The sequence below is a fragment of the Grus americana genome, chromosome 22 (genome assembly GCF_028858705.1).
Source record: "Grus americana isolate bGruAme1 chromosome 22, bGruAme1.mat, whole genome shotgun sequence".
NCBI classification, from domain to species: domain Eukaryota; kingdom Metazoa; phylum Chordata; class Aves; order Gruiformes; family Gruidae; genus Grus; species Grus americana.
In genome coordinates this window covers 7,022,887-7,092,252 of record NC_072873.1, presented here as the reverse complement: position 1 = coordinate 7,092,252, position 69,366 = coordinate 7,022,887, and the positions used below count along the sequence as shown (strand labels likewise).

The window sequence follows — 69,366 nt, the reverse complement described above, 5'->3', positions numbered from 1 at the left end:
GTGTATTCCATGAACCATAGTGGGTCCTGTTTAAGATTGTATTGGGTCTGGCTGAGATGGAGTTCATTTTCCCCAGAGCAGCCCTCATAGTGCTGTGCTTTGTATTGCTGGCTAGAAAGGTGTTGATAACACACCAGAGTTTTTACTACTGCTCAGCAGTGCTGGCACAGCATTAATGCTGTCTCTCCAACATCCTCCCCTCCCCCAGTAGGCTGTGGGTGGGCAAGATCTCGGGAGAGCACATAGCCATGGCAGCTGACCCAAACTGACCAAAGGGATATTCCATACCATATGATGTCTACTCAGCAATAAAAGCTAAGAGAAAGGAGGAGGAAGGGGGGTCATTCATTATTTATGATGTTTGTCTTCTGGAGCAACTGCTATATGTACTGAAGCCCTGCTTCCCAGGAAGTGACTGGACATCACCTGCTGATTTTTTGTTTTCCTCTGCTTCTATGTGCTGCCTTTTGTTTTCTTAAACTGCCCTTTATCTTGACCCATGAGTTTTCTTCCATCTTATTTTCTCTCCTCCTGTCCTGCTGGGGAAGGGAGTGATAGAGCAGCTTTGGTGGGCACCTGGCATCCAGCCAAGGTCAACCCACCACAAACATTTTCATTAATGATCTGGATGATGGGAGAGAGTGTACCCTCAGCAGGTTTGTAGACAACACCAAACTCAGAGAAGTGGCTGACCAGAGGGTCAGGCCACCATCCAGAGAGCCTCACCAAGCTGGAGAAATGGGCTGAGAGGAACCTCATGCAGTTCAACAAGGGGAAGTGCAAATTCCTGACCATGGGGAAGAACAACTCCGTGCACCAGGGCAGCCTGGGGTCACCCAGCTAGAAAGCAGCTTTACAGAAAACACCCTAGGGGTTCTGGTAGACGCCAAGCTGGCCATGAGCCAGCAATGTGCCCTTGCATCAAAGAAGTCCAATGGTATCCTTGGCTGCCTTAGACAAAGGTCAAGACAGGCGCTCCCCTTTTTTGAGCACTGGTGGGCCACACCTGGAGTGGCATCTTCTCTGGTACTTCATTTATGTTCATATTGGAGATGAATGGTTTTATTAAGAGGATGATACGGTGAGCAGAAAATTGACTGGACTATCAGGCTCCATGAGTGGTGACCAGTGGTGCAAAGCCCAGCTGGCAGACAATAGTGGGGGCTTTCAGGGATCAGCAGTAGGACCAATAGTCTTTAATGTTTTCATGAACACCATGAGTAGTATGAACAAGGGCACTCTCCCCAGCTTTGGGGATGGAACCCATCCACAGATAACAGATGGTATACTGATGTCTGTTAGCCAAATTGTTGCCAGCATTTCCAGGAACTACTAGGTCAAAGGAAACAGAGAAGATGGATTAGAGTGTGGAAGTGCTTTGTAACAGGAGTAGAGACAATGAAGAGCTGCTGAAAAGTGTTCTAGGGCATTCTAGTTAAGCAACAGACTAAAAGAACTAATAAGAACTGGAATGGATTTCCCTGGGAGTTTCTGCAGTCTCCATCCTGCAGCACCCTGATATAATGGGATCTGTTCCAAGGGGTGGTTGATCTAGATGACTGTGGGATGCATTATGGGCCAGCAGAAGGGGCCCTGGGGGAGTCCAGCTTGGGCGAGAGCAGGGATTGAGCAACTTGCTTATCTTACACTGATAAGCACTGGACCTGAACAGGGGCAGGAGATGAGCAATTTGTTCATCTTAACAAGGTGCGCGCCTGAGGGGTCTACTCCTCAATCAACTGACACATGGGGTGAGGGAGAGCCTTCACAGCTTGATGTTACTTTGGTAAAACTAAACAGACCACCGCTCCTCTGTACTGAACGCCTTTGTTCTCCGCCACTTCTCCCCCAGCCCCGATCAACTGCACAACGAGCCTTGTTAAGGGCCAAGCAGCACACAATACCTGACTTAGCCCCACCTCGCCAAAAGTATAAATCTGGCATTTAGAATCCTCTTTTTTGAGGACGAGAACTCCAACTATCCGGACGGGTCGATGGGCCTGGACCTCTCTCCTCCCCAAGCAGGGACGCCTCTTTGGTAAGATTTGCGCCTCCGATTATGTCGGATGTTACCCCGGGAAAACTATCATTAACAAAAGCGCTGAACTATTAACTTGAGCTCAAAATTGTTGCAGTAAGTGCATTTATCAACGGCAATTCCGAACTTTTTATATCTGTCGCCTCAATAAATTACCTATTTTTCTTTTCAACTTCATGAAACTGTTTCAGTGAAAGTCCTTGGTGGGGCTCTGACAGACAAACATTGACTCTGATAAGTGGCTACGCACATAATCCTTTAGACATAAACCGTTGACCAAGTCTGGGACTAAGACTGGACCTAGCCGCACCTAGGCTCCTCTCTGAGAAGGAGTTTAGAAAGCAAGGGGGTCCTTTCTGAACCTCGTGACTCAACGAGAGGGCCTCCCTCAGCCACACATCAGATTTGTACCCTTTTACGTGACAATGACCTCTAGAGGTCCCTTCTGACCTGCACTCTGACACTATGATTCCTCAACACTCTCCCTCACCTTGACCCCTAGATGCCTGTGAGCACATATCTCACACCACTTCTGCCACGACACAACTTTTAGGCATTGTGCTGGGAGTGCAGAGAGGCAGCTGAAGGGAGGCTCTGGGCCTCCTCACTCCCAACCACAGGAAATGAGTGGCTGCTGTTTCCAGCCCCTGAGCTCAGAGACAGCTCTGGGAACCTGGTCCATCTCCTGGGTCAAGGTCCTACAGCTGTCTCAGCTGCAGCTGGCGCTGTGTAGGGTTATTCTTGCTGGAGGACCAAGGAGAGTTGGATTGGCAGGAGACAAACTTCTGTCATGCACAGCCACTGAGCATTCTCAGCCAAGGTGAGACCACGAATGGCACCAGCACAGGGCTCAGCCCTGGAGCTGAAGCTGGAGCTGGAGGTGGAGACAGAGGTGAGGCGAGGTGAGGCAAGGTGAGGAGGCGCCATGGCTGGAGCAGAGAGCCAGGGCTGGCGGGGGGCAGCGAGACACAGGTTGTGGAGAAGCGGGATGTGGCAGTGCCAGGACGAAGGGCTGGTGGGGCTGCCATGGTGCTCCTGGGTGCATGGGGCTGGTGGTGGTGGCGGGGGACCGGGGCTGTGCCTGGGGTATTCCCCAGGGAGCCCAGTACCCTCTTCTTCTTCCAAATGTCTTTTCCTCTCCCTGCCTCTCTGCCACCTCTCTGGCATGTACACCTGTTTTTCCATGCACCCTTACCTTCCCCTGTGCATTCAGCAGTTATTATTGACCTAAATTTAGCCCTCTGTCCTTCACTTTAACACCTGCTCTCCCTACTCTTCCTCTCTCCATTGATCCACCCATCCTTCGATGCATCTGACTTTTATCTAATGTTAGCACGCATGAGTTTCAAATTCTGTCCCAGACTTATCCCATCGCTCCACACTCCAAGACACCCACACCAGGATCACTCTCCATCTCTGTTCATAAACACATGTCCCCATCTGCTCCTCTTTGTCACTTCCACTGCCACTGTTCTGACTTTTCCTCTGATAAAAGAGCTATCAGAGCTGGGCCACCTTTGGCAGTCTTTGTCGTTTCCTTCCTCGCCCCTCCCGGCCCCAGGCCCCCGGGCCCCGTGCCTGTTGCCCCGCCTGACTGGCACCGGCACCAGTATCGGGCCCACCGAGGCCCCGCAGACCCCGCGCCACGCAGCCCTGCCAGGGACGTGCCCCCGACCCGCAGAAACCTTCTCCTGCCCCTCACCCCATGCTCACCCCCGCACTCCCACCGGGGCGCAGACAGAAATCCCCCGGCACGGTGCCGGCAGCGGGGCAGGAATCGCGGCCGGAGCGGTGGCGGTGTCCGGCGGCTCCCGGGAAGGAGCGATTGCAGCCGCCGGCCCCGCTGGCTCCCGGAGAGGAGCAGCGCCTTGCTGCTGTGCAGGGGGAGGCGGGCAGCAGAGATCCTCCTGCCCACGGGCAGCCGGACAGCCCTCGGTCCTGCCGCAGGGACCGGCCACTGCTGACAGGGAACACGCAGGGCCTCTCTCGCCCTTCTGACGTGCCCCACTAGGTTAGCCAAGGCGACCCTGAGCAGGTGCTTTCCTCTGCTCTCTAAACACAGGCACTCCTCTCACAAGTGGGGAATGAAAAGCTTTCCTGCCAAAAGAACACCGAAAAAGGGGTGGGGGGGGATGTTTCACATTTTGCTACTTTGTCAAAGCTGGGACATCCAATGTGCACCGGAGTCCTCCAGCTACAGGCTGTCACAGACCTTCCCAAAGGTTCCTGCCACTGTTACAAAGTCATCAAATGGAGTCAGGAGTTCAAGCTCCACACCCACAGGAGAAGGCAATGTCGGGGTCACGGGCTCCTTCAAGCACTCCCCACAGTGGCTCAGTGTTGAGACCACGAGCTTGTTTGACAGGATTCAGAACCTTTGGACTTGAGGCCCAGCAGACAGGCTAAGAGCTTGGACTGGACACACTGACGGCAGCGTCAAGGGATGCCAGGTTCCTAGGTGGTGAGTGAGTCAGACACAGATTTGCTAAGTTGCCCAATGGAGCAGGAGGCCTCTGGGAAGAGACCATAGGCTCCAGGCAGTCCCCAGGGACCTCTGTGTGTCTCGAGTAGCTGAGAGAGCTGTTCAAAGCCCATGGTCAGAGGCTTCCAAGGCACAGAGGGAAGGATCAGCCCTGCTCCCTGTCCCAGCTGGGCTTCGTAACTGTGTTTCCAGAGAACTCCTGGCAGGTGGACAAACAAGGCACAGCAACAGGCACGGCCAGGCGAGCACATGGATCAGACACAAGTTCCCATGGATCGACCCCTCTTGTTCCTGCCTCCATCTGTCCCCATGCTTGCTCCAGGCCAAACTCACTTGATCCTTCCCTTTCCCTGCCTCTCATCCTTCCCCTAAACATCCCATGTCTTGCAAAATCCCCAAATCCTTTTCCACAGAGTCCCGTAAGGAGTCCAATACACTTATAGGCAGAAACACTGTTGAATTCAGAAGGTGATCCTCTCCTCTCATCCACCTGGGGGGTGTCATCCCCAGACAAGAGGTCGACTCTGATATCTGAAAGGAGGTGGAGTAGAGGTCTGTGAAGAACAGGGTTGTGCTGGATGTCCTCCCACTAGAGAGAAGCAGTGTCTCTGACTCTGTGTGGGATGTCTACAGCAGGTGCTGTTCCCAGAGACATTTGAAAAGGGAGAGAACTCCCCTGCGGGGAGAGAGAGTCAGACACCTAGATCTCGGAGCTTTTGCCTCTTCCTGGTTCTACCTCCTTTCAGACACTACGGAGGGGCAGGATACACTGGAGTGGCTGCAAAAGGGCCTGTCTCCATCCCTGAGAGAGGTGGGTGCAGGCTCCTGTCTCTGGCTGAGCACTGACTGGCGGGAGATGTTCATCACGGACACTCCTCCCCTGCAGGGGACTTGTTGGGCTGGTTGTGATCTCCAGGAGAAGCAAAAAGCAGGAAAACAGCCTGCAGCCATTAATTTTGTTCTTAACAGAAGAAAGTAGTAGAAGATAGTGCTCTGTTTTGGATTTATGATGGGAATAATGTTGATAGCACACTAAAGGTTTTACTTGCTGCCAAGCAGTCAAGGACTTTTCAGCTTCTCATACTTGCCTGCCAAGGAGAAGGCAGGGGGCACCCAAGAAGCTGGGAGAGGACACAGACACGGCAGCTGACCTAAACTGGCCAGACTTTTCCTACTGCAGCCCAGGATGCTGTTGGCCTTCCTTGCCCCCAGGCTGCATTGCCACAGCAGACTCAGACACTTCAAGGGACCTGAATGCTTTTTTACACCTATCTTACGTCTGAAACTGTTTGCTCATTTTTCCAGTGTTCCACTTTTCCTTCATGTTTGTAACTTCTCAGGCATCCTGAAAAGTGACTGCCATGGCTTAACCTTGCTGCAGGTGTTGCAGGCAGTCACTTCAAAGACTGAACTCAGGATGGAGTTTCCTTCTAGAGTCTACCCTCAAAAGACCCAAATTTCTGTGGGGATGGGAGTCTTTCAGCATCCTGAGGAGCTCACACACCTGAGGAACTTCAGCAGAGGTCACTGTAAAGGTGTGTGGAAGGTGAAAAGAGGTGGTTCACTATGTCTGTTAGATGTAGTCCCTTTTCCATTCAAAGGAGCTGAGACCGTGACTCCGGAAATAGCTGAGCACTGGTGGTCTGCGGGTGGTGAGCAATTGTCCTCTACATCACTTGTTTTCCCTAGTATTTACCCTCATTATTGTTGTTGTTGTTGTTGTTGTTATTTTCCTCCTTTTCTGGCCTATTAAACTGTCTTTATGTCAACCCATGAGTTTTACCTTTTTTTCCACTTCTCTTCCCCATCCCACTGGGTGGGGGAGTGAGCGAACAGCAAACAGCTGTGTGGTTGTTTTAGCTGCCTGGTGGGTTAAAACACAACAGCCATACATGTCTTATCCTTGCAAATGTGAACAACAGCTCTTTAATGTCCCTGCAAAGCCTGACCTTCCTTCCTGAGATCATACACTTTTGCCATGCCTTGCCTCCCCTCGCCTCACCTTTTCTTTCCTTCACCATGCCAGGGGTTGCCCTTACCTTAATACTAGAGGCAGACACTACCTCCTTCTCCACTGCACTGGGGCTTTGGGGCTCATCAAGCTGCCAGAGAAAATCCTCTCTATCTCCCTTTCACCTGCTCCAATGCTGTGCAGCTGGCTCACTTGCAGCTGCTTGCTCACTGGTGAATGCCAACCGCTTGCTCTCTATTAGGCCTGAGAATGTTCTCTGGGGTTACAGTTCCCACCAACTGCTGTAGCAGGATGTGCTCTGTAAATAGCCCGTTATCAAATCTGTGGAGGACTCTTCTGCTCATTACTGGGCTTTTGGTAAAGGAGGGATGGACAATGTGGAAAAAATATATCTGGTGCCTGCAAATTAGTTCAAGCAGCTACAAGTGCTGCTGTTACCTAGGGGAGACATGAGGGCTGATACAGTCTATTCTTTGCATGCTGAAATGAGGGACATTTTCCAGAAACCAGGTTTGGTGGCCTATGAGAAACCTAAGGTCTCTACAACTGCTCTTCAAAAATACTTGGCACAAGAGAGCAGAGCAATCAGAAAAGGGGGGAAATAACTCCTGCCTTTCTAGAAGAAAACAAGAGAGAGATGGAAAAGCCCCTGGAGACTCCTGAGGACTCCAGCCCTGTTGTTCAGTAAGTGCCTGGTAATATGCATACATGGTATTGGAGGAATGCACAAGTTCCCCTAGTTAAACCAGGGCAGCACAAGCATATTTGTTCTTGGGAAAACCAGGAAAGTTTTGTATACAAAGGACATGGCATTAAGGGTCCAGCCTATTTGATTGAGTGCTTATGTGTCCTTCAGACTTGTGGCCCATCTAAGAAGGCCTGAAGACTGGAGTGTTTTTATGAAACCCATAGCTGCGCTAAATGTCTCATCTTCTGTCATGGGTCATACAACAATCACATTCACTAGGAACAACTAAAAGTGACTGTATGATGCCTAGAAGCATCACACACACCACTTAGGAAGAGGAAGATCGTAGAACCCAGTGGCACACCTTATAGAGTTTATTGTTGAATCTAAAATATTCATACAATCATGGAATCATAGGATGGTTTAGATTGGAATGGACCTCTCAAATGTCATCTAGTTCAATCCCCCTTGCCATGGCAAGTTTATATTCATAAAATCTTGAAAATTTGCTGTCTGTAGTGACCATTTCAAAAATATGTTGAGGTGCAATGGGGCTGAGCTTAAAGAGCACACGCTCAGCCTTGCAGCTGAGTTGCAAATTTTATTTACAGAATACCTTTATGAAAATAGCCAAAAGAGAGGCTGTTTGGAGTCTTCAGAAACATATTTCGAGTAGCTGTAGTAATGGGGAAATCTCCATCTTCCTAATTTACAAAACATGTCAGCATCTATAAGGCCTGAGTAGTGACCCTGGGCCAGGGACCCAGCCAGAGCTGGGACCCATGGTTGCATTGGGTCTAGGTGGGCTTGGTCCTGATGCTCATTGTCCTTGTGTTACCATAGGACTCAGCACTGCCTCCCACAGAACCTGGACTGGGGAGAGGTGCCCCCCATCCTCACCCCATGCAGGAATGACCCTGTCCTCCACCCCGGTCCTGTGGTGCTGGCAGTGTGTGGGGTCTGTGTGAGAGCAAACCCCCACACCACAGGGTCCCAGGGTCTGCAGATGAGGGAAGGCCTTGGCCTGAGTGTGGGGAGCAGTGGTGCTGCACGAAGCACCGGGGCCACTTCAGCCCCAGGGCTCTGGGAATGCTGAAGGAGCTTGGTGCCTGGGCGAAGGCACTCCAACCTGTGCCCTGTGGTTGGGCTGGTGCATGCCCTGGGCCATTCAGGGACAGCTCATGATTCATGCTGAGTGCAGAATCAAATCCCGCTGTGACTGCCAGGTCTCTGCAGAGCTGGGGGTATCTCCTCTCACACAGCACCTTTCTGGACCAGAGTTGCGTTGTGGCACTTGTGGGGCCGTTGAGGTCCTGGGCCTCAGGAAAGCTGTGCTGGAGGAAGGCAAGGCAACAGAGAGCAGTGTTGCATGTCTGAGCAGCAGTCACTGTCCTGGGGCTGCCTTCACCCGAGAGGGTGTTGGGTTCAGAGGGACAGGGGACTCCAGTGCGTGGCCTGCTGTTGCTGATATCAACACTAACTTGTGAACACCTCAGCCAAGAGGTTGGCAACAACTGGGCCATGCCAGATGCTGTGCTGAAGGGTGATAGGGCTGCATGGGGAAGCTGTCCCTGCTGCCCATGCCCAGACATGATGACAATGGCCCCAAGATCAGATGATGGAGGGGTGGGACAGGTAGACTGAGGACTGTGGGCCATCTGCATGGCTATTTACCCATTCCCAATTCCAGCTATCCTTTGGCAATGTATTCTTCTGACTCTCCTTCTCCAGTACAGTTCCAAGCAAAGCAAGAGGACCACTCTTTCCCATGACCTTGTGGGGCTGATGACCTCCCTGGGGCCTCCCACATGCCCACAGGTCCTCTCTGGAGGACAGCAGTTGTCAGGATTCCTGTTCACATGACGTGCTCCAGGGCCAAAGGGGTATTTCTGAGAGGAGACGCAGCAAGGCAAGGAGTGAGGGCCATTGGCTGTGGAGTAACTAGGATTGTCTTGCTCAACTTCAGGAGGAAGTGCCCAAAAGAAGACCTGCTGCAGTGTGTCCCTCCCTCTAATGCTTATATAGGAGTGATGAAGGGTCACCTTGTTCCCCCACCTAATTACCCCCCAAAGCAATGTCTTTCTCAACAGTCAGTAGGCAGAGGAATGACCACCTGAGGGATACAGACAAGGTTGCATCAATTTATTACTGAGTCTAAAGAGGGAAATGAGGTCACTGCAAGTGGAGGCCCCCAGTGCGGGGAGGAGCAGGAGCAGCCAAGAATCTGTTTCCCTTTTCCTGTTGGCAGAGTTCCCCCAGGACCAACCTGTCGACCTGCCTGGCAAAGGGAGGCAGGCGAGGAGATTACTCCATGCTGGTTTCTGGGGTCCTCACAGCAGGCTTTGAGGGGAGCACAAGACACCAAAGACAAGAGAGGAAAAGGGTGAGGGGAAGAGAGGAAAGGTAGGCATTGGCTGTGTTTTCAGAGAGCCCAGGCTGGCCCCTTCCAGTCTGCCCCTGCCGAGCAAGCCAGAGATGGTCAGCTGCCCTTAATGCCACAAAGCTTGATCCTCTGCCCAGCATCATGTTCTGAGTTCCTGGGGGTCCTTGTCCGAGGCCATTGCCAGTATCTTTAGCAGGGCAGGCATCTGCGGCCACAGTAGCGGCTGGTGATGCAGGAGAGGTCACAGCATCCAGAGGTGATGGGCACTCCATCACAGCTGAGGATGCTGCCAACAGCAGCGGAGGTGGAGGAGCCCACAACGGTGTTCTGTGGGAAAGAGCTGAGGATGGGGCCGGGCAGGGTCACCACCACGGGGGAGGGCTGGATGACAACGGTGGAGTTCTGGCACTGCCTGACACAGGGCTCATTGCAGCTGTTGGCCAGCGGGGTTGGGCCACAGGGCTGGCAGGGCAGGCAGGGCTGGCACTGGTCGTAGCAGGACATGTCTTGGGGCAGAGGTTCACCTGGGAGAGAGGGTAGGGAGGAAATAAAACATGGGGATGTGTGAGGAGCAGCCTGTCACCACACCATGAGGGAGCCAGAGAACATGCAGGGCCAGGAGGCGGAGGCTCGGCAGAGATGTATGAGAGCTTCTTGGCCTCGTCCTGCCAGGGCCCATAAAAGCCACAGAGCTCCTATGCAGCCACTGTTTAGCCCCTGAGTCCAGAAGCCACCTCAGTACAGTCCCAGCTTCCCTCCATGCCTAACCTTCTCCCCACTTCCCTCTCTCGTGACAAGCAGCCCCAACATCTGGCCCAGAACAAAGCTGGTGTCACCTGAGAAGCCCACTGAGATGAGACCTCCTTTTAGAGAAATCAGAGAAGGAGAAGGAGCTTCCGACTCACCTGGTTCCCAAGGAGAAGGAGGCAAGAGAAGTGGCTGAGGAAGTGAGGAGTTGGGCTGGCTTTTATCATGGACCTTTACTGCCCCAGGCTGCCAGAGGCATCCCTTGTAGAGGTGATTATTTTCTGACAAGCTCATCTTGAATGCAGATCATCCCAGCAAATGCTGTGGGCTGTGTTCTGGCTTCCTGCACTGCTGTCATTTCATGTCCTGCTTTATGCCAGGCACATTCCTCAGTGAAGGCATCTTCTGTGTGACAGGATGCTCAAGCACTTCCCGTGCAGAACACGTCAGTGTGGGCAGAGGACTCATCTCACATGCTGGAAGAGTCCAGAAAAGATCACTCAAGATGAAGTAAACAGCTGGCTCAGACAACACACACGCACAGACACACACACAGGCACACACACAAATCTAGTGCTCTAGACATGTAGAGTCAATTGGGAAGACTCAAGACACCCAAAGAGAGGCTGTCTGCACTGCCCAGGGCCACTGCACAGGTCGTGGACTTGACAGAGTCTTCTTCTGCATGTCCTGTGTCCAAGGGTTCAGTGTGGCTGAGGGAAGACTGGTCTGCACTCGGTGAGAGCCGGAGATGCAGCTGATGAGAGTGAGGTTCCCAGCATGACACTTTCACTGACACAGAAGGCCTCTCCCTGCTCTCTGTCTGTCCTAGAGTACCCTGGACATGGATATGGCCTTTAGCCATGGCATGGAAATGCCTGTAGGCTCTGATAGGACAGACGGTGGGTTCACTTCTGATCATATGATGAAGCAAGCCATGCACAGGTGACCAGGTAGGCAGGTCTTGCTGTGATCTTATGCTAGCTGGGGAGTTCAGAGGCCACAAATGATGAAATGCAGGATCAGTGTCTCCAGAAGGATGGTTTGTCCCATTTACCGTGCATGTCTGCTTTGGGATGGGATAAGTCCTGTGTTGGAGATGATGTCTCCGCACTGACTGTGGGGAGAGTCTACAGAGTCTGTTAGAGCAGGTCCAGAGGAGGGCCACACAAATGATGGGAGGGTTGGAACACCTGTCCTGTGAAGAAAGGCTAAGACAGTAGCTGTTTAGCCTGGAGAAGACACTGTGGAGACCTTATTGTGGCCATTCAGTATATATATGAGGCTTATACAAAAGGAGAGAGACTTTTTGCCAGGGCCTATAGGGCCCTGTAGGACAGGACAAGGGGCAATTGTTTTAAACTAAAGGAGGGTAGATTTAGATTAGATACAAGCAAGACATTTTTTAGGATGAGAGTGGTGAGACACTGGAAGAGTTTGCCCAGAGAAGTTGTGAATGCCTCATCATTAGAAGTGTTCAAGGACAGGATGGATGGAATCGTAAGCTACCTGATCCAGTGAAAGATGTCCCTGCCCATGGCAGGTAGGTTGTACTAGATGATATTTCCAGGTCTCTTCCAAGCCAAACCATTGGCTCTGATTCTATGATTCTATGAATTTTGCTGACTTCAAAGATCATTCCATGAGGTCCTTCCCTCCAGGGCAGTGGGTTTGGGCTGAAAGAGTCTCTACAAGAGGATATCTTTGGAATATGAATCTGTCCCACAGGGCTGAAAGGACTTACCTGCCGAAGGGATCTTTCTCCATTTCACTCACAAACCTTTGATTTCCTATATTTACTAAGACTGAGAGGCAAATCATGGCACCAAAGTCAGAAGAGAATCCCTGTCCCTCAAGAGGTCATTTGGGCAGCGTGCATGGCAGGAGTGGGGTGTGTCAACACTCAGCAGCTTTGGCTTCTGTCCCCAGAGGACCCTCTTGGCAAGTTTGACTTTTCCTATGGGTCGTACTGGCCAGGGGTGCCATGTGTTTGACAAAGTGAGGCAAGAGTGTCTTTGCAAATGCAAAAAGTAGGTATGGAGGGGGAGGTCTACCATAGACTAAAGAGCCAGGTTGGCAGGAGGGGTAGAAGAGGTATGCATGGGGGACAGCATGCCAGAGGAGGCTCTTGCGCTTCCCATGTGGTGCAGGTGGTGGTGTAGTTACATGTCTGCTACACACCTGCTCAAGAAGAGCAGGCAGATGATGCCTTCTTCAGGCAGCTTGGGAAGGCCTCACAGTCACAGGTCTTTATGCCATGGGTGACTTTTACCACTGCAGTGTCTGCTGCAGGAAGAAAATGGCTAGGCATAAGCTAAAGGGGACATGTCTGTGGTGTATGGAAGACAAATTTTTGATGCAGGCAATCCACGAACATACTAGGGGAGAGGCTCTTTTGGACATGCTACTCACAAGTGAGGAAGAACTGTTGGATGATGCAAAGTTCAAGGGCAACCTGGCCTGCAGTAACCAGGAGACTGTGGACCTTAAGATCCTCAGAGGACTGACCAAGAGAAACAGAATGACTGCTGTCCCGGACTTCCCGGACATCTTAGTCTCATCAGGGACATACCTGCTAGGCAGGACATCATGGGGAACTGCCCCAGAGTGCACAGGGTCCCAGGAGAGCTGGCTAACCTTCAAGGACCGCTTCATCATACCACATGCATGGTCACTCCAATATGTGGAAAGGTGAGTCAGAAAAACCTGGGGTGGAAACTTGCAAGAGACATGAAGGTAATCAAGAAAGGTATCGGTAAGTCTATCAGCAGCAAAAGGAAGGCTAAGTAGATGAGAACTCATTGTTCGGTGAGGAAGGGGACTTGGTGACAAGGGATAAGTACTCAATTACTTATTGATAGGGAATTACTTATTGATAGGGAAAAGTACTCAATTCCTATTCAGCCTCATTTTTTACTGACATGGCTTCTCCTCAGGCCTGTCACATCCCTGATCCTCCCAGCAGACTCTGGGAATGAAACAGCACCCACAGTAGAAGAAGAACGAACTAAGGAGTTCTTACTACCACTTCAACATTGAACAAGTTCATTGGATGATGCATTGAAGAGTGTTCAGAGAGCTGACTGGACAGTCTCTACTGAGTCCCCGGAAGGAAGAGGGAGCAAATAGTCTCAGAAGCCTATTCAAAACTCACGAAAGGCAAGAAGGGGGTTGGGAGCAGCTCAGATGGGTTTACTGAGGGCAAATCATGCCTCCCCAACCTCATTGCTTTCTATGAGGAGGTGACTGGCACTGTGGGGACGGGCAGGGGCACTGGCTGTGGTGTACCTTGACTTTAGCAAGACCTTTGACATACCCTCATGGGGGCACACACATGCACAATAACACCCACACAGAGGTAGGTATGCACACTCACAGGCATGTGCACACACAGAGATATGTGTGCACACGTGATGTCACACACATGGGCACAGCCACACAAAAGAGCTTGCACACACCCCAAAGAGTAACTCCTATGCGTGCTCTTATAAAGAGGTGTGTGCACACACGTTTCCAAAGGACCCCATGTGCAGACACAGGCGCAGCCACCCCTCCACACCAACTTATATGTACAGATATTCAAACACAGATGCTTACACATATTCGTGCTCTTGCATGCATGTGTTTGCAAATAGATTTATGTGCATGCACGTGTGCCAAGATGTACACACATAAAAGGACATATCCATACACCTTGCCCACAGACTTACATATATGCTGACCAATGTCACACCTATGAGGTCTATGCTCACCTGCACGAAGGCACGTGTATGTGCTGAAACACATACACACTCATGAACAGATGTGACCAAACACATGCACACATTTGTATAATCTCACTCTTACATGTGCATTACTACAGGCACACACATACGTCCGAGTGCACACATGAGCACAGTCAGAGGAACATGTATGTGAGCATGAACACGTACACACACCGCTGAGAATCAGGGTGCTCGCTGCCAGCTCTCAGCCTCTCAGGATGACTGTAGGCAAGTCCTTCAGGTGGTACGGTTAAGGCAATGAATCGGACACCATCAGCTTTAGTGAGCTCAGGAGGTTGACAGTGGTTCAGTCAGCTGTTTTCTCACTAGAAAAGAGATAGAAACCACAGCAGAGTTGAAGCTGTCATGGCCTTTTCCAGGCAGACTCTCCATGTCCCAAACCTGTGTGTAAAGGATGACAGAAAAACTAGAGAACATCCATATTGCTGCAGACACCAAGAAATCCCCCATTAAAAGTGAGAAGAACTCCTACACCTTACATGCTCGCAGCTGTCCTCCCTGGTCTCCTTAAGGAAGATGTGGGGGTGTGGGACCAGCCCCAGCTCTGCAAAGGGAGCAGTGCCTCAGTGATGTATTCACATGGCTGCAGAGGGTGATGTGCCTGGGACAAGCCAGACTCCCCACAGGCTGCAAACACTGAGGCTGGGACATCAGAAGTGAGAGTGTCTGATCCCAGGCACTCAGCCTCCTCAAAGCACTCCTTAAAATGCTTTTATTAGCACAAAGACTAGAAAGAAAGAGAAAATAGTAGAGGTAACCTTACATCCCTTCAGATGCTGGGCACCCTGAGCTGCTCTACATCAGTTGTGCTCACAGAATGGTTAATGTTGGAAGGGACCCCTGGAGGTCATCTGGCCCACCCCCACTTGCTCAAGCAGGGCCACCTATTGCCAGTTGCCCAGGATCGTGTGTAGGTGGTTCTTGAGCATCTCTAAGGGGGGAAACTCAGCCACCTATTCCAGTGCTCAGTCACTCCCACAGAAACACAGAACACTGTTGCCCTCTCACCAAGGCACAGGCACTGTGCAGATCCCATCCACAGAAGAGCTGACAGTTGAGGGTTTGTTTTTTTTTTCTTCAGAGGAAACAGCTCCATTCCTCATTTGAACTGTCAAACACTAAAACCATACCAGTTGTTTATTGCATGTGAACAAATACCGGGAGCTTTCACATCCTTCTTTCTCAGGCTGTAAACCAAGGCATTCAGCAGCAGAGTAAGAGCCATGTAAACAACTGCCACCGCTCTGTCTAGTGACCATTTTGAGGTCACTTCGCACGTAGGTGAAGGCACACGGGCCATAGAAACAGGCCACAACAGTGAAACGGGAAGCATGTGTTGAGACAACTCTGCACTTGCCTTCCACACAGCAGAGTAGCAGGATGGTTCTCGCTCTGCACCTGTAAAAAGTGAGGATGAAGAGGAAGCAGGCAAGGGCCACACCACCAATACAGAAGATGATCATGGCCTTGTTGTCAGAAGTGCCAGCACAAGCCAGGGCCAGGAGATCTGGTGCATCAGCAAAGAAGTGGCAGATGTGCCTGTGCCCACAGTAAGCCAAATAGGAGGTGAGCATTGAACGCGGAGCAGGAGGCAGGCAACTGGCCAGACGCACACAGCCTGATGCTTGATGGCCCCATAGCACAGAGGGCTGCAGACAGCCAAGCAGTGGCCATGGGACATGCGAGGGTAGAGGAAGAATTGGTCCCTGCCCAGCAGCTGAGAGGAGTACAGCTGGGCCATGCAGCTGTGGAAGGAGATGGGTATGCCCTCTGACCTGAGGAAGTTCTCCAGCATCTTTGGAAGGAAGGCACTTGAGAAGAGATACAGAATCTTTGGCCTTCAGTCATTCTGAGATATGCTTCAGGAGCCATAATTGCCTCTTGATGGAGGACATCAGTGTTGGGATTTCCATCCTTCCATTTCTACGCTTTTGTCCAGACTTTTCATGCAGGCAATCGCATATGAGACTGTAGTGGCTGCCAAGAGACATTTCAATCAATCAGAAGGGATGAGATTGACATGTAAAAAATACTCTCCCCCCTCAGAATGGCAGCCAATTCCTGAGCACAAATTCTCTGGAGGGACCCATGAAGCAGTCAAGAGCTCTGCCTTCCCCTTCAGCTCTCTTGGGAAGTGCACCAAGTAACCTTGTCCTTGCTGATCTTCACATGCTCCTGCAAGCTCTGTATCAGAGCAATTTGATCTCCCTTAGAAATACACCATTCCACTGACCTTATTTCTGTGCTGACTGCCCTCAGCTCCCACATGCTCAGCTCCAGGTTCCAGCATCGACGCATTCAGCAGCATGGGCGACTTTTCCCTACTACTCCTGCCCATGTGTGCTGGCCATGACCCCTAGACTGGACAGTGGAGGGGAGATGAAGGTGGAGTAGCAGCTATGGGCCATCCCACGGGATGTTCCCTGCTTTACCACTTGTGCCATTCTGCAAAGCAAATCATCTTGCAGAGCCCCACAACCACCTCCTGCAACCCCAGTGAAGCTCCAGCCTTAGCAAGGAGAATGCCCTTCCTCAAGAGCTCATGGGGTGCTGACTCCTCAGGGCATCCTGCCTTTCTGGGCCTTTCTGGGCAGAGAAACAGCAAAGTAAGGTCTGATGATCACTGGCAGCAGAGCATGCAGGGATGTCTTCCTCAGCTCCAAGTGACAGTGCCCAAAAGAGGAGCCACTGCAGGCTGTCCCAGCTTCCCATTCCTCTGTGAATGGAGAATGTGCCCTCACCCTCCTCCACCACAGAGCAACACCCTTCTCCTTTGGCAGTATGGGGAGTGTCCACAGAGGGAAGGACCACAAGGCAGCCAGGCTTGAATGCAGCAGAACTTCAATGAGTCAAAAGAGGGAAACAATATCACACCAAGTGATGGACAGCAGTGCTGGGCACACCAAGGTCAGCCAATTGTCTACAGTCCTTGGCCATGGAAAAGTTCTTACATGGTGTCCGAATATCTGCACAACAGGTGGGGACAGATGCTCTGACCAAGGAGGCTGTGGTGGGACTTTGCTGCGAAGGGGAACCAAACCAAAGAAAAGGGAAAGAGAGGCACAGCCATGCCACTATTCTGAAAACAGATCCAAAATCTCGATCCTCTGCCCAACACCATCTTCTGAGTTCCTCAAGGTGGCTCCTTGGTGATTTCCCAGCATCATTCTCAGAGGAGGCACCTCCTGCCACCATAGCGGCTGGAAATGCCAGAGAGGTCACAGCACCCAGAGGTGATGGGCACTCCATCACAGCTGAGGATGCTGCCAACAGCAGCGGAGGTGGACGAGCCCACAACAGTGCTCTGTGGGAAGGAGCTGAGGATGGGGCCAGGCAGAGTCACCACCACAGCAGGCAGCTCAATAACAACTGTGGAATTCTGGCACTGCCTGACACAGGGCTCGTTGTAGCTGTTGGCCAGCGGGGTCGGGCCACATGGCCGGCATGGCAGGCACTGGTTGTAGCAGGACATGTCTCTAAGGGTGGAGGTGCACCTGGCAAGAGAGGGCAGGGAGGAAGAAGATCACAGGGGTGGGTGAGGAGCAGCCTTGTATTTTCTGTGTCACAAAGGAGCCAAGGCCACTCCTGAGTGGGGAGCAGGAAACTGTGCCACGAACCACACGGTCTTCATCATCCTATAAAGAGCAGCCTGCCTCAGACAGGGTCTCTCCTAATGTGTAAACACAACCCACCTCAGCCTTGTACCAGGCTCGGTGTAAGTAAACCGTCTCTACACTTTCTTCTGTCATGACAAGAAGATCCAAACTCCAGGGCTGGACAGAGCCAGTATCAGGTGGGATGCCTATCAAGTGGAGATCTCACTTTGGACATGGAGGAGAAGGGGCTCCAGACTCACCTGGTTCTCAAGGAGAAGGAGACAGGAGAAGTGGATGAGAGAGCAGGGGCTTGGGCTGGCTTTTATACCTGCCCTGCGTTGCCGCAGGACCAGAGGCACCTTTTGCAGAGGTAACAATTTTCTGACAAGCTCATCTTGCATGCAAAACATCACAGCTAATGATACGGGCTGTGCTTTCTTTTCCAACACTGCTGCCTTTTCATTTCCAAGTTTGCTCCATGCCCATTCCCTGATGAAGGATTCTTCTGAGTGCTGGGGTGAAAGGGCCTAAAATTTCTAGGGCAGGAATGCAGCAGTATGGGCAGAAGACTCAGCTCAAGTGCTGGACAGGTCCAGATGAGGCAAGTGACACAAGCCTGAGTCCTTCTGTTGGGACTGTTTGCAGTGTCGTTCTTAGGATGAAGCCCTTGAAGTGGCTTGCACAGGAAAGCAAATGACTTGACGACCACTTTGGACTTCAGCCTACAAAGACATTAATGCGCTGCACTAGAATCTCATTTTATTGTTGAAAAAGAGTGGAATCAGGTTTGAGGCCATGTTTCCCAAAGTTTGCTACTCTCCCAGTCATGTCCAGAACAGACCCTTTTCTGACAAGGGCTGTTGTGCACAGTGGGTAAATTTCTGAAGCCCATCTCCTCTCCGGAATATCTGTCAGCCTGAGCTCAGGTCCAACTTGCAGGCAGTGCAGCCAAGGGCTTCCCCCCTTCCTTTTAGTGACCTTCATGAGATCAGTGCCAGGGAGCTCTGCTGGGAGAGCTCAGCCAGGGCTGATTCCCCTCTCCATGGAGCTGCTTTTGAGCTGAGGCTCTCATGTAGCTGAGGACCCACCTCATTGCTTTCTCAGGAGGTCACAGGCACTGTGGAACCAGAGTAGGGCAGGAGAGGAGTGTACCTAGAATTTTGAGCTTTGACACAATTCTTTACTCCTTTATGATCAAATTAGTGAGAAATGGATTCAGTAAGAGTATGATAAGGTGTGTGGGAAATTGGCTGGATTACCAGGCTCAGAGAGTTGTGACCATGATGCAAAGCCCAGCTGGCCGATCCTTATTACTGGGGTCTAGCAGTAGAGACTAGCAGAGGAAGAAATACTGTGTAATGTTTTCATGACTACCATGAGTAATGGGCGGTGGGGAATTGCCAGCAGGTCTGTGGATAATACCCGGAGAGGGGAACGAGTAGTACCTGTCGGACACAGCTCCTATTCAGAGGACCTGGACAAACTGGAGACATGGGCTGACTGGAAGCTCACAAAGGCCAAAAAGAGCACAGGCAAGGTTTTGCTCCTGAGGGAGGAACCAGCCCATGTGGTCATGCAGGCTGGGGGCTGGCTGCCTTGGCAGCAGATGCACAGAAAAGGATGTGTGGTTTTAGGAGACACCCAGCTGAACAGGAGACAGCAGTATGCCCTTGCAGCAAACGGGACCAACTGCATCCTGAGCTCTGTTAGTCAAAGTGAGGCCAGCAGGTGCAGGAAAGTGACCCTGTCCCTCTGGCCCTTGTGAGACCACCACTGGAGTACTGCATCCAGGTTGGGGCTCCCTGGTCCAAGAAGGATATTGACAGAGTGAAGTGAGTCCAACAAAGGCCACCAAGTAGATTAAGGGGGCTGACAAACATGATGTGCAAGGAGAGTCTGAGAGAATTGGGCCTGCTCTTCTTGGAGAAGAGCTGTCTCAGGGGAGACCTTCTTGCCTTCTACAGCTATTCTTCAGAGGATACAGAGAAGATGGACCTGGTTCCTGGAAGTGCCCAGGAGGTAGAACATGAGGAGTTCTGATAGTTGGGGTTGTTCAGCCTGGAGAAGAGAAGGCTCTGGGGAGACCCAAATAGCAGCCTTCTAGTATCTAAAAAGGCCTACAGGAAGTGTGGTGGCCACCAATTATAGAATCATAGAATCATAGAATGGTTTGGGTTGGAAGGGACCTTAAAGATCATCTAGTTCCAACCCCCCTGCCATGGGCAGGGACACCCTCCACTAGACCACGCTGCCCAAAGCCTCATCCAACCTGGCCTTAAACAGTTCCAGGGATGGGGCATCCGCAACCTCCCTGGGCAACCTGTTCCAGTGCCTCACCACCCTCACAGGGAAGAATTTCCTCCTAACATCTAATCTAAATCGACCCTCCTTCAGCTTAAACCCATTACCCCTTGTCGTCTCACTACACTCCCTGATAAACAGTCCCTCACCATCTTTCCTGTAGGCCCCCTTCAGGTACTGGAAGGCCACAATTAGATCTCCCTGGAGCCCTTTTTTCTCCAGGCTGAACAATCCCAACTCTCTCAGCCTGTCCTCACAGGAGAGGTGCTCCAGCCCTCTGATCAGCTTCGTGGCCCTCCTCTGGACTCACTCCAGCAGCTCAATGTCACTCCTGTACTGGGGCCCCCAGAGCTGGACGCAATACTCCAGGTGGGGTCTCGCAGGAGTGGAGTAGAGGGGCAGAATCACCTCCCTCGACCTGCTGGTCACACTTCTTTTGATGCAGCCCAGGACACGCTTGGCTTTCTGGGCTGCAAGCGCACACTGCCAGCTCATGTTGAGCTTCTCGTCAATCAATACCCCCAAGTCCTTCTCCTCAGGGCTGCTTTCAATCCATTCCTCACCCAGCCTATAGTCGTGCTTGGGATTGCGCTGAACCACATGCAGGACCTTGCACTTGACCTTGTTGACCTTCATCCGGTTCGCATGGGCCCACTTCTCCAGCCTGTCAAGGTCCCTCTGGATGGCATCTCTTCCCTCCAGTGTGTTGACCACACCACCCAGCTTGGTGTCATCGGCAAACTTGCTGAGGATGCACTCGACCCCATTGTCCATGTCGCTGACAAAGATGTTAAACAGTGCTGGTCCCAGTACCGACACCTGAGGAATGCCACTCGTCACCACTCTCCACTTGGACATTGAGCCGTTGACCACAACTCTTTGAGTGCGACCATCCAGCCTATTCCTTATCCACCAAGTGGTCCATCCATCGAATCCATGTCTCTCCAATTTAGACACAAGGATGTCTTGTGGGACAGTGTCAAATGCCTTGCACAAGTCCAGGTAGATGATGTCAGCTGCCTGTCGCTTATCCACTGATGCTGTAACCCCATCACAGAAGGCCACCAAGTTTGTCAGGCACGATTTGCCCTTAGTGAAGCCGTGTTGGCTGTCACCAATCACCTCCTTATCTTCCACGTGCCTGAGCATAGTCTCCAGGAGGGTCTGCTCCATAATCTTGCCAGGCATGGATGTCAGACTGACCAGCCTGTAGTTCCCTGGGTCTTCCTTTTTGCCCTTCTTAAAAATGGGGGTTATGTTCCCCCTCTTCCAGTCAGCAGGAACTTTGCCAGACTGCCAGGACTTCTCAAATATGATGAAGAGTGGCATGGCCATTTCATCCACCAGTTCCCTCAAGACCCGCAGATGCAACTCATCAGGTCCCATGGACTTTTGCGCCTTCAGGTTCCTTAGATATTCTCAAACCTGATCTTCTCCTACAGTGGGCGGTTCTGCATTCTCCCAGTCCCTGCCTTCTGTGACCTGGGCAGTGTGGCTCAAGCACTTCCCAGTGAGGACTGAGGCAAAGAAGTCACTGAGTACCTCAGCCTTCTCCATATCCTGGGGAACCAGGTCACCCGTTTCATTCCGAAGGGGACCCACATTCTCCCTCGTCCTCCTTTTCTCACTAACATACCTATAGAAGCTTTTCTTGTTGTCCTTGTCATCCCAGGCCAGACTAATTTCTATCAGGGCTTTGGCTTTCCTAACCTGATCCCTGGCTGCTCGGACAGTTTCTCTGTATTCTTCCCAGGCTACCTGCCCTTGCTTCCACCCTCCATAGGCTTCCTTTTTTTGTTTGGCTTTGCCCAGGAGCTCCTTGTTCATCCACGGGGGCCTCTTGGTGCTTTTGCTTGACTTCCTCTTTCTTGGGATGCATCACTCCTGAGCTTGGAGGAGGTGACCCTTGAATATTAGCCAGCTGTCTTGGGTCCCTCTTCCTTCCAGGGCTTTGTCCCATGGTATTCTACCAAGCAGATCTCTGAAGAGGCCAAAGTCTGCTCTCCTGAAGCCCAGGGTAGTAGCTTGAAGGTCATCCATATCCTCGCTCGAGTGGCCTTCCACAGCCAGAGCCTGGTACCTGTTGCACAGGGGTACGTGGGATGGCGAGGTGGGTGAGGAGGTCTCAAGTACGTGAGGACGGGATCACACAACACTGGCTACTGACTTCTGCACTGGAACAGGCTGCCCAGAGAGACTGTGGATGTCCCATCCCTGGAAGTGTTCAAGGCCAGGTTGGATGGGGCTTTGGGCAACCTGGTCTCGTGGAGGGTGTCCCTGCCCATGGCAGGGGGTTGGAACTGGATGAGTTTTACAGTGTCTTCCATCCCAAACCATTCTATGAGTCTACAGTCTTCCTTGACATGGGGTTCATCTCTATGACCCATTTCAGTATCCATCCTCACCTCCTGTTGGTGTGTCATCTCATCTGTCCTGAGGGTCCACTGTGCCTTAGGCAAGTGTCATACCTTCTCCATCTGCACTGCCTACCTCAATGTAATGGCCCCCAATTCTGTGCCCGTGGCCTCAAGTACCTGAGGACAGGATCCCAGAACCCTGCACACAGCATGGCTGCTGACTTCTTGCACCACAAGGATGCCCCTGTTGAATCCCCTCATGTTCAGCCTGAGGAATCAGGAGATGAAAGCTGACCTCACCAGGTGGTCTTGCAGGATGGGGCTAGGCTAGAGTCAGTAGGAATTCTCCCTCTACATGAGACACCTGTGGACTGAGGAAGAGGAGGGAGGATCATGGAGTTGTGAGTCATGATGCCAGCTGGGGAGAGAAGCTGCCTGAGAAAGTGCTGGAAAGGAGGGCTGGGTTTGTTCTTGTGTTTGAGAGGCAGGAAGGCTCCAGCTGGCTCCAGAAAGGTGCTCTTTCTCTCCCAGCAGCACTGATTTGTCCTCTCAGAGGTTCAGCTCCTCCCCCTGTACTTGTCCCACCTCCCCTGCTCCCACCACCTCCTCCTCTGCTCGCCCTCCTTGCCCTGAGAACTGCCCTTCAGCACTTGCTTCCTCCTGCATTCGTACCTGACAGTCCACACCTGCATGGCATCCCCTGGAGACTTGACCTGAGAGCTTGCTTTTCCTTTCATCTTGATGGATGCGAGCACCCAGCAGAACCCCGTGCCCTTTCCTTCCAGGTGTCGTTTCAAATGCCCAATTTCCCAATGAGACACTTGGAGGAAATAAGAGTGCTGTAAAACCAGCAGGTACTTCACTTCCAAAACGTCCTGCCACGCCCTGTTGCTGTGCGGTTCCCGCTGGCCAGCAACGCCTTCCCCGTGGCCGAGGTGCCCGTGCCGGGGACAGCCTCTGCCCGCACTCCCGCACGCCCAGTGTCGCTGCGGGCAGCTCCGCTGCGGCCGCTCTGTCCCGCGGTGCCGCCTTCCTGCTGGCTCCGTGCTGCCAGCCGCTGCTCGCGGGGCCGCTGCCGGCCTTTCACGGGCCACTCGGCCAGCGACAGCGGCTGCAAGGGCGGCAGGAGCAGCCGGAGGGGCCCCGGGCCGGGGTCGGTGTGGTTTTGGGGTGCCTTGTCCCCGGGCAGCAGCACCTCCCGACCCGTTGCCGGGTTCCATGAGCTACGGCAGCGCCGGGTGTCCCCGCGACGGCGGCTCGTCCCGCTTCGGTCTGCGGGGGGACCAGGGCTCGGCAGCGCCGCGTTCCCCGGCCCCGGCAGGGCTCAGCCCCGGGGCGGAGCTGGGAAGGGAAGGGAGGGGAGGGTAGGATGCCCCGCGGGCGGAGCAGAGAGCCGGGGCTGGCGGGGGGCAGCGAGGCGCGGGCGGCAGAGCGGCGGGATGCGGCGGTGCCGGGGCGCAGGGCTGGCGGGGCTGGCCGCGGTGCTCCTGGGTGCGTGGGGCTGGCGGTGGTGGCGGGGCGCTGGACCTGGGGCTGCTTGGGACCGGCGCTGGGCAAGAGGCTCGCCTCTGGCACTCCTGCTTCTCTCTTTCTCCCTTCCTCTTCCCGTCTTCTCTTTCCTTTCTCCCGTCAATGACTCCCCCCTTCCAACTCTCATTCCTACATTCATCTCTCCACCAATTCTTAATGGGCACTGCCATTACTGCACATGTCGACAGCCTCTGGAAACCCTGCACCTCATCATCTCTGTATGGTCCTGGCTGCTTCTGCAGGATTTGTTCTGGGAAATAGCAGGCAGGGCTGCGTAGAAAGCAGATTTTCAGGTGTTTTTCTTTTTTTTCCTCCTTTCTGGCAGTGGCTGTGGGCAGAGCCCAGGTGCAGCAGGAGCCGTCGGCAGAGACCACCGAGGACACCGGCATCAACATCACTTGCTCACACCCCAACATACAAACCAGGGATTTCATCTACTGGTACCGTCAGCTCCCGGGCCGAGGCCCCGCATTCCTCGCGTTGGGCAGCAAAGGGACCAAAGAGGTGCCGGACCCGCCGGGGCGGCTGTGGGTGGCGGCAGACCGCCGGTCCAGCGCCCTGTGGCTCGCCCGACCCCGGCGCGGGGACGCGGCGGTGTATTACTGCGCCCTGAGAGACACGGGGAGAGGAGCCGGGGCTGCGGCCGGGCACGAACCACGAAGCAGGAAGGGCGGCGGGCGGGGCCGGGCGTGTGTGTCGGGGGCGGGGGGACAGCCCCGGCCGGGCCCGCCAGGGGGCGCTGCCGCTCCGCCCGCCGGGGCCGCCTCGCCCCGCCCGGCGCCGCCCGGCCACGGGCCCCGCGCCCCTTCCCCCGCCCGACCGGCACCGGCATCGGGCCCGCCGAGGCTCCGCAGACCCCGCGCCACGCAGCCCTGCCAGGGGCGTGCCCCCGACGCGGATCCGGAGACGCCCCCCGGGCAGAAACCTTCTCCCGTCCCTCACCCCATGCTCACCCCCGCACTCCCACCGGGGCGCAGAAAGAAATCCCCCGGTATAGTGCCGGCAGCGGGGCAGGAATCGCGGCAGGAGCGGTGGCGGTGTCCGGCGGTGCCCGGGCAGGAGCGATTGCAGCCGCCGGCCCCGCTGTCTCCCGGAGAGGAGCAGCGCCTTGCTGCTGTGCAGGGGGAGGCGGGCAGCAGAGATCCTCCTGCCCACGGGCAGCCGGACAACCCTCGCTCCTGCCGCAGGGACCAAGTGGGCATTGCAGCGCCTGGGCATCTCTTTCATCCCACTGACATTGCCAGGCCCTGGTCGAACAGAAAGACCCAGCTGAACCACTGCCAATACAAGGCCTTGCTTTGAAACCTCAACCAGAAATGCTTTCTTGGTAACTCTGTAAATCAGCTCTGAGACACAGTTACAAACTGATTCCTCCGGCTCCACAGTCCACTTCCCGATTGCTCCTGTGGGTGTTGGAGAGGCATCCTTTCGAGCCCGTAGTTCTACCTGGCCACCAATGCGAGAACGAGATACTGATTCTCACAGACACCTACAAGTGTATCCCACAGTGGCTAGTGCTCAGGACAGAGAGCTTGTTGCACAGGATTCCCCTTTACCTCCAATTAAGAGCCTTTGGTGTTGAAGTCCAGGAGGCAGGAGAGAAGCTTGGGCTGGGCACTTGTTGAATGACACATCTGAGACTCAAGGTCCAAGCTCAGCAGTGAGCCACAAAGAGATTTGCTAAGTTGCCCTATGGGGCTGAAGGTCTGAGGTGAGTGAGAACTGGAAAGAGGCCCCTGATCATGGGGTCCTGGGCCCCTCCAGTCCCCAATGTGGCCTGTGTGGCTGTAGGAGCTGGCACAACTGTGAACGTCCATGTTCACAGGCTTCCGAGGCAGGCAGGAAAGGTTCAGCCCTCTTCCCTGCTTCAGCTGGGGACTGGTGTGGCAGCTGTCGCTGTATTACAAGGGAACTGCTTTGCAGTCACTGGAGAGCAGAGGGCAGTCCACTGTCCTGCTGCCATGGTCTCAACAAACAACAAGATGCTGAAGGCCTTGTGGGAGCAGGGTTGTGAATGGGGGCTGCTATGCTGATAACCTGCTTCCTGCAGTCCCTGCCAAGCGTGTGAGCAAAGGTCCCTGGGTGAGAAGTGGCAGAGGAGCCCTGCTCCAGACATTAAAACCAAGTGGCCCTTTTGCTTGCCTGAGTATTGGGGTTCTGGGGCCCAGGGTGGGACAAGCAGCTGGGGGTTGTGGGTAATGTGGGTAGGCGAAGGGACACAGAGGGACTGCCTGTACAACAGAGAGCTGTGTTGCAGAGTCTTCTTCCTGCCAGAGGGAGGGAGCGTGTCTGTCCCTGTGCGGCTGTTTTCGGCAGCAGATGCTCTTTACAGTTGTGTTTCTCTTCAGGTGCCTCCTCTATGGCCAGAGGTGAAGGGAAAGAGTGTGCAACACCTGGGCCCAGGCACTTCCTTGTGTGCCTGCTCCTTTCTCCATCCGGACACTCCCAGGGACAGGGTGGACATGGGTGGGTGCAGGGGTGCCTTCTCCATCTCCTGCAGGGCTGGGTGCAGGCCTGTGCAGCTGGCTAGGTGGTTGATGTCAGGAGAAGTTTGTGAGGGATGCCTGTCCCTTTGATGGACGTGTCATACTGAAACCATGAGTCTGTAATCTCTCTGGAGGGCTTTGAATCAAAAAAAATTCACTCGATAACCAATGTGATTATTAAGCAGGTATCCTTTATTACAGTGCTGGGAGTCGCACCGGGATATTTCCACGAGTGTGCGTCTCGACGAGGCACAAATTGTACGTGATTTATATTACAAAACAGTTACATATTCATTAGGTTTCTGATAAATTTAATACATATTAATTATTATTCCGGGAACTCATGAATATATGCTACTGTCCTGATACGCCTGCAGTTTCTTTCTCGGGTGGTCGTCAGGGGTCGTCCTCCTCAAATCTTCTTCTTTTTCCTTTTCTTCAGTGTACACAGCTGGGTGACCTCTTCTTCATTATCTCCATTTTGCAAGCTCAGCAACCTTGTTATCCGTCCTGCCCAGATGGTCCCAGGCTTGTTGGCATATCGGGCCCCCTTTATCAGGATGCCTCAAACTTTTTGTCTTTTTTCTAGTTCGTACCCAAGGACTGTTCCCTAATTTACGGCTTCTCTTATCTGGTTTCTACATTCCAACTATTTTACTAATTGTTTTCTTTCATACTGGAGCATGAGACAGGTGAACCCTGAGTTTGTGGGGCCTGACGCAAGTGTTGCCAAACTATATATTCTGTTTTAAAATTGTTCTACGCTAATTAGTTTCCCTTATTCAGCTTTCCCAAGACGGGTCCATGGTAGAGTTTGGGGGAAAGACCCAAAGAGGCCTGCCTGGAGCAGCAGGGAGAGAGTTTTGCTCCACCCTCTGGGCTGTGGTTTGGAGGCCTCTTTGATCTGGCAGAGGCAGCAGAAGACGGGAAGTTGCAAGCATCAGGACCCTCGTGCTGGCAGGTCCTTGGGCACCCCACGAAGGGAGAGCGTGACATGGTCCTCATTTTCCTGGCAGCCCTGGTGGAACTGGCAGACTTTGGTGAGATGTGACTTTCAGGCTGGGGAGAATGAGGCAAGGGTTTGTGCAGCTGGTGGTGGAAGCGGGGAGACGTGAGTCCTGACTCCCCAGGGAAACTGGGAGTGTTTCTGTAGGGAGAGCAGGGGCTGCAGACGGGTACAGCAAATAATCTGGGACATGTCAGGAGGAATGGGCATAAGGGGAGGAACATGACCTCACACTTTACATTGGCAGGTACTGAGCATTCCTGAATGTGCCGCTAATACATAGGCAGCCTGAAAGAAGGAAAGCTGCTAGGGAACGGAGCAATGAGGCATCCAGGAGCTTCTCTCCTAGATGTATTGCAGACAATGCTACCAGTCTCTGTAGGGGTGGTCGTAAACCTTGGGGGACAAACAGTGAAGGCTAACTCGGTGCAAGAGGAGCTGAAATGCCATACAAGGACAGGGCAAGGTCAGAGGACGTGCTGTGCCATATGGAGGAGCTGTTCTAGCAAGAAGATATGGTCAGAGGTGGGAGAGGAGCAGCTCACGTCTTCTACTGCTGAAGGAGAGACGAGCAGTTAACATAGCTCAGAGGCAGATATGGAGAGAATCAGTGGACTGAAAGACCAGCATGAAAAGCAGGGAGATGGGGGTGGAGGGGGCGAGAAGTGACAAGAACCTGCAGAAAGAAGTGTGCAGGGACAAACAGCTCAGCATTTCAGAGGCTTCAGAGAAAAGTGAGATGGGAAGTGGGGACAGTTAGCAAGCTGATGAAGTGACAGATGGACACAGACACAGGCAAGCAAAGCTGAAAGCTCTTTCTGGCTTTACAGGTCATGCCCAAAAGGACTCTGTGCTCCAGTTCCCAGCAGAAATGACCATCCAGGTGGGACACAACGCAACTCTGCACTGCAATTTCTCCACCAGCTATCCCAATCCATACATGTTTTGGTACCAGCAGTGCCAGACTCAGTCCCCTCAGATGCTGCTGCGGGTGGACAAATGGAAACCTCAAGTGGATTCAGGGAGGTTCTCCTCTACACTGTCTGTGGAGACCTCGCAGGTGTTTCTGCATGTGCGGGATGCCGAGCTCCAGGACGGCACTGCCTATTTCTGTGCACTGAGCCCACAGCAGTGCCCACAGTATGCAGCACTGCACAGAAATGTGGGGCATGCTCTGAGGGGCGCTTCCCTCCCTGCCACTGCTTGCATATAGCTCTGAGCTCAGCCTGCCCAGCAGTGGCACCTGGAGGCTGTGGTGAGGCTGGGTCTCTGCCTCCCCGGCCTGTGCTGCTGTGTAGCACATGGCAGCGTGACTTTTACAGCTGTGTCTAGATCCAGGGTCTTTGATGATGAAAAGGATCCAAGAAACCTGACCTGGAGCAGACCCATTGCAGGTTACACCACGCACAAGCCAAACCAGGCATGTAAATGCCCTCTCCTTAAAATAGCTGGTACACTGGAGCGAGTACTCAGGGCAAGCAACCTATCAGCTTGTCTTCTTGTTCCCTTTCCCTGTGCCTCCACTGATGGCCACAGCTGGAGAAGGAAGCTTGTGTTAGGAAGCACAACTGCTCTTATGGTTTTGCCACATGGCCGTAGTAGCCCAAGAAGGGAAGAGCTCTTCCTTGGCCCGCATCTGGATGTCAGCTGAACCCTCAGCAAGTGAAAAGACCCATCAGCCAAAGACAGGACAAGATTCTCTGTTCAAGCCCTTCCTGCACTCGTCCACTGCTGGAGAAGGGTCCTGCTCTTTTTCATGTCTCTTCTCCTTCTCAGGGGAATCACCAGTGCTGGAGGGAGCCCCTATGTTCCTGAGTCCATGACAGTTTCTCTGTCCAACAGCTGGTAACCACATCTCTGTGATCTTGTTTCCTCCCACAGGCAACAGGAATGGCTCTGGGGACGTATTCTCAGGCAATCCCACCCCAGCACTGCATGTGGAAGCTCATCTGGAGGGTGCTGACTTTCCAGCTTGATCTCACCCTCTGAGTTGGAATCTGTTGCTCCTGAAGCATCATCCAGGTCACCTGAGAAGCCCCAGGGTACTTAGTTGTTGTCCTACTGCTGTTCCAGGATGGCCTGCCTCTCCCAAGTGATGTGGGTCTGCTCTGCCAGCCCTGGTGGAGGCTTTGCATGCCCCTATTTATCTCAGGGGACTCTAGGCAGCATTGATGGAGTGTGGACAGCAGCCCTCAGGGGCCTGCACTCCACTGTGTCTCGGGTCCCTTGAACATTTCATGTCCTGCTTGTGGTTGATCTCCAGGGCTGCAGAGGGCTTCAACACACCACAGACACAATTCTCCCCGCAAACCAACATCATCCCTAAGGAGGATTGAAAAGCAGTGATGGCTGCCTGGGGACAGATCCAGGCTCAGGTAAAATGCTGTCAGCCTGTGCAGGAATGGCCCAACTCGTGAGGGGAAGGCTGGGTCAGTGCAAGGAGCGTTGAAATTCCTTTCTGCCTGTACAGGTGACACGCCCAAGGACTCTGTGCTCCAATTCCCTCCAGAAAGGACCATCCAGGCAGGACACAACACAACGCTGCACTGCGATTTCTCCACCACCGATCCCAATCCCTACATCTACTGGTACCAGCAGCTCCCAAACCAGTCCCCTCAGGTGCTGCTGTGGTGAGCAAGTACAAAGCTTGCGTGGATTCAGGGAGGTTCTCCTCTGTGCAGTCTGCAGAGGACTCCCAGGTGCTTCTGTGTGTGCAGGATGCAGAGCTCCATGACAGCACTTTCCCTCTGGATTCTGAGCCTACACCCGTGCCCTCAGTGTGCAGTACTGTGCAAAAAGGGGAGGGTGTACCCTGGGGAGCAATTCTTTCCCCACCTCTCCTTGCATGGAGGTCTAAGCTCATCCTCCCCAGCACCCACACACTGGTGCTGTGGTGAGGCTGGGTCTCTGCCTCCCCAGCCTGTGCAGCAGGGAGAAAATCTGAGCATATTTCAATGAATCGCAGAATTGCTTATGCTGGGAGGCACCTTTTGAGACCATGCAGCCCCTGTTCAAGCCAGGTCACGTAGAGCAGGGTGCCCAGGACCATGTTCGGTCAGGTTTGTAAACTGGTGCCCACTGCTGCTTCTCCTGTCAGTTGGCACTACTGAGAAGACTCTCCTCTTCATTCCCTCCCATCACATATTTACACACATTGCCAAGATCCCCCACGAGCTTTCTCTTCCCCATGCTGAACACTGCCAGATCTCTCAGACTTTCTTCACCGGAATGACGCTTCAGTCCCTGCACCATTTTCCTGGGCTCACTCTGACATCTTTTTTGTACTTGGGAGCCCAGAACTGGCACTCCAGAGGTGGCCTGACAAGCGCGAAGTAGAGAGGAAGCGTCAGGTCCCTTGTCCTGCTGGCCACGCTCTTCCTACTGCAGCCCAGGATGCTGTTGGCCTTCCTTTCCCCCAGGGTGCATTGCCACGGCAGGCTCAGAAACAACACTGATCTGCTGAAACTGAGCAGGACACAGCAGTGAGTATTCAGGAGCAATACCGCAGCTGCTTGTCCAGCTCTAACTCTTCCCTCAGTGTCCACCAATGACAACTGCTGGAGAAGGGGGCTCTTGGTAGGAGACATGACTGCTCCTGTGGCCTTCCCTCCTAGCCAAAGAAATCCAAGGAAGAAAAACGTCCTCCTAGCTGGGCATCTGGGGATCAGTGAAAGCCTCACCTTGTGAGCAAGACCCATCCGTCAGGCACTGGACAAGATTCCCTGTTCAACTGCCTGAGCTGTCCCCCTGCTTCTCATGTTTCTCCTCCAGCTCTGGGGACTCACCAGTACTTGGCTGGGGGGAGTCCCTGTGTCCCTGAGTCCCTCTGGATTCTCTGCCCAACACAAAAATGCTAGTGGATGCATTTCTGGGATGTGCATTACTGGGATCTAGTTTGTCCCTCTTTGCACACCTGTCTTGTTGCGCTAATTCTGTTTTGGAAAGCAAAGAGCTGGCCCTGGAAGGGGGAAAGCTCTGGGGGAAGCTGACAAAAGCAGCCATGGTGGCAGGCCGGTATAGTCTAGTTCCTGCAGTGATGTCCCCTCAGTAGGCCATGTCAGTGGCTGTTGGCAGTGAGGCCTTCCGAGATGGCAAAGGAAGTTTAGGTTTTGTGGAAGAGATGGAATGGGGAGTATATCCAAAGGAGACATGGGTCAGAGGGAAAGAGAAGGAGGCAAAGAGAGTGAGTCACCTAGAGAAAAGTGTCTCTGTGAGGTACTGGAAGGTGGATGAGAAGCCCCATTCCCACCTGGATGAGGTAAGAAAGTGATGATTTGGATCCCACCTGGAGGTGGAATTCAGGTCTGTCCTCATGCTGGGCTGTACAGAAAGACCCGCAAGAGAGGATTCAGGGTCTTGTAGGAAACGCAGTATATCTGGGGAGAAAACAATACAGATTTTGGAATATGGCAGTGCAAACTAACTTCTTCCAGAATGATATTTCAAGTGACCTGAGTGTGTTTCTACACCCACCTTACATCTCAAACCGTTTGCTCATTCGTCCAATTTTTCCCTTTTCCTTCATGTTTGCAACCTCTCAGGCATCCTGAAAAGTGACTGCCATGGATTAGCATTGCTGCAGGTGTTGCAGGGAGACACTTGAAAGGTTGAACTCAAGATGGGGTTTCGTCCCGGAGCCTACCTTCAAAAGATCCAGCTTTCTCTGGGAACAGGAGCCTTTCAGCATCTTGAGGAACTCACACACCTGAGGAACTTCAGCAGAGGTCACTGTAAAGGTGTGTGGAAGGTGAAAAGAGGTGGTTCACTAAGTCTGTTAGATGTAGTCCCTTTTCCATTCAAAGGAGCTGAGACCGTGACTCCGGAAATAGCTGAGCACTGGTGGTCTGCGGGTGGTGAGCAATTGTCCTCTACATCACTTGTTTTCCCTAGTATTTACCCTCATTATTGTTGTTGTTGTTGTTGTTGTTATTTTCCTCCTTTTCTGGCCTATTAAACTGTCTTTATGTCAACCCATGAGTTTTACCTTTTTTTCCACTTCTCTTCCCCATCCCACTGGGTGGGGGAGTGAGCGAACAGCAAACAGCTGTGTGGTTGTTTTAGCTGCCTGGTGGGTTAAAACACAACAGCCATACATGTCTTATCCTTGCAAATGTGAACAACAGCTCTTTAATGTCCCTGCAAAGCCTGACCTTCCTTCCTGAGATCATACACTTTTGCCATGCCTTGCCTCCCCTCGCCTCACCTTTTCTTTCCTTCACCATGCCAGGGGTTGCCCTTACCTTAATACTAGAGGCAGACACTACCTCCTTCTCCACTGCACTGGGGCTTTGGGGCTCATCAAGCTGCCAGAGAAAATCCTCTCTATCTCCCTTTCACCTGCTCCAATGCTGTGCAGCTGGCTCACTTGCAGCTGCTTGCTCACTGGTGAATGCCAACCGCTTGCTGGGAATGCTGAAGGAGCTTGGTGCCTGGGCGAAGTCACTCCAACCTGTGCCCTGTGGCTGGGCTGGTGCATGCCCTGGGCCATTCAGGGACAGCTCATGATTCATGCTGAGTGCAGAATCAAATCCCGCTGTGACTGCCAGGTCTCTGCAGAGCTGGGGGTATCTCCTCTCGCACAGCACCTTTCTGGACCAGAGTTGCGTTGTGGCACTTGTGGGGCCGTTGAGGTCCTGGACCTCAGGAAAGCTGTGCTGGAGGAAGGCAAGGCAACAGAGAGCAGTGTTGCATGTCTGAGCAGCAGTCACTGTCCTGGGGCTGCCTTCACCCGAGAGGGTGTTGGGTTCAGAGGCACAGGGGGCTCCAGTGCGTGGCCTGCTGTTGCTGATATCAACACTAACTTGTGAACACCTCAGCCAAGAGGTTGGCAACAACTGGGCCATGCCAGATGCTGTGCTGAAGGGTGATAGGGCTGCATGGGGAAGCTGTCCCTGCTGCCCATGCCCAGGTGTGATGACAATGGCCCCAAGATCAGATGATGGAGAGATGGGACAGATAGGTGACTGTGGGCAATCCGCATGGCTATTTTCCCATTCCCAATTTCAGCCATCCTTTAGCAACGTATTCTTCTGAGTCTCCTTCTCCAGTACAGCTCCTCCCAAAGCAAGAGGAGCACTCTTCCCCATGACCTTGTGGGACTGATGACCTCCCTGGGACAGCCCATATGCCCACAGGTCCTCTCTGGAGGACAGCAGTTGTCAGGATTCCTGTTCACATGACGTGCTCCAGGGCCAAGGGGGTATTTCTGAGAGGAGATGCAGCAAGGCAAGGACTGATAGCCATTGGCTGTGGAGTAACTAGGGTTGTCTTCCTCAGCCTCAAGAGGCAGAACCTGAAAGAAGACTTCCTGCAGTGTGTCCCACCATCCAATGCCTGTATAGGAGTGATGATGCCTCCTCCTAATTGCCGCTCAAAGCAATGTCATTCTCTATTGGTGGTCAGAACGCAGATGGAAAGACCACCGGAGGGACACAGACAAGGTTGCATCAATTTATTACTGATTCTAAATAGGGAAATGAGGTCAACCCAAGTGGAGGTCCCCAGTGCAGGGACAAGCAGGAGCAGCAAAGAATCTGTTTCCCTTTTCCTGTTGACAGAGTTCCAGCAGGACCAACCTGTCAACATGCCTGGCAAAGGGAGACAGTCAAGAAGATTACTCCACGCTGTGAGGTGAGCACAAGACACCACAGACAAGAGAGGAAAAGTGTGAGGGGGAGAGAGAAAAGGTAGGCATTGGCCGTAGTTTCAGAGAGCTCAGGCTGGCCCAGTCTTGCCCTTGCTGTGCAAGCCAGAGATGGTTTAAGCTGCCCTTAAAACAATGCCACAAAGCTTGATCCTCTGTCCAGCATCATGTTCAGAGTTCCTGGGGGTCCTTGTCCGAGGCCGTTGCCAGTATCTTTAGCAGGGCAGGCATCTGCGGCCACAGTAGCGGCTGGTGATACAGGAGAGGTCACAGCACCCAGAGGTGATGGGCACTCCATCACAGCTGAGGATACTGCCAACAGCAGCGGAGGTGGAGGAGCCCACAACGGTGTTCTGTGGGAAGGAACTGAGGATGGGGCCAGGCAGGGTCACCACCACGGGGGAGGGCTGGATGACGACGGTGGAGTTCTGGCACTGCCTGACACAGGGCTCATTGCAGCTGTTGGCCAGCGGGGTCGGGCCACAGGGCTGGCAGGGCAGGCAGGACTGGCACTGGTCGTAGCAGGACATGTCTTGGGGCAGAGGTTCACCTGGGAGAGAGGGTAGGGAGGAAGCAAAACATGGGGATGTGTGACGAGCAGCCTGTCACCACACCATGAGGGAGCCAAAGAACATGCAGGGCCAGGAGGTGGAGGCTCGGCAGAGATGTATGAGAGCTTCTTGGCCTCGTCCTGCCAGGGCCCATAAAAGAGCCACAGAGCTCCTATGCAGCCACTGTTTAGCCCCTGAGTCCAGAAGCCACCTCAGTACAGTCCCAGCTTCCCTCCATGCCTAACCTTCTCCCCACTTCCCTCTCTCGTGACAAGCAGCCCCAACATCTGGCCCAGAACAAAGCTGGTGTCACCTGGAAGCCCACTGAGATGAGACCTCCTTTTAGAGAAATCAGAGAAGGAGGAGGAGCTTCCGACTCACCTGGTTCCCAAGGAGAAGGAGGCAAGAGAAGTGGCTGAGGAAGTGAGGAGTTGGGCTGGCTTTTATCATGGACCTTTACTGCCCCAGGCTGCCAGAGGCATCCCTTGTAGAGGTGATTATTTTCTGACAAGCTCATCTTGAATGCAAAACATCCCAGCTAATGCTGTGGGCTGTGTTCTGGCTTCCTGCACTGCTGTCTTTTCATGTCCTGCTTTATGCCAGGCACATTCCTCAGTGAAGGCATCTTCTGTGTGACAGGATGCTCAAGCACTTCCCGTGCAGAACACGTCTGTGTGGGCAGAGGACACATCTCACATGCTGGAAGAGTCCAGAAAAGATCACTCAAGATGAAGTAAACAGCTGGCTCAGACAACACACACGCACAGACACACACACAGGCACACACACAAATCTAGCCCTCTAGACATGTAGAGTCAATTGGGAAGACTCAAGACACCCAAAGAGAGGCTGTCTGCACTGCCCAGGGCCACAGCACAGGTCGTGGACTTGACAGAGTCTTCTTCTGCATGTCCTGTGTCCAAGGGTTCAGTGTGGCTGAGGGAAGACTGGTCTGCACTCGGTGAGAGCCGGAGATGCAGCTGATGAGAGTGAGGTTCCCAGCATGACACTTTCACTGACACAGAAGGCCTCTCCCTGCCCTCTCTCTGTCCTAGAGTACCCTGGACATGGATATGGCCTTTAGCCATGGCATGGAGGTGGTGTAAGGGCTGGTAGGAGAGTTTGTGTGTTCACTTCTGATCATCGCATGATGAAGCAAGCCGTGCAGAGGTGACCAGGTATGCAGGCCGTGATACGAGCTCATGCTAGCTGGGGAGTTCAGAGGCCACAAATGATGAAATGCAGGATCAGTGTCTCCAGAAGGATGGTTTGTCCCATTTACCATGCACATCTGCTTTTGGATGGGCTAAGTCCAGTGTGGCAGCTGATGTCTCCTCACTGACTGTGGGGAGAGTCTACAGAGTCTGTTAGAGCAGGTCCAGAGGAGGGACACAAAAACAATCAGAGGGATGGAACCCCTGCCCTATGAAGAAAGGCAGAGAGAGGTTCTCCTCAGATTTTAATGACACGGCTTCTCTGCAGGTCTACCACCTGACTCAGCAGACTCTCTGAGAATGAAGCAGCACCCACAGGAGAAGAAGAAAGACCTAGGGAGTTCCTACTGCCATTTGGACATGCACAAGTTCACTGGATGATGCATCAAAGGGGGTTCTGAGAGCTGACTGGGCAGCCCCTGGAAGGAAGATGGAGCAAATACTCTCACACTCACAACCTTTGTGTACACTCATGCTTGCATTACAATTGAAGAAACTCCTCCAAACTTAGATGTTCCCAGCTGCCCTTAGTGGGACATTTCCCTGCCCTTAGTCTCCTTTAAGGGAGATGTGGGGGTTTGAGACCAGCCCCAGATCTGGAAAGGAAGTGGAGCTTCACTGGGGTATTTACACAGCCACAGAACATGGTGTGTCTAGGACAAGCCAGACCCCCCACAGCCTGCAAACACTGAGGCTAAGACTCCAGAAATGAGCGTGACTGGTCCCAGTAACAAAAGGCACTCAGACTCTTCAAAGCATTCCTTCAAATGCCGTCTATTAGTGCTAAGAACAGAAAGAAAGAGAGGACAGTATAGGTAACCCTACATCCCTTCAGATGCTTAGAACCCTGAGCTGCTCTATGTCAGCTGCTCTGACAGAATGAGAGAATCACAGAAGAGTTGAGGTTGGAAGGCACCTCTGGAGGTCATCTGGTCCCACGCCCCTGCTCAAGCAGGGCCACCTAGAGCCAGTTGTCCAGGACCATATCTGGGTCAGTTTTGAATGTCTCTAAAGAAGGAGACTTGGCAACCTCCCTGGGCAACCCGTGCCAGTGCTCAGTTACTTGCACAGTGCAATGTGTTGCCCCCTTGCCAGGGACAGGACACTGTGCAGATCCCATCCACAGAAGGGTTACCCTATTGTGGCCAGTTGTGCTTTGAGAGCATTTTCTCAATCGGAAACACCTCTAGTCACCATTTCTACTGTCAAACACTACAACCTTGCCAGCTGTTTAGTACAGGTGAACAACTACCAGCAGCTTTCACATCCCTGTTTCTTAGGGTGTAAATCAAGGTGTTCAGCAGGGGAGTCAGAGTGGTGTAAATAACAGTTGCAGCTCTGCCTGTAGATGGTGTATATCACCATTAAAACAAGAACCTCTGGAACAATGCCCTTGAAGTGTAACACCCACATGGATCTTGTGCCCTTTTCACACCTTTCCAAGATCAATTTTCTTGGACAGGCAAACCAGGGGTCATGCCAAGAGCCACGAGCAGCTGTCCCTTCTGTCACAAGACATGCCATCCCTCCCTCTTCAACCAGGATAATTGCTGATGGTATCATCCTGAACAAGGACCTTCTGCTTATTACGAGGTCTACTGTGGGAGGGATAGGAAGTCCAACTGTGCTGCTGGAGATGATGGGTATTGATAGCGTGACTAGGGAAGAAGGATTTCCGACATGGAAGTGAAATGGCTTTATAAAAGTTTGGCCTTCAGTTGTTTTGAGAGATGTTTCCTTAGGCATAAGTCCCTGGTGCAGGACGGTGGAAGGGGGTTTTCCGTTCTTCCACTTGTACACTCTTGTCAGGACATCTGGATTTTCATGCAAGCAATAGGATACGAGGCTGTAGTGGCTGCCAAGAGACATTTCCACCCATCAGAAGGGTTGAGATTTGCAGGTATAAAATCTCTTTGCTCCCCCCAGAATGGCAGCCAATTCCTGAGCACAAATTCTCAGGCGGGGGGACCCGTGAAGCAGTCAAGAGCTCTGCCTTCCCCTTCAGCTCTCTTGGGAAGTGCACCCAGTACCCTCATCCTTGCTGATCTTCACATGCTCCTGCAAGCTCTGTATCAGAGCAATTTGATCTCCCTCAGAAATACACCGTTTCTCTGTCCCCATTTCTGTGCTGACTGCCCTCACCTCCCACATGCTCAGCTCCAGTTTCCAGCATCGACGCATTCAGCAGCATGGGCAACATTTCCCTGCTACTCCTGCCCATGCATGCTGGCCATGACCCCTAGACTGCATGGTGGAGTGGAGATGAAGGTGGAGTAGCAGCTATGGGCCATCCCAAAGGCTGTTCCCTGCTTTACCACTTGTGCCATTCTGCAAAGCAAGCTATCTTCCAGAACCCCACACCCCCTGCCACCGCAGTGCAGTTCCAACCATAGCGAGATGAACGCCCTTCCTCAAGAGCTCATGGGGATGCTGACCCCTCAGGGCATCCTGCCTTTCTGGGCTTTTGTGGGCAGAGACAAGGCAAGGCAAGGCCTGATGGTCACTGGCAGCAGAGCATCCAGGGATGTCTTCCTCAGCTCCAAGTGACAGTGCCCAAAAGAGGAGCCACTGCAGGCTGTCCCAACATCCCATTCCTCTGTGAATGGAGAATGTGCCCTCACCCCCTTCATCCCCAGAGCAACACCCTTCTCCTTTGGCAGCGTGGGGAGTGTCCACAGAGGGAAGGACCACATGGAGGCCAGGCTTGAATGTAGCAGAATTTTAATGAGTCAAAAGAGGGAAACAAAGTCACTCCAAGTAAAGCAGAGCAGTGCAGGGACCCCTGGAAGCAGTCAAGAGTCTGTGGTCCTTGGCCATGGAGAAGTTCCAGCGTGCTGTCTTTCTGCCTGCCCCATAGCTACAGAGGAGACAGATGGTGCCCACCAGGCTGCTCTTGGTGAGACCTTGCTGCCAAGGGGAACCAAAGCAAACAAGGAAGAGGGAGAGAAAAGCAAAGCCATCCAGCTATAGTGAAATCAACATCCAGAATCTCAATCCTCTGCCCAGCACCATCTTCTGAGTTCCTCAGGGTCTCTCAGTGGGGTGTTTCTAGCATCTTTCTCAGAGGAGGCACCTCCTGCCACCATAGCGGCTGGAAATGCCAGAGAGGTCACAGCACCCAGAGGTGATGGGCACTCCATCACAGCTGAGGATGCTGCCAACAGCAGCAGAGGTGGACGAGCCCACAACGGTGTTCTGTGGGAAGGAGCTGAGGATGGGGCCGGGCAGGGTCACCACCACAGCAGGCGGCTCAATGACGACGGTGGAGTTCTGGCACTGCCTGACACAGGGCTCGTTGCAGCTGTTGGCCAGCGGGGTCGGGCCACATGGCCGGCATGGCAGGCACTGGTTGTAGCAGGACATGTCTCTAAGGGTGGAGGTGCACCTGGAAGAGAGGGCAGGGAGGAAGCAGAGCACAAGGGTGGGTGAGGAGCAGCCTGCTATTTTCTGTGTCACAAAGGAGCCAAGGGCACTCCTGAGTGGGAAGCTGGAAGCTGGACCCATACAGACTTTATCGCCCTACAAAGAGCAGCCTGGTCCAGGGAGTCTCTATCCTAATTCGGAAACCAAAAGTCCTCTCAGCCCTGTCCCAGCATCTCTCTAAGCATACCTCCTCCCCATTTCTTTTTCCCGTAGTAATATGCTCCAAGCCCCAGCACAGGACAGAGCCAGTATCAGCTGAGAGGTCCATCAAGGAAATCTCTCACTTTGGAAGAGGAGGAGAAGGGGCTCCAGACTCACCTGGTTCTCAAGGAGAAGGAGACAGGAGAAGAGGATGAGAGAGCAGGGGCTTGGGCTGGCTTTTATACCTGCCCTGTGTTGCTGCAGGACCAGAAGCACCCTTTGCAGAGGTAACAATTTTCTGACAAGCTCATCTTGCATGCAAAACATCACGGCTAATGATACGGGCTGTGCTTTCTTTTCCAACACTGATGCCTCTTCATTTCCAGGTTTGTGCCATGCCCATTCCCTGATGAAGGCTTCTTCTGAGCGCTGGGATGAAAGGCTCCAGGATTTCTAGGGCAGGAATGCAGCAGTGCAGACAGAAGGCTCAGCCCAAGTGCTGGATGGGTCCAGCGCAGACAAGTGACATTAGCGTGGGTCACTGTTTTGGGTCTGTTTGCAGTGCTGTTCTCAGGAAGAAGCTCCTGCCGTCCTTAGCTGGACCCCCAAGGGATGGCTTGTATGCGGATGTGCCACCTCCATCTCTTTCCTACCCTCCTCAGCTCTCCCCCATGCTCACTTGTTCTTGCCTCCCCAGGTGTGTGGGTTGTGCTGCTAGGTTTTGACCCCATCCTGACTAACTCTGCCCTCAGGAAAAAAATTCTTGCTGGTTTTGGCTCATCCCCTCTCTGTGCATCTGTGAGTACACAAAAATTGCCATGTGCTTGCCTGGGGCCTTGTCCTTCCCCAGAGTGCTCTAGCCCTGCTGCTGTTGTTCCTAGGTGTCCTTAGCCAAGTCCATGGTTCGTTGTGTTCCTATGTGTGTTCCTGTCTTGTGTGCTTTTGTGAGCAGCTGGGTTTGTGTGGATGGGTGTGGGAGCACAAATTTGTGCATGATTCCATGCCAGTGTGCAGGAGACTGTGCCTCTGTATGGGGTGTGTGTGTGTGTGTGTGTTCATGTGTCTCCTTGTGCGTTCCTCATCAGGAGGGAATGTGCTGCTTATGGCAGGGACACTCTCCACTACTGTGTCCATGAACACCACAGAGCAGCAGGTTCAAAAGATCTGAAGGAGCCGGAGTGCAGCTGAGAGGTGATGACACCAGCCTGCTAGAGATCTGTCTAGGGAAGAGGCCCTGAAATGCAGCCCCTGCCTCCTGACTCCTCTTTTTCCTGCCCCTCCAAAGCTCATGCTCCGCTGCTGCTGATTTTAGGTCCCAACAAGGATGGTTTCACTCCAGCTTGGATCCCTAGTTTTATTCAGTGTGACAACATTGGGAGTGCCTCAGCATGGCTGGCAGTCCCCACTCCCTGCCTCTCCAGACAGCACCACAGCTGCTCTCCCCAGCGATAGAGAGTTCAAAAGGATGAGGTTTGCTTTATGGGCATGGAGAATGGTTGAGGAATCCTGCTGACCCTGTGCTGGCCATCCCTGAGTGCCCCCTCTCATGTCCCAGCCAATGTCAAACGTACAACTCATTGACCTGGTGCTGTGTCAGGAAGGGACTGAGACCTTGTCCCAAACAGGTCCTGAATGCAGGGAACACGAAGCCTGGCATTGCTGTGCTCTGAGGAGAACGACAGACTCTCTGTCTTTCACAGGAAAGCCAAAGAGCTGATGACTGCTTTGGACTTCAGCCTACAAAGACTTTCATGCCCCCCATTGGACTCTCCCTCTGAGTGCCCAGCAACTGCTCCTGGGAAGCAAGGGACATTGGATCTGAGCCACATCCCCCAAAGCCTGATGCTGTCCCACAGGCATGTCCAGAACAGACCGTCTTTCCAGCACGGGCTGTCCACAGTGTGTAAAGTTCCTGAGACCATCTCCTGTCCTGAATGTCTGCCTGCCTGGGCTCAGGTCCAACTTGGAGGCAGTGCTGTTGAGGGCTTCCCTCCTTCCCTGTAATGGCCTTTGGTGAGATGAGGGCCAGGGAGTTCTTCTGGAAGAGCTCAGCCAGGGCTGATTCCCCTCTCTGTGGAGCTGTTTTTGAGCTGAGGCTGCAGTGTAGCCAAGGGCCCACCTCAATGTTTTCTCAGGAGGTGACAGACACTGTGGAGAACAGAAGGGAGAGCAGGGTATGTGTACCTGGAGTTTAGAAGGATGTTTGACACCCTCTCCTTTACTTCCTTTCTGACCAAAAGGGAGATGCAAGGGTTCATTAAGAGGACGATAAGGTGGGTGGAAAACTGGCTGGACAACCACGCTCCAAAAGTTCTCACCATGAAGAAATGGACTGACTGGAAGCTCCCAAAGGCCAAAAAGGGCACATGCAAGGTTTTGCTCCTGAGGGAGGAACCAGCCCATGTGGTCATGCAGGCTGGGGGCTGGCTGCCTTGGCAGCAGATGCACAGAAAAGGATGTGTGGTTTTAGGAGACACCCAGCTGAACGGGAGACAGCAGTGTGCCCTTGCAGCAAACGGGACCAACTGCATCCTGAGCTGTGTTAGTCAAAGTGAGGCCAGCAGGTGCAGGAAAGTGACCCTGTCCCTCTGGCCCTTGTGAGACCACCTCTGCAGTACTGCATCCAGGTTGGGGCTCCCTGGTCCAAGAAGGATATTGACAGAGTGAAGCAAGTCCAACAAAGGCCACCGAGTTGATTAGGGGGGCTGGCAAACATGATGTGTGAGGAGAGGCTGAAGGAACTGGGCCTGCCCACCTTGGAGAAGAGCTGTCTCAGGGGACACCTTCTTGCTTCTACAACTACTGAATCAGAGGGGACAGAGAAAATGGACCAAGACACTGGAAGTGCTCAGCATTAGGAGTGGAGGCAATGGACATCAGCTGGGATACGGAGAAATCGGATTAAGCAGTAGCCTAAAAGAAAGAACAACAACTGGAAGGTGTTTCCCAGGGAGGTTGTGCAACCTCCATCCTGGGAAGTCTTCAAGGCTGGACTGCATATGACCTTGAGCAACCTGATCTAATGGGATCTGTTCTGAGCATGGGATTGATCTAGATGACCTCTGGAGGCCCCTTCTCACCTACCTTCTGACTGTGTACCTTTCACGGTGCCCTATCTGACCCCTGCATGCCCATGTCACACTTGTGCTCACATCCCCTTTACCATGACACAACTTTTAGGCATTGTGCTGGGAGTGCAGAGAGGCAGCTGGAGGGAGGCTCTGGGCCTCCTCCCTGCCATCCGCAGGGCATCAGTGGCTGCTGTTTCCAGCCCCTGAGCTCAGAGACAGCTCTGGGAAGCTGGTCCATCTCCTGGTCAGGGTCCTACAGCTGTTCCAGGCTGCAGCTGGCGCTGTGCAGGCTTCTTCTTGTTGAGGGGTCGTTGCTGGAGGATGGGGAGAGTCGGACTGGCAGGAGGCAAACTTCTGCGGGTGCAGAGCCACGGAGCACTCTCAGCCCGGTCGAGACATCGAGCGTCACTGTGGCAGGGCTCAGCCCCGGGGCGGAGTTGGTGGAGGCGGAGAAGAAAAGAGGAGAGGAGAGGAGAGGCGAGGCGAGGCGAGGCGAGGCGAGGAGGGGAGGGGAGGGGAGGGGAGGGGAGGGGAGGTGGCACCGCGGGCGGAGCAGAGAGCCGGGGCTGGCGGGGGGCAGCGAGGCGCGGGCGACAGAGCGGAGGGATGCGGCGGTGCCGGGGCGCAGGGCTGGCGGGGCTGGCCGCGGTGCTCCTGGGTGCGTGGGGCTGGCGGTGGTGGCGGGGCGCTGGACCTGGGGCTGCTTGGGACTAGCGCTGGGCCCGGGTCTCACCTCTGGCCCTCCTGAACCTTCTTGAACCTTATTCCACCCTCTATCCTCCCTTCTGCATGCATCTCTTCTGCCCTTCATGAGCTCATGCCCTCTCAGCTTGCCTTTCTTTCTTTCTTTCTCTCTTTCTCTCTTTCTCTCTTTTCTCTCTTTTCTCTCTTTCTCTCTCTCTCTTTCTCTTTCTCTTTCTTTCCCTCTTGCCCTCTTTCCTTCTTTCCCTTTTTTCTCTCTTCTCTTCTCTTCTCTTCTCTTCTCTTCTCTTCTCTTCTCTTCTCTTCTCTTCTCTTCTCCTTGCCTTCCCTTCTTCTCCTTCCTGTCTCCCCTCAATGACTCCCCCCTTCCAACTCTCATTCCTACATTCATCTCTCCACCAATTCTTAATGGGCACTGCCATTACTGCACATGTCGACAGCCTCTGGAAACCCTGCACCTCATCATCTCTCTATGGTCCTGGCTGCTTCTGCAGGATTTGTTCTGGGAAATACCAGGCAGGGCTGGGTAGAAAGCAGATTTTCAGGTGTTTTTCTTTTTTTTTCTCCTTTCTGGCAGTGGCTGTGGGCAGAGCCCAGGTGCAGCAGGAGCCGTCGGCAGAGACCTCCGAGGGCACCGGTATCAACATCAACTGCTCACACCCCAACAGAAAGGCTTACGACTACATCCACTGGTACCGTCAGCTCCCGGGCCGAGGCCCCGCATTCCTCGTGAGCGCTCTTAAAGAGTCCAAAGAGGTGCCGGACCCGCCGGGGCGGCTGTGGGTGGCGGCAGACCGCCGGTCCAGCGCCCTGTGGCTCGCCCGGCCCCGGCGCGGGGACGCGGCGGTGTATTACTGCGCCGTGGGAGACACGGGGAGAGGAGCCGGGGCTGCGGCCGGGCACGAACCACGAAGCAGGAACGGCGGCGGGCGGGGCCGGGCGTGTGTGTCGGGGGCGGGGGGACAGCCCCGGCCGGGCCCGCCAGGGGGCGCTGCCGCTCCGCCCGCCGGGGCCGCCTCGCCCCGCCCGGCCCCGCCCGGCCCCGCGCCCCTTCCCCCGCCCGACCGGCACCGGCACCGGCAGCACCACCTCCTCCTTGCAGTCGGTGCCTGCGCTCGGCACCTCTTCTCCTTGATGGCTGCTGCGGAGCTGTGCTCCTGGAGGCAGCAAACAGCCGCGCTTGCTCAGCGCTACACATGCAGACTGACACGGTCCCTGCAAGGCAGGGAGGGCAGTAGGGTGTGTCCCACGAGGCTCTCTTGCTTCCCCAGAAAGGGCTCAGAGCGTTCTGGGTAACGTGACATCCTCTGGCCTGTCCGTAAAGGCCTGCTGCCAGCGTTGTCTCAGAAATGCATCTCAGAGGGCACAGATTCCCATCCTGCCCATCTCAGGCTGGTTCTTCTCTTGCCTCTGTCCTCCCCTTGCCAAGGCTGCTCAGCTGGTTTTGCCTTTTTTGAAGGCAAAGTGACAGCTGTACGTTCTTCACGTGAGGGCACGGCACAGGGATTTCATGGTGCCATGAGTAAACTGAATTCGAATGCTCCAGAGAGATGCTCGTTGGCCAGCGGACATCGGGCCACAGGGTCGGCATGGCAGTCACTGGCCATAGCAGGATACATCTCAGGTCCAGAAGTGCTCCTAGGAGACAGAGCAGAGGGGAAGCAGAGCACAGGTACATGTGAGGAGCAGCCTGCCATGAGTCGGTCACCCTTCCATGAGCCTTTCAAAGGCACCTGCTGAGCCATGAGATAGATACTGTGCAGTGGGGCAAAAGAGTTACCAGTGTTGCCAGGCCCAAGGAGGCTGCTGTGTATCTCTTAAAAGAATATCTCCTTCAGCCAAATCCCAAACACTCTCTGAATGAGACTTTCACCCCTCTACCCCCTCTCATGGCAAGCAGCACCATGACTCAGCATAGGATGGAGGAGTACACATCTGCATGAGCAGAAAAAGGACATGGGGAAAGGGCTTCAGACTCACCTGGTTCCCAAGGAGAAGGAGGCAAGAGAAATGGGCGAGAGATCAAGGAGCTGGGCTGACTATTATGGTGGCCCTGACCTACCCCAGTGTGGTGGGTTGACCCTGGCTGGGGGCCAGGTACCCACCAGAGCCGCTCTCTCACTCCCCTCGTTCACTAGACAGGGGAGAAAAGGTATAACCAAAAGCTTATGGGTCGAGATAAGGACAGGGAGAGATCACTCGCTAATTATCGTCACGAGCAAAACAGACTGAACTTAGAGAGGAAATTCATCTGATTTATTACTAAGCAAAACAGAGTAGAGGAATGAGAAATAAAATGAAATCTTAAAACACCTCCCCCCACCCCTCCCATCTTCCTGGGCTCAACTTCACTCCCGGCTTCCACCTCCTCCCCTCTCAGTGGCATAGGGGGACGGGGAATGGGGGTTGCGGTCAGTTGATCACACGTTGTTTCTGCTGCTTCTTCATCCTCAGGGGGAGGACTCCTCTCATCGTTCCCCTGCTCCAGCATGGAGTCCCTCTCAGAGGAGACAGTCCTTCACAAACTTCTCCAATGTGGGTCTCTCCCACAAGGTGCAGACCTTCAGGAGCAGACTGCTCCAGCGTGGGTCCCCCACAGGGTCACAAGTCCTGCCAGCAAACCTGCTCCAGCGTGGGATCCTCTCTCCATGGGTCCACAGGTCCTGCCAGGAACTTGCTCCAGTGTGGGCTTCCCACAGGGTCACAGCCTCCTTCAGGTGCCTCCACATGTCCGGCATGGGGTCCTCCACGGGCTGCAGGTGGAATCTCTACACCCCCTCATCCTTCCTCCATGGGCTGCAGGGGGACAGCCTGCTTCACCATGGTCTTCACCAGGGGCTGCAGGGGGATCTCTGCTCCGGCGCCTGGAGCACCTCCTGCCCCTCCTTCTGCACTGACCTTGGTGTCTGCAGAGTTTCTCACATCTTCTCACTCCTCTCTGGCTGCAAAAAGCTCTCTCTCTAACTTGTTTTTTTCCCTTCTTAAATATGTTATCACAGAGGCACTGATTGGCTTGGCCTTGGCCAGCAGCGGGTCCGTCTTAGAGCCAGCTGGCATTGGCTCTATCAGACACAGGGGAAGCTTCTAGCAGCTTCTCACAGAAGCCACCCCTGTAGCCCCCCCCACTACCAAAACCTTGCCACACAAACCCAACACACCCAGGCCCAGAGGTAGCTTCTAAGGAAGTGGCAATTTTCTAAGGTGCTCATGATGAACGGAAAACATCCAAGGTAATAACTTGGGCTGGGTGGTTGTTTTCCTTGATGCCGCCTTTTCATTGCCTGGCTCTTGCCATACCCATTCCCTCATGGAGGCTTCTTCTGAGTGCTGGGATTGAGAGGCCCCAGGATTTCCGGGGCAGGAATGTGTCAGTGCCAGCAGACGACTCAGCTCAGGTGCCGGAGGGGTGCAGTGCAGGCAAGTGATGTTGTCCTGGGGCACGCTGGTGGGGTTGCCTGTGGCTACATTGACAGGAAGGGGCCCAGCTGCTCCCAGCCCTACAATCCTTGGCTGGTCACCCAAGGGCTTCCTTGTGTAAGGACGTCCCGTGTCTTTCTCTTTCTCTCCCTCCCAACTCACTCCAATGGTCACTTGGAGGGAGTAGGTGGGCTGCACTGCTAGATTTCATAGAGTCTAAATCTTTTACCCATGCAACTAAGCAGCCTTCCCCAAGATTTGGGTATCGAGGCCTGCAAAGTTTATGATGTCCCTCGTTTTTTCAATGCTGCTAAAAATCAAATCTATGTGGGCCCTCTTCTACCACTGGGAAATTATGGGGTAGACAGCATGATGCCGGAAGAGAAAAATCAATTTTGGGTATGGCACATAGCCCTTCTTGATGCCTTTGACATCTGTTGCCAGATTCAGTTCTAGCTGAGCTTTGGCTTTCCTAACCTCATCTCTACATGCTGGGACAGTGCCTCTGGATTCCTCCCAGCTTACCTGTCCTGGCTTCCCTCTCCTGTTTTCTTCCTTCTTCTGTTCTGGTTTGGCCAGGAGCTCCTTGTTCATCCCTACAGGCCTCCTGGCATGCTTTCCTGACTTTCTGCTCTTTGGGAATGGACTGCTCTTGAGCTTGCAGGAGGTGTTCCTGGGATGCTCAGCAGCTTTCTTGGGCCCTTCTAGCCTCTAGGGCCTTACTCCACAGGACTTTCCCAAGCAGACCTTTAAAGACACCAAAGCCTGCTGCCCCAAAGGCCTGGATTGTGAGCTTGCTATTTACCCTCCTCCCTCCCCTCAGGATCCTGACCACCTCCACCATTTCATTGTCACTGCAGCCCAGGCTGCCTTTGATCTTCACATCCCCAACGAGCTCTTCCTTGTTGGTACATACGAGGTCCAGCAGAACACCTGTCCTTGTTGGATCTTCTCTCACTTGGGTGATGAAGTTGTCGTCCATGCACTCCAGAAAACTCCTGGCTTCCTTATGTCCTGCTGTGTTGTCCCTCTAGCAGATATTGTGGTGGCTGAAGTTCCCCATGAGGAGCAGGGCCTGTGAATGTGAGGCTGCTCCTGTCTGTCTGTAGAAGGCCTCATCCACTGGCTCTTCCTGGTCAGGTGGCCTGTAGCGGATACGCACTACAATGTCACCCTTACCTGTGCTCTCTTTAATGCTCACCAATATGCTCTCAGCTGCTGCATCACCTATCCCCAGGCAGAGCTCCATGCACTCCAACTGCTCTCTCACAGAAAGGGCAAGCCCCCTTCCTTGTCTTCCCAGCCTGTTCTTCTGAAGCAGCCTCTGTCCCTCCATTGCAACATGCCAGTCATGGGAGACTTCCCACCCCGGTTCCGTGACCCCAATGTGATTGTGTCCCTGCAGCTGCACACAGATCTCTAACTTCTTGTGTTTACTCCCCATACCGCATGCATTAGGGTACAGGCAATTGACAGAGGAGTCCAGCACGTTGACGTCCTAGAAAGGGTTTTGGGGACTTCTCCACAATGATGTCTTGTAGGCCCTTCCTTGCTCACATGCAGCTGCTAGAGGTGAGCCCATTTGAGCCCTGTTTCCTTGATCTTGTTCAAAAAACCAGGGCTTCAAGGCACACGTGGCTCCTCTTTAGCTGTGTGGGCAGTGAACCTATTTTGTAGTTGTAAGCCCTTTGGTGGGGCAGGAGCCTTCCCCTTGGTGTTAGAAGTCACCAGGTTCCATGCTGGGGTTGTCCCCTCAGAAACTGCTCTACAAGTGCTGGTCAGTTTTTCAGAACCACCTTTTAAAAGCACAGGCGCAGGCATTCCATTGTGTTGAAAGTTAAGCAAGCGGGGCAGAAGACCAGCCTGGCTGAACAGGGAACTCCTCGTGGAGCTCAAGAGGAAAAAGAACTTGCAAGATCTTTAGAAGGAAGGTCAGTCTTTGCGGGGAGAATACAGAGCTGTCGTTCGCTTATGCAGGGAGGAGATATGAAAGGCTGTGGTGGTTTAACTTGGCAGGCAGCAAAAAACAACCGCACAGCTGTTCGCTCACTATCCCTGCCCACAGTGGGATGGGGGACAGAATTGAAAAGAAAAAAAGTTAATACTCCTGGCTTTAGAAAAAGACAGTTTAAGAGGTCAGAAAGGAAGGGAGGAAGAGGCGGAGGAGAAGAAGTAGCAGTAGTAGTAGCAGTAGTAGTAGTAATAATAATAATAATAATAATAAAGTATATAGAAAATAAGTGACGCACAGCACAATTTCTCACCACCCGTAGCCGATGCACAGCTAGTTCCTGGGCTGCTGCACCTCCTGGCCAACCCCCCAGTTATATACTGTGCATGATGTCGTATGGCATGGAATATCCCGTTGGCCAGTTTGGGTCAGCTGTCCTGGCTGTGTCCCCTCCCAGCTTCTTGGATGCCCCCTGCCTTCTCCTTGGCAGGCCAGTATGAGAAGCTGAAAAGTCCTTGACTGCTTGGCAGCAACTAAGAACATCAGTGTGTTATTAACATTATTCTCTCTCTAAATCCAAAACACAGCACTCTACCAGCTGCTAGGAAGAAAATTAACTCTACCCCAGCTGAAACCAGGACAAAGGGCAAAGCTCAATTAGAGTTGAAACTGGCTAGTGTCATGTCAGACAACAAGAAAGGCTTTTTGGAAGCACGTTAACAGCAAGAGGAGGCCTAAAGAAACCATTGGGCTGATACTTGTTGAAGATGGCCACCTGACTAATGGGAATGAAGAAAAAGCGGAGGTATTCAACGCTTTTTTTGCCTCAGCCTTTAACAGTACCGGTAGACCTTGAGCTGCCTGGTCCTCTGAGTCAGAGGACAACAGCTGCGGGAAAAGTGACTTTCCATTGGTGGACACTGAAATCGGAAGGGACCAGTTGTATCAGCTGAATGTTCATAAGTCCATGGGGCCAGATGGGATTCATGCCAAAGTACTGAAGGAGCTGGCGGATGTTATGGTAGGACCCCTTTCAATCATCTACCAAAAGTCTTGGAGGTCTAGGGAGGTCCCTGCTGACCGGAAGCTTGCCAATGTTATCCCAATTTACAAGAAGAGCCTGAGGGAAGACCCAGGAAACTACAGACCTGGTAGCCTAACCTCAGTTCCTGGAGAAATAATGGAGAAGATTATACTAGTTGCAACTGAAAGGCATTTAAAGCGCAATGCAGTCATCAGGCAGAGTCAACATGGGTTCACAAAGGGAAAGTCCTGTGGAACTACTGTTCTTCTATGATAAGGTCACCTGCCTAGTGGATGAAGGGAAGGCAGTGGATGTAGTTTTTCTGGATTTTAGTAAGGCTTTTGATACTGTCCCTCACAGCATGCTTCTGGACAAGTTGTCCAACTGTGAGATGAGCAGGTACACGATGTGCTGGGTGAAGAACCGGCAGAACGGCAGGGCTCAAAGGGTTGTAGCGAACAGGGCTAGGTCTGGCTGGTGACCAGTCACCAGCAGTGTGCCTCAGGGCTCAATTCTAGGGCCAGTTCTTTTCAATATTTTTATCAGTGATCTTCATGCAGGAGTTGAATGCACCATGAGCAATTCTGCTGATGATACCAAACTGGGAGGTGCTGTTGACTCTCTTGAGGGACAAGAGGCCTTGCAGGGGGATCTAGATATTTGGAGCACTGGGCAATCATCAAAGGCATGCAATTTAATAAGATCAAGTGCTGGATTCTGCACCTGGTACGGAGCACTGCCAGACACAAGTATAAACTGGGAGAGCAGCCCTGCAGCAAGGGATCTGGGGATGCTGGTTAACAGCCAGCTCACTATGAGTCAGCAGCATGCCCTGGCAGCCAAGAGGGCAAACCACATCCCGGGGTGCATCAAACCCAGTATAACCATCTGGTCAAGATTGGTGATTATGCCACCGTACTTAGCATTGGTGCAGCCTCACCTAGAGTGCAGCGTGTAGTTCTGGCTCCCACAACTTAAAAAAGATGTTAAGATACTTGAATGTCTCCTCTCCTCTCCTCTCCTTCCCCTCCCCATGCCAGAGGTTGCCCTTACCTTAACACTAGAGGCAGACACTGCCTCCTTCTCCACTGCTTTGGGGCTCATCAAGCTGCCAGAGAAAATCCTCTCTATCTCCCTTTCACCTGCTCTGATGATGTGCAGCTGCCTCACTTGCAGCTGCTTGCCCACTGGTGAATGCCAACTGCTTGCTCTCTGTTGGCCTGAGAATATTCTCTGGGGTTACAGTTCCTGCCAACCGCTTTAGCAGGAAGCGCTCTGTAAATAGCCTGTTATCAAATCTGTGGAGGACTCAAGTTTTGCACATTACTGGGCTTTTGGTAAAGGAGGGATGGACAATGTGGAAAAAGCATACCTGGTGCCTGCAAATTAGCATCAGCATCTATGAGGCCTGAGCTCTCATAGAGACCCTGAGCCAGGGGCCAAGCCAGAACTGGGACCCATGGTTGCATTGGGTCTAGGTGGGCTTGGTCCTGATGCTCATTGTCCTTGTGTTACCATAGGACTCAGCACTGCCTCCCACAGAACCTGGACTGGGGAGAGGTGCCCCCCATCCTCACCCCATGCAGGAATGACCCTGTCCTCCACCCTGGTCCTGTGGTGCTGGCAGTATGTGGGGTCTGTGTGACAACAAACCCCCACACCACAGGGTCCCAGGGTCTGCAGATGAGGGAAGGCCTTGGCCTGAGTGTGGGGAGCAGTGGTGCTGCACGAAGCACCGGGGCCACTTCAGCCCCAGGGCTCTGGGAATGCTGAAGGAGCTTGGTGCCTGGGCGAAGGCACTCCAACCTGTGCCCTGTGGTTGGGCTGGTGCGTGCCCTGGGCCATTCAGGGACAGCTCATGATTCATGCTGAGTGCAGAATCAAATCCCGCTGTGACTGCCAGGTCTCTGCAGAGCTGGGGGTATCTCCTCTCGCACAGCACCTTTCTGGACCAGAGTTGCGTTGTGGCACTTGTGGGGCCGTTGAGGTCCTGGGCCTCAGGAGAGCTGTGCTGGAGGAAGGCAAGGCAACAGAGAGCAGTGTTGCATGTCTGAGCAGCAGTCACTGTCCTGGGGCTGCCTTCACCCAAGAGGGTGTTGGGTTCAGAGGCACAGGGGGCTCCAGTGCGTGGCCTGCTGTTGCTGATATCAACACTAACTTGTGAACACCTCAGTCAAGAGGTTGGCAACAACTGGGCCATGCCAGATGCTGTGCTGAAGGGGGACAGGGCTGCATGGGGAAGCTGTCCCTGCTGCCCATGCCCAGGTGTGATGACAATGGCCCCAAGATCAGATGATGGAGAGATGGGACGGATGGATGACTGTGGGCCATCTGCATGGCTATTTTCCCATTCCCAATTTCAGCCATCCTTTAGCAACGTATTCTTCTGAGTCTCCTTCTCCAGTACAGCTCCTCCCAAAGCAAGAGGAGCACTCTTCCCCATGACCTTGTGGGACTGATAACCTCCCTGGGACAGCCCATATGCCCACAGTTCTCTCTGGAGGACAGCAGTTGTCAGGATTCCTGTTCACATGACGTACTCCAGGGCCAAGGGGGTATTTCTGAGAGGAGATGCAGCAAGGCAAGGACTGATAGCCATTGGCTGTGGAGTAACTAGGGTTGTCTTCCTCAGCCTCAAGAGGCAGAACCTGAAAGAAGACTTCCTGCAGTGTGTCCCACCCTCCAATGCCTGTATAGGAGTGATGATGCCTCCTCCTAATTGCCGCTCAAAGCAATGTCATTCTCTATTGGTGGTCAGAACGCAGATGGAAAGACCACCGGAGGGACACAGACAAGGTTGCATCAATTTATTACTGAGTCTAAAGAGGGAAATGAGGTCAACCCAAGTGGAGGTCCCCAGTACAGGGACAAGCAGGAGCAGCAAAGAATCTGTTTCCCTTTTCCTGTTGACAGAGTTCCAGCAGGACCAACCTGTCAACATGCCTGGCAAAGGGAGACAGTCAAGAAGATTACTCCATGCTGTGAGGTAAGCACAAGACACGCAAGAAAAGAGGAAAAGTGTGAGGGGAAGAGAGGAAAGGTAGGCATTGGCCGTAGTTTCAGAGAGCTCAGGCTGGCCCAGTCTTGCCCTTGCTGTGCAAGCCAGAGAAGGTCAGCTGCCCTTAAAACAATGCCACAAAGCTTGATCCTCTGTCCAGCATCATGTTCAGAGTTCCTGGGGGTCCTTGTCCGAGGCTGTTGCCAGTATCTTTAGCAAGGTGGGCATCTGCGGCCACAGTAGTGGCTGGTGATACAGGAGAGGTCACAGCACCCAGAGGTGATGGGCACTCCATCACAGCTGAGGATGCTGCCAACAGCAGCGGAGGTGGAGGACCCCACAACGGTGTTCTGTGGGAAGGAACTGAGGATGGGGCCAGGCAGGGTCACCACCACGGGGGAGGGCTGGATGACGACGGTGGAGTTCTGGCACTGCCTGACACAGGGCTCATTGCAGCTGTTGGCCAGCGGGGTCGGGCCACAGGGCTGGCAGGGCAGGCAGGACTGGCACTGGTCGTAGCAGGACATGTCTTGGGGCAGAGGTTCACCTGGGAGAGAGGGTAGGGAGGAAGCAAAACATGGGGATGTGTGACGAGCAGCCTGTCACCACACCATGAGGGAGCCAAAGAACATGCAGGGCCAGGAGGTGGAGGCTCGGCAGAGATGTATGAGAGCTTCTTGGCCTCGTCCTGCCAGGGCCCATAAAAGAGCCACAGAGCTCCTATGCAGCCACTGTTTAGCCCCTGAGTCCAGAAGCCACCTCAGTACAGTCCCAGCTTCCCTCCATGCCTAACCTTCTCCCCACTTCCCTCTCTCGTGACAAGCAGCCCCAACATCTGGCCCAGAACAAAGCTGGTGTCACCTGAGAAGCCCACTGAGATGAGACTTCCTTTTAGAGAAATCAGAGAAGGAGAAGGAGCTTCCGACTCACCTGGTTCCCAAGGAGAAGGAGGCAAGAGAAGTGGCTGAGGAAGTGAGGAGTTGGGCTGGCTTTTATCATGGACCTTTACTGCCCCAGGCTGCCAGAGGCATCCCTTGTAGAGGTGATTATTTTCTGACAAGCTCATCTTGAATGCAGATCATCCCAGCTAATGCTGTGGGCTGTGTTCTGGCTTCCTGCACTGCTGTCATTTCATGTCCTGCTTTATGCCAGGCACATTCCTCAGTGAAGGCATCTTTTGTGTGACAGGATGAGAGGCCCAAGCATTTCTGGTGCAGAACACGTCAGTGTGGGCAGAGGACTCATCTCACATGCTGGAAGAGTCCAGAAAAGATCACTCAAGATGAAGTAAACAGCTGGCTCAGACAACACACACGCACAGACACACACACAGGCACACACACAAATCTAGCCCTCTAGACATGTAGAGTCAATTGGGAAGACTCAAGACACCCAAAGAGAGGCTGTCTGCACTGCCCAGGGCCACTGCACAGGTCGTGGACTTGACAGAGTCTTCTTCTGCATGTCCTGTGTCCAAGGGTTCAGTGTGGCTGAGGGAAGACTGGTCTGCACTCGGTGAGAGCCGGAGATGCAGCTGATGAGAGTGAGGTTCCCAGCATGACACTTTCACTGACACAGAAGGCCTCTCCCTGCTCTCTGTCTGTCCTAGAGTACCCTGGACATGGATATGGCCTTTAGCCATGGCATGGAGGTGGTGTAAGGGCTGGTAGGAGAGTTTGTGTGTTCACTTCTGATCATCGCATGATGAAGCAAGCCGTGCAGAGGTGACCAGGTATGCAGGCCGTGATACGAGCTCATGCTAGCTGGGGAGTTCAGAGGCCACAAATGATGGAAATGCAGGATCAGTGTCTCCAGAAGGATGGTTTGTCCCATTTACCATGCACATCTGCTTTGGGATGGGCTAAGTCCAGTGTGCGAGCTGATGTCTCCTCACTGACTGTGGGGAGAGTCTACAGAGTCTGTTAGAGCAGGTCCAGAGGAGGGCCACAAAAACAATCAGAGGGATGGAACCCCTGCCCTATGAAGAAAGGCAGAGAGAGGTTCTCCTCAGATTTTAATGACATGGCTTCTCCACAGGTCTACCATAACCCTGAGCCTCCCAGCAGACTCTCTGAGAATGAAGCAGCACCCACAGGAGAAGAAGAAAGACCTAGGGAGTTCCTACTGCCATTTGGACATGCACAAGTTCACTGGATGATGCATCAAAGGGGGTTCTGAGAGCTGACTGGACAGCCCCTGGAAGGAAGATGGAGCAAATACTCTCACACTCACTCACAACCTTTGTGTACACTCATGCTTGCATTACAATTGAAGAAACTCCTCCAAACTTAGATGTTCCCAGTAGCCCTAAGCGATCTCCTTAAGGGAGATGTGGGGGTATGAGACCAGCCCCAGATCTGGAAAGGAAGTGGAGCCTCACTGGGGGATTTACATGGTGTGTCTAGGACAAGCCAGACCCCCCACAGCCTGCAAACACTAAGGCTAGGACTCCAGAGGTGAGTGTGACTGGTCCCAGTAAGAAAGGCACTCAGACTCTTCAAAGCATTCCTTCAAATGCCATCTATTAGCGCTAAGAACAGAAAGAAAGAGAGGACAGTATAGGTAACCTTACCTCCCTTCAGATGCTTAGAACCCTGAGCTGCTCTATGTCAGCTGCTCTGACAGAATGAGAGAATCACAGAAGAGTTGAGGTTGGAAGGCACCTCTGGAGGTCATCTGGTCCCACGCCCCTGCTCAAGCAGGGCCACCTAGAGCCAGTTGCCCAGGACCATATCTGGGTCAGTTTTGAATGTCTCTAAAGAAGGAGACTTGGCAACCTCCCTGGGCAACCCGTGCCAGTGCTCTGGCACTTGCACAATACAATGTGTTGCCCCCTTGCCAGGGACAGGACACTGTGCAGATCCCATCCACAGAAGGGTTACCCTATTGTGGTCAGTTGTGCTTTGAGAGCATTTTCTCAATCGGAAACACCTCTAGTCACCATTTCTACTGTCAAACACTACAACCTTGCCAGCTGTTTAGTACAGGTGAACAACTACCAGCAGCTTTCACATCCCTGTTTCTTAGGGTGTAAATCAAGGTGTCCAGCAGGGGAGTCAGAGTGGTGTAAATAACAGTTGCAGCTCTGCCTGTAGATGGTGTAAATCATCATTAATAAAAGGACCTCTGGCAACAATACCCTTTGATTGAATTGCAAAAACCACTTAGATCCTGTGCCCTTTTTCTGCCTTTGCAAGATCATTTTTCTTGGACAGGCAAACCAGGGGTAATGCCAAGAGCCACGAGCAGCTGTCCCTTCTGTCACAAGACATGCCATCCCTCCCTCTTCCACCAGGATAATTGCTGATGGTATCATCCTGAACAAGGACCTTCTGCTTATTACAAGGTCTACTGTGGGAGGGTTAGGAAGTCCAACTGTGCTGCTGGAGATGATGGGTATTGATAGCATGACTAGGGAAGAAGGATTTCCGACATGGAAGTGAAATGCCTTTCTAAAAGTTTGGCCTTCAGTTGTTTTGAGAGATGTTTCCTTAGGCATAAGTTCCTGGTGCAGGACAGTGGAAGGGGGTTTTCCGTTCTTCCACTTGTACACTCTTGTCAGGACATCTGGATTTTCGTGCAAGCAATAGGATATGAGACTGTAGTGGCTGCCAAGAGACATTTCCACCCATCAGAAGGGTTGAGATTTGCAGGTACAAAATCTCTTTGCTCCCCCCAGAATGGCAGCCAACTCCTGAGCACAAATTCTCAGTGGCGGGACGACCCGTGAAGCAGTCAAGAGCTCTGCCTTCCCCTTCAGCTCTCTTGGGAAGTGCACCCAATACCCTCATCCTTGCTGATCTTCATGTACTCCTGCAAGCTCTGTATCAGAGCAATTTGATCTCCCTCAGGAATACACCATTCCACTGACCTTATTTCTGTGCTGACTGCCCTCAGCTCCCACATGCTCAGCTCCAGGTTCCAGCATCGATGCATTCAGCAGCATGGGCGACTTTTCCCTGCTACTCCTGCCCATGCATGCTGGCCATGACCCCCAGACTGGACAGTGGAGGGGAGATGAAGGTGGAGTAGCAGCTATGGGCCGTCCCAAGGGATGTTCCCTGCTTTACCACTTGTGCCATTCTGCAAAGCAAACTATCTTCCAGAACCTGCACCCCCTGCCACCGCAGTGCAGTTCCAACCATAGCGAGATGAACGCCCTTCCTCAAGAGCTCATGGGGATGCTGACCCCTCAGGGCATCCTGCCTTTCTCGGATTTTGTGGGCAGAGACAAGGCACGGCAAGGCCTGATGGTCACTGGCAGCAGAGCATCCAGGGATGTCTTCCTCAGCTCCAAGTGACAGTGTCCAAAAGAGGAACCACTGCAGGCTGTCCCAACCTCCCATTCCTCTGTGAATGGAGAATGTGCCCTCACCCCCTTCATCCCCAGAGCAACACCCTTCTCCTTTGGCAGCATGGGGAGTGTCCACAGAGGGAAGGACCACATGGAGGCCAGGCTTGAATGCAGCAGAACTTTAATGAGTCAAAACAGGGAAACAAAGTCACTCCAAGTAAACCAGAGCAGTGCAGGGACCCCTGGAAGCAGTCAAGAATCTGTGGTCCTTGGCCATGGAGAAGTTCCTGCCTGCTGTCTTTCCGCCTGCCCCATAGCTACAGAGGAGACAGATGGTGCCCACCAGGCTGCTCTTGGTGAGACCTTGCTGCCAAGGGGAACCAAAGCAAACAAGGAAGAGGGAGAGAAAAGCAAAGCCATCCAGCTATAGTGAAATCAACATCCAAAATCTCAATCCTCTGCCCAGCACCATCTTCTGAGTTCCTCAGGGTCTCTCAGTGGGGTGTTTCTAGCATCTTTCTCAGAGGAGGCACCTCCTGCCACCATAGCGGCTGGAAATGCCAGAGAGGTCACAGCACCCAGAGGTGATGGGCACTCCATCACAGCTGAGGATGCTGCCAACAGCAGCAGAGGTGGACGAGCCCACAACGGTGTTCTGTGGGAAGGAGCTGAGGATGGGGCCGGGCAGGGTCACCACCACAGCAGGCGGCTCAATGACGACGGTGGAGTTCTGGCACTGCCTGACACAGGGCTCGTTGCAGCTGTTGGCCAGCGGGGTTGGGCCACATGGCCGGCATGGCAGGCACTGGTTGTAGCAGGACATGTCTCTAAGGGTGGAGGTGCACCTGAAAGAGAGGGCAGGGAGGAAGCAGAGCACAGGGGTGGGTGAGGAGCAGCCTGCTATTTTCTGTGTCACAAAGGAGCCAAGGGCACTCCTGAGTGGGAAGCTGGAAGCTGGACCCACGCAGACTTTATCGCCCTGCAAAGAGCAGCCTGGTCCGGGGAGTCTCTCTCCTAATACGTAAACCAAAAGTCCTCTCAGCCCTGTCCCAGCATCTCTCTAAGCATACCTCCTCCCCACTTCTTTTTCCCGTAGTAATATGCTCCAAGCCCCAGCACAGGACAGAGCCAGTATCAGCTGAGAGGTCCATCAAGGAAATCTCTCACTTTGGAAGAGGAGGAGAAGGGGCTCCAGACTCACCTGGTTCTCAAGGAGAAGGAGACAGGAGAAGAGGATGAGAGAGCAGGGGCTTGGGCTGGCTTTTATACCTGCCCTGTGTTGCTGCAGGACCAGAGGCACCCTTTGCAGAGGTAACAATTTTCTGACAAGCTCATCTTGCATGCAAAACATCACAGCTAATGATACGGGCTGTGCTTTCTTTTCCAACACTGCTGCCTTTTCATTTCCAGGTTTGTGCCATGCCCATTCCCTGATGAAGGCTTCTTCTGAGCGCTGGGATGAAAGGCTCCAGGATTTCTAGGGCAGGAATGCAGCAGTGCAGACAGAAGGCTCAGCCCAAGTGCTGGATGGGTCCAGTGCAGACAAGTGACATTAGCGTGGGTCACTGTGTTGGGTCTGTTTGCAGTGCTGTTCTCAGGAAGAAGCTCCTGCCGTCCTTAGCTGGACCCCCAAGGGATGGCTTGTATGCGGATGTGCCACCTCCATCTCTTTCCTACCCTCCTCAGCTCTCCCCCATGCTCACTTGTTCTTGCCTCCCCAGGTGTGTGGGTTGTGCTGCTAGGTTTTGACCCCATCCTGCCTAACACTGCCCTCAGGAAAAAAATTCTTGCTGGTTTTGGCTCATCCCCTCTCTGTGCATCTGTGAGTACACAAAAATTGCCATGCGCTTGCCTGGGGCCTTGTCCTTCCCCAGAGTGCTCTAGCCCTGCTGCTGTTGTTCCTAGGTGTCCTTAGCCAAGTCCATGGTTCGTTGTGTTCCTATGTGTGTTCCTGTCTTGTGTGCTTTTGTGAGCAGCTGGGTTTGTGTGGATGGGTGTGGGAGCACAAGTTTGTGCATGATTCCATGCCAGTGTGCAGGAGACTGTGCCTCTGTATGGGGGGGGGGGTGTGTGTGTGTGTGTGTGTTCATGTGTCTCCTTGTGCGTTCCTCATCAGGAGGGAATGTGCTGCTTATGGCAGGGACACTCTCCACTACTGTGTCCATGAACACCACAGAGCAGCAGGTTCAAAAGATCTGAAGGAGCCGGAGTGCAGCTGAGAGGTGATGACACCAGCCTGCTAGAGATCTGTCCAGGGAAAAGGCCCTGAAATGCAGCCCCTGCCTCCTGACTCCTCTTTTTCCTGCCCCTCCAAAGCTCATGCTCCGCTGCTGCTGATTTTAGGTCCCAACAAGGATGGTTTCACTCCAGCTTGGATCCCTAGTTTTATTCAGTGTGACAACATTGGGAGTGTCTCAGCATGGCTGGCAGTCCCCACTCCCTGCCTCTCCAGACACCACCACAGCTGCTCTCCCCAGCGATAGAGAGTTCAAAAGGATGAGGTTTGCTTTATGGGCATGGAGAATGGCTGAGGAATCCTGCTGACCATGTGCTGGCCATCCCTGAGTGCCCCCTCTCATGTCCCAGCCAATGTCAAACGTGCAACTCATTGACCTGGTGCTGTGTCAGGCAGGGACTGGGACCTTGTCCCATGGAGATACTGAATGCAGGGACCACAAAGCCTGGCATTGCTGTGCTCTGAGGAGAACGACAGACTGTCTTTCACAGGAAAGCCAAAGAGCTGATGACTGCTTTGGACTTCAGCCTACAAAGACTTTCATGCCCCCCATTGGACTCTCCCTCTGAGTGCCCAGCAACTGCTCCTGGGAAGCAAGGGACATTGGATCTGAGCCACATCCCCCAAAGCCTGATGCTGTCCCACAGGCATGTCCAAAGCAGTCATCTGACCCTCTTTCAAACACGGGCTGTCCACAGTGTGTAAAGTTCCTGAGACCATCTCCCGTCCTGAATGTCTGCCTGCCTGGGCTCAGGTCCAACTTGGAGGCAGTGCTGTTGAGGGCTTCCCTCCTTCCCTGTAATGGCCTTTGGTGAGATGAGGGCCAGGGAGTTCTTCTGGAAGAGCTCAGCCAGGGCTGATTCCCCTCTCTGTGGAGCTGCTTTTGAGCTGAGGCTGCAGTGTAGCCAAGGGCCCACCTCAATGTTTTCTCAGGAGGTGACAGACACTGTGGAGAACAGAAGGGAGAGCAGGGTATGTGTACCTGGAGTTTAGAAGGATGTTTGACACCCTCTCCTTTACTTCCTTTCTGACCAAAAGGGAGATGCAAGGGTTCATTAAGAGGACGATAAGGTGGGTGGAAAACTGGCTGGACAACCACGCTCCAAAAGTTCTCACCATGAAGAAATGGACTGACTGGAAGCTCCCAAAGGCCAAAAAGGGCACATGCAAGGTTTTGCTCCTGAGGGAGGAACCAGCCCATGTGGTCATGCAGGCTGGGGGCTGGCTGCCTTGGCAGCAGATGCACAGAAAAGGATGTGTGGTTTTAGGAGACACCCAGCTGAACGGGAGACAGCAGTGTGCCCTTGCAGCAAACGGGACCAACTGCATCCTGAGCTGTGTTAGTCAAAGTGAGGCCAGCAGGTGCAGGAAAGTGACCCTGTCCCTCTGGCCCTTGTGAGACCACCTCTGCAGTACTGCATCCAGGTTGGGGCTCCCTGGTCCAAGAAGGATATTGACAGAGTGAAGCAAGTCCAACAAAGGCCACCGAGTTGATTAGGGGGGCTGGCAAACATGATGTGTGAGGAGAGGCTGAAGGAACTGGGCCTGCCCACCTTGGAGAAGAGCTGTCTCAGGGGACACCTTCTTGCTTCTACAACTACTGAATCAGAGGGGACAGAGAAAATGGACCAAGACACTGGAAGTGCTCAGCATTAGGAGTGGAGGCAATGGACATCAGCTGGGATATGGAGAAATCAGATTAAGCAGTAGCCTAAAAGAAAGAACAACAACTGGAAGGTGTTTCCCAGGGAGGTTGTGCAACCTCCATCCTGGGAAGTCTTCAAGGCTGGACTGCATATGACCTTGAGCAACCTGATCTAATGGGATCTGTTCTGAGCGTGGGATTGATCTAGATGACCTCTGGAGGCCCCTTCTCACCTACCTTCTGACTGTATACCTTTCACGGTGCCCTACCTGACCCCTGCATGCCCATGTCACACTTGTGCTCACATCCCCTTTACCATGACACAACTTTTAGGCATTGTGCTGGGAGCGCAGAGAGGCAGCTGGAGGGAGGCTCTGGGCCTCCTCCCTGCCATCCGCAGGGCATCAGTGGCTGCTGTTTCCAGCCCCTGAGCTCAGAGACAGCTCTGGGAAGCTGGTCCACCTCCTGGTCAGGGTCCTACAGCTGTTCCAGGCTGCAGCTGGCGCTGTGCAGGCTTCTTCTTGTTGAGGGGTCGTTGCTGGAGGATGAGGAGAGTCGGACTGGCAGGAGGCAAACTTCTGCGGGTGCAGAGCCACGGAGCACTCTCAGCCCGGTCGAGACACCGAGCGTCACTGTGGCAGGGCTCAGCCCCGGGGCGGAGTTGGTGGAGGCGGAGAGGAGAGGAGAGGAGAGGAGAGGAGAGGAGAGGAGAGGAGAGGAGAGGAGAGGAGAGGAGAGGAGAGGAGAGGAGGGGAGAGGAGGGGAGAGGAGGGGAGAGGAGGGGAGAGGAGGGGAGAGGGGAGGGGAGGGGAGGGGAGGAGGCACCGCGGGCGGAGCAGAGAGCCGGGGCTGGCGGGGGGCAGCGAGGCGCGGGCGGCGGAGCGGCGGGATGCGGCGGTGCCGGGGCGCAGGGCTGGCGGGGCTGGCCGCGGTGCTCCTGGGTGCGTGGGGCTGGCGGTGGTGGCGGGGGACCGGGCCGGTGCTGAGCTTGGGTTGTTCCCCGCAGGTCCCTGGAGGCTGCCGTCCCCTCTGGCTTCTTCACGGACCTCTGTCCCCGAGCCATCCTCCCGTCCATCTCTCCCTCTGCTACCATTCCACATTCCCTTAGAAAAATCATCGCTCTGTTCTTTCAGCAACCCTGTCTGACTCCTACTTTCCACCTGTGCCTTTCCATATAATTAATGCAGTCATTCCTTCCCACTTGCTACTTTCTTTCTTTCTTTCTTTCTTTCTTTCTTTCTTTCTTTCTTTCTTTCTTTCTTTCTTTCCTTTTTCCCCCTTTTCTCTTCAGTGACTCCCCCCTTCCAACTCTCATTCCTACACTCATCTCTCCACCAGTTCTTAATGGGCACTTCCATTACTGTACATGTCAACAGCCTCTGGAAATCCTTCTCCTCATCATATCTATATTGTCCTGGCTGCTTCTGCAGGATTTCCTCTGGGCAACAGCAGGCAGGGCTGGGCAGAAGGCAGCTTTTCAGGGTATTTTTTTCTTCTTTTTCTCGTCGGCAGTGACTGCGGGCAGAGCCCAGGTGCAGCAGGAGCCGTCGGCAGAGACCACCGAGGGCACCGGCATCAACATCACTTGCTCACACCCCAACATACAGACCGGCGTGTTCATCCACTGGTACCGTCAGCTCCCGGGCTGAGGCCCCGCATTCCTCGTGAGCGCTCTTAAAGAGTCCAAAGAGGTGCCGGACCCGCCGGGCCCCGCGCCCCTTCCCCCGCCCGACCGGCACCGGCACCGGGCCTGCTGAGGCTCCGCAGACCCCGCGCCACGCAGCCCTGCCAGGGACGTGCCCCCAACGCGGATCCGGAGACGCCCCCCGGGCAGAAACCTTCTCCCGCCCCTCACCCCATGCTCACCCCCGCACTCCCACCGGGGCGCAGACAGAAATCCCCCGGCACAGTGACGGCAGCGGGGCAGGAATCGCGACCGGAGCGGTGGCGGTGTCCGGCGGTGCCCGGGCAGGAGCGATTGCAGCCGCCGGCCCCGCTGGCTCCCGGAGAGGAGCAGCGCCTTGCTGCTGTGCAGGGGGAGGCGGGCAGCAGAGATCCTCCTGCCCACGGGCAGCCGGACAGCCCTCGGTCCTGCCGCAGGGACCGGCCACTGCTGACAGGGAACACGCAGGGCCTCTCTCGCCCTTCTGACGTGCCCCACTAGGTTAGCCAAGGCGACCCTGAGCAGGTGCTTTCCTCTGCTCTCTAAACACGGGCACTCCTCTCACAAGTGGGGAATGAAAAGCTTTCCTGCCAAAAGAACACCGAAAAAGGGGTGGGAGGGGATGTTTCACATTTTGCTACTTTGTCAAAGCTGGGACATCCAATGTGCACCGGAGTCCTCCAGCTACAGGCTGTCACAGACCTTCCCAAAGGTTCCTGCCAGTGTTACAAAGTCATCAAATGGAGTCAGGAGTTCAAGCTCCACACCCACAGGAGAAGGCAATGTCGGGGTCACGGGCTCCTTCAAGCACTCCCCACAGTGGCTCAGTGTTGAGACCATGAGCTTGTTTGACAGGATTCAGAACCTTTGGACTTGAGGCCCAGCAGACAGGCTAAGAGCTTGGACTGGACACACTGATGGCAGCGTCAAGGGATGCCAGGTTCCTAGGTGGTGAGTGAGTCAGACACAGATTTGCTAAGTTGCCCAATGGAGCAGGAGGCCTCTGGGAAGAGACCATAGGCTCCAGGCAGTCCCCAGGGACCTCTGTGTGTCTCGAGTAGCTGAGAGAGCTGTTCAAAGCCCATGGTCAGAGGCTTCCAAGGCACAGAGGGAAGGATCAGCCCTGCTCCCTGTCCCAGCTGGGCTTCGTAACTGTGTTTCCAGAGAACTCCTGGCAGGTGGACAAACAAGGCACAGCAACAGGCACGGCCAGGCGAGCACATGGATCAGACACAAGTTCCCATGGATCGACCCCTCTTGTTCCTGCCTCCATCTGTCCCCATGCTTGCTCCAGGCCAAACTCACTTGATCCTTCCCTTTCCCTGCCTCTCATCCTTCCCCTAAACATCCCATGTCTTGCAAAATCCCCAAATCCTTTTCCACAGAGTCCCGTAAGGAGTCCAATACACTTATAGGCAGAAACACTGTTGAATTCAGAAGGTGATCCTCTCCTCTCATCCACCTGGGGGGTGTCATCCCCAGACAAGAGGTCGACTCTGATACCTGAAAGGAGGTGGAGTAGAGGTCTGTGAAGAACAGGGTTGTGCTGGATGCCCTCCCACCAGAGAGAAGCAGTGTCTCTGACTCTGTGTGGGATGTCTACAGCAGGTGCTGTTCCCAGAGACATTTGAAAAGGGAGAGAACTCCCCTGCGGGGAGAGAGAGTCAGACACCTAGATCTCGGAGCTTTTGCCTCTTCCTGGTTCTACCTCCTTTCAGACACTACGGAGGGGCAGGATACACTGGAGTGGCTGCAAAAGGGCCTGTCTCCATCCCTGAGAGAGGTGGGTGCAGGCTCCTGTCTCTGGCTGAGCACTGACTGGCAGGAGATGTTCATCACGGACACTCCTCCCCCGCAGGGGACTTGATGGGCTGGTTGTGATCTCCAGGAGAAGCAAAAAGCAGGAAAACAGCCTGCAGCCATTAATTTTGTTCTTAACAGAAGAAAGTAGTAGAAGACAGTGCTGTGTTTTGGATTTATGATGAGAATAATGTTGATAGTACACTGAAGCTTTTACTTGCTGCCAAGCAGTCAAGGACTTTTCAGCTTCTCATACTGGCCTGCCAAGGAGAAGGCAGGGGGCACCCAAGAAGCTGGGAGAGGACACAGACACGGCAGCTGACCTAAACTGGCCAGACTTTTCCTACTGCAGCCCAGGATGCTGTTGGCCTTCCTTGCCCCCAGGCTGCATTGCCACAGCAGGCTCAGGAACAACCCTGAGACACTGAAACTGAATGGGACACAGCAGTGAGTATTCAGGAGAAGTATCCCAGCTGCGTGTCCAGTTCTAACTCTTCCCTCAGCATCCACCAATGACCACCGTTGGAGAACAGCATGGTGCTCCTGTGGCTTTCCCTCCTAGCCAAAGAAGCCCAAGGAAGGCAAATGTCTTCCCAGCCCGGCATCTGGGGATCAGTGAAAGCCTCACCTTGTGAGCAAGACCCATCAGCCAGGCACGGGACAAGATTCCCTGTTCAATCACTTGAGCTGTCCCCCTGCTTCTCATGTCTCTCCTCCAGCTCTGGGGACTCACCAGTGCTTGGGTGGGGGGAGTCGTTGTGTCCCTGAGTCCCAGAGGGTCCTCTGTCCAATGGAAAGCTGCTGATGTCTGCAGTTCTGTGATTTAGTTTGTTCATGTGTGCATGTTTCTCTTGTGATGGTCTGTCTGGTTTAGAAAGCAAAGAGCTGACCCTGGAAAGCATCTGTGCTGGAAGCTGACAAAAGCAGTGATGGTAGCAGGCCAGGATGTTCTCATCAATGGAGTGATGTCAGCTCAGTAGGCCATGGCATCAGGTGTTTGCAGTGAGGGCTTCTGAGGTGACAAAGAAAGCTGAGTCTCTGCCCCTGGAGAAAAATATCTCTGTAGGGTACTGGGAGGTGGATGAGAAGCCCCATTCCCACCTGGATGGGGTAAGAATGCGGTAAGAATGATGAGATTTGGATCCCATCTGGAGGTGCAATTCAGGTCTGTCCTCATGCTGGGCTGTACTCAAACATCTCTGAGGGTGGATTCAGGATCTTGCAGGAAAGGCAGGACATCTGGGAAGGCAAACAATAGATATGTTGGAATATGGGGGCGCACACTAATGCCTTCTAGAATGACATTTCACAGGACCTGAGTGCTTTTCTACACCCACCTTCCACCTGAAACTCACTGCTCATTTGGCCAGCCTTTCCCTTTTCCTTCATGTTTGTAACTTCTTGAAAGTGACTGCCATGGCGTAGCATTGCTGCAAGGAGACGTTTTGGAGACTGAGCTCAACATAGGGCTTCCCTCCAGAGCCTTGCCTCCAGAAACCCACTTTTCTGTGGGCTCAGGAGCCTTTCAGTGTCTGGAGGAACTCACACACCTGAGCAAGTTCAGCAGAGGCCACTGTCAGGGCATGTGGAAGGTGAGAGTGACTGGTTCTCTAAGGTGGTCAGATCGAGTCCCTTTCCCTTTCACAGGGAAGAGGAACTAAAAGGGACAGTGACAAACAAAGCACACAAGGACACCAATCTCTGAGTAAGTGATAAGGGAGCCAAGGAGGGAGATCAGAGCTCTTCAGCCTCTGCTTGATGGGCCATTAGGAAACTGCGGGTGTGGCTTGGAAGTGGGTCAGGCTGAGCTTTGGAAGTGACAAGAAGGGACAGGAGGAACATGAGGATTATGGATGTTTGAGCGGGGTCCTGCAGGACTAGGCAACACTTCTTAAGCAATGCTGAGGGGAAAGGTCGAAGGTGGGGGCATGGAGGGGACTGGGGAGGAGCACTGGGAGGCAAGAGAAAGGATAAGAGGAGGTACCTGCACCCAAGCAGGGGCTGGTCAGTGCACTTGTTGGGAGGAGCCCTGTGCCTCTTCACCACAGTCCCTCCCCCAGCTGCCTTATTAAATCCTTTCTGAACCATCCTTCTGTGCAACATCACTCCTTTTGCCGCTTGTGAGTGGCAGTAAACAGAGAGAGTGGTGTGAAAGAGAGATCTGGGTGCCAGTAACTGGGCAAACAACCAATGGCCATAGGGATTGTAGGCCTGGGTGCGCGGACCAGGGTGTGTGCAGCAAGGTCTCAGTGCCAGCAACTGGAGAAGAGGCCTCTGGTCACAGAACCTGTCGGTGTCTGTGCCAGCAGCTGAAGCGACCTGGGTGTAAGCCAGGTGTGAATGCCAGCAACTGGAGAGGGAAGAGCGTGTCACAGGGGTAATACATCTCACTGTCAGCAACTGGAGGGACCGCATTGCACATGTTTTTGTGGGAGGTCTAAAAACCAGTGACTTGGAGGGACCTCGGTGTGTTTCTCATTTCTCTTAGTGAATTTAACCCAATGTGCATGGGTGCATATGTGGAATTTGCTAGCATAGTTCAAGCTGGTGTAGGCAGTGAGTGGGAGGAAAAGCTGCATCTAAAACCTGAGCCAGAGGTGGGTGAGGGAGCCCACGGCCAGCACATGGATATTAGACAGGCTGATATTACCAAGCCGTGGTAATGTCTGAGGGATCTGCAGTTGTGAGAGGAGGGGGTGATTGCATGTGTGTTTGCTATTGAACAAGAGTCTGGCCTAGCCAGAGAGAAGAACACTCCTGTGCTGGATAAGAGGGCTGTGTTGGCTTAGCGTGGCAAGGTTTTGGTAGTGGGGGGGGGCTACAGGGGTGGCTTCTGTGAGAAGCTGCTAGAAGCTTCCCCTGTGTCTGATAGAGCCAATGCCAGCTGGCTCTAAGACGGACCCACCGCTGGCCAAGGCCAAGCCAATCAGTGCCTCTGTGATAACATATTTAAGAAGGGAAAAAAACAAGTTAGAGAGAGGTTTTTTTATAGCCGGAGATAGGAGTGAGAAGATGTGAGAATCTCTGCAGACACCAAGGTCAGTGCAGAAGGAGCGGGAGGAGGTGCTCCAGGCGCCGGAGCAGAGATCCCCCTGCAGCCCCTGGTGAAGACCATGGTGAAGCAGGCTGTCCCCCTGCAGCCCATGGAGGAAGGATGAGGGGGTGTAGAGATTCCACCTGCAGCCCGTGGAGGACCCCATGCCGGACATGTGGAGGCACCTGAAGGAGGCTGTGGCCCGTGGGAAGCCCACACTGGAGCAAGTTCCTGGCAGGACCTGTGGACCAGTGGAGAAAGGATCCCACGCCAGAGCAGGTTTGCTGGCAGGACTTGTGACCCCATGGGGGACCCACACTGGAGCAATCTGCTCCTGAAGGTCTGCACCCCATGGGAGAGACCCACGCAGGAGCAGTTCTTGAAGGACTGTATCCCGTGGGAAGGACTCACGTTGGAGAAGTTTGTGAAGGACTGTCTCCCGTGAGAGGGACTCCATGCTGGAGCAGGGGAACGATGAGAGGAGTCCTCCCCTGAGGATGAAGAAGTGGCAGAAACAACGTGTGATCAACTGACCGCAACCCCCATTCCCCGTCCCCCTGTGCTGCTGAGAGGGGAGGAGGTGGAAGCTGGGAGTGAAGTTGAGCCCAGGAAGATGGGAGGGGTGGGGGGAGGTGTTTTAAGATTTCATTTTATTTCTCATTCCTCTACTCTGTTTTGCTTAGTAATAAATTAGATGAATTTCCTCTCTAAGTTCAGTCTGTTTTGCTCGTGACGATAATTAGCGAGTGATCTCTCCCTGTGCTTCTTTCGACTCACAAGCTTTTCATTATACTTTTTTCTCCCCTGTCTAGTGAATGAGGGGAGTGATAGAGCAGCTCTGGTGGGCACCTGGCCCCCAGCCAGGGTCAACCCACCACAAGGGCCCAGGCTCCAGTGCCTAGATGGGCTGAGGACCTCTGATGACCCTGGAGAGATGCATGAATGTGAGTGTGCTAGTGACTCCAGCGGGTGAGGGTGTGTGCATTTTGGCTAGGGAACTGTGTGTCACAGACATACTGGAGACAGTCCAACAAAGGGCTATGTAGAAGATGAAGAGGAGCCTGGAGCATCTGTGACATGGTGATCGGCTGAGCAAGCTGGGTCTGCTCAGCACAGAGAAAAGAAGTCTCAGGGGAGATCTCATCAATATGTACAAATACCTGAGGGAGGCTTTGAAGAGGGCAGCGGCAGGCTCTTCTCCAAGGATGAGAGGGCAAGAGGCATTTGGCACAAACTGAAACCAAGGAGGCTCTCTCTTAATGAGCTGGGGTTCAGCACATAGTGCAAATCCTGCCCTTGCTGAGACTCGCTGGCATTGTTGTCTTTTGAGTTTTCACGGGATTTTATTAGAAATAAATCACTCCTTATTTCTACTGCTGAGCAAAAGGACATTTATATGAAAGCACGGTGCTTCCCTCCCAGATCAAGACAACGACATGTTGGTGGCAACGTTGCCAAATTTGCCAAGAGATACATACAGCTCAGCACAGCCCAGGTCTGTGCCTACCCAGGTCACATTAATTTAACAAGAAGGAACAGTTTGTTCTCTCTACCATGCCTGGTGCATGGGATCAGTTTGGAGTTAACCTGGAAAGGACGTGGTGGTAGGGCACCCCATCTGCAGTACCCCACCCCTTCACATGCCCTTTCAGCTCTGGGCTGCAGGGCTATTGCTATCTCCATCCTTCACAGTGCAGCACTCCAGTGGGTGCCCCATGTGCTCCCTGGGAGTAGGGGGTGGCCCCCTGATCCCTCACCCTGTTCCCTGCTGACCCCTCACCCTTTCCCCTGGAGTAGAAGTAGGTTGTCCTTGTCATCTCTGTGGTTGTGGCAGACCCCCTCTCCTCTCTCGCACTGTGTGTTATCCCAGCAGAACAAGACACAGCCAGAAGCCCTGGGCTGCTGCAGAGCAGGGCTCCTCTCCTGTCGTGGGGGATTGGGGGGAGAGGACTTATTCCCAGGCAGCTGAGGAAAGAAAGGGGAGACGTGAGAGAAACAGGAGAGCCTTCTTTTCCCAGAAGAAATAGCAGTGTCCCCAGAGAGCTAAGGACTCCAGAGGGAGATGTGAAACTGAGGGGAGGATGGAGCCCCTCATTGTGGAAATGTTCAGAATGTCAGTGGCTGAGGGAGCCACAGGTGTTGCTGCTGCAGGAGGGAGAAACCCAGAAGGCGCATTTCAGGCACAGGA

General features: G+C 53.5%; 3 protein-coding genes and 1 gene segment (V, D, J or C); 1 reads left to right on the top strand and 3 right to left on the bottom strand.

Annotated features, from left to right (window-relative positions):
- Nucleotides 1–9,752: 9,752 nt before the first annotated feature.
- Nucleotides 9,753–11,175, bottom strand: LOC129195383 (feather keratin Cos1-1/Cos1-3/Cos2-1-like). Its single transcript, XM_054801322.1, has 2 exons — nucleotides 11,148–11,175; nucleotides 9,753–10,069 (listed from the first exon to the last, which is right to left on the bottom strand). Exons 1-2 carry the CDS (start codon nucleotides 11,173–11,175, stop codon nucleotides 9,753–9,755), a joined length of 345 nt encoding a protein of 114 aa, XP_054657297.1.
- A 15,942-nt stretch (nucleotides 11,176–27,117) lies between these two features.
- LOC129195381 (T cell receptor alpha variable 10-like) lies at nucleotides 27,118–28,597 on the top strand. The segment is given in 2 exon segments: nucleotides 27,118–27,405; nucleotides 28,202–28,597. Coding segments are annotated over 2 exon segments (429 nt in total).
- A 5,632-nt stretch (nucleotides 28,598–34,229) lies between these two features.
- LOC129195387 (feather keratin Cos1-1/Cos1-3/Cos2-1-like) lies at nucleotides 34,230–35,027 on the bottom strand. The gene is made up of 2 exons (XM_054801327.1): nucleotides 34,943–35,027; nucleotides 34,230–34,564 (listed from the first exon to the last, which is right to left on the bottom strand). Exons 1-2 carry the CDS (start codon nucleotides 35,013–35,015, stop codon nucleotides 34,230–34,232), a joined length of 408 nt encoding a protein of 135 aa, XP_054657302.1. The 5' UTR covers nucleotides 35,016–35,027.
- A 17,691-nt stretch (nucleotides 35,028–52,718) lies between these two features.
- LOC129195389 (feather keratin Cos1-1/Cos1-3/Cos2-1-like) lies at nucleotides 52,719–53,517 on the bottom strand. The gene is made up of 2 exons (XM_054801329.1): nucleotides 53,433–53,517; nucleotides 52,719–53,053 (listed from the first exon to the last, which is right to left on the bottom strand). The coding sequence occupies exons 1-2, from the start codon at nucleotides 53,503–53,505 to the stop codon at nucleotides 52,719–52,721; spliced, it is 408 nt and encodes a 135-aa protein (XP_054657304.1). The 5' UTR covers nucleotides 53,506–53,517.
- Between the last annotated feature and the right edge of the window lie 15,849 nt (nucleotides 53,518–69,366).

Excerpts from the sequence above, each read along its gene's own strand:
- LOC129195383 (XM_054801322.1), bottom strand. The coding sequence starts at position 11,175 with ATGGCTAAAGGCCATATCCATGTCCAGG. Across the intron at positions 10,070-11,147 it reads AGGCCATATCCATGTCCAGG|ACATGTCCTGCTACGACCAG; the intron begins GTACTCTAGGAC and ends CTCTGCCCCAAG.
- LOC129195387 (XM_054801327.1), bottom strand. The coding sequence starts at position 35,015 with ATGATAAAAGCCAGCCCAACTCCTCACTTCCTCAGCCACTTCTCTTGC. Across the intron at positions 34,565-34,942 it reads TCTCCTTGGGAACCAGGTGA|GTGAACCTCTGCCCCAAGAC; the intron begins GTCGGAAGCTCC and ends CCTCTCTCCCAG.
- LOC129195389 (XM_054801329.1), bottom strand. The coding sequence starts at position 53,505 with ATGATAAAAGCCAGCCCAACTCCTCACTTCCTCAGCCACTTCTCTTGC. Across the intron at positions 53,054-53,432 it reads TCTCCTTGGGAACCAGGTGA|GTGAACCTCTGCCCCAAGAC; the intron begins GTCGGAAGCTCC and ends CCTCTCTCCCAG.